A 72,089-nucleotide genomic window follows, 5' to 3' on the forward strand; every position below is an offset into this window, starting at 1 on the left:
GATAATAAAAACTATTTGGTCAGTATGAGTATTTTCCGACCTTGAAAAAGTGATTTTTACCTAGGGCTTCTAAAAGATAATAATTGTATAATAATTTTGGAATTTATATAGTAATTTTTCCTATTATTTGATTAAATTTGCACAGAAATAAACACTGGAGAACATTTGTCTTTTTGGCGATAATTCATAGTTTGCTTCAGTTCTTGGTTCTCACTTATTTCAAATCTGGCATTCGTTTATCCTGCCCATACCTTGAAAATACGGGCACGGTGACATACCGATTATATATATAAACATGTTATGTATTTGTAATTATGCTTTTGTTCTATTTAACTTATTTAATCCCAAAACAACGGGGATCATCTACTCCATAAGTGCAATCAGGCTATCAACATTGAAGATACAAGGACAAGCGATTCTCAAGTACTGTTAATGAGCGGAGACGGTTTTCAAGGTTCAAGACTCCAAGGAGCCATCCACTTCATTAAGCCTAGGCATTAATGCTATCAAGGTGGAAAGTTCTTGTTCAAGTGGTTCTCAAGTTACCGTGCAGAAATTGTTTTCAAGGTTCAGGTCCCTGTGACCGTGACCTTTGACATATGAACCATCAAAACGAAACTGGTCATCTACTTTATAACGAATATACTACTGATAAGTTTGAAGGTTCTGGATCAAGTCGTTCTCAAGTTTTTGAGCGGAAACCATTTTTCAAGGTTCAGGCTCCTTGATCATTGACTTTCTAAAACACAAACGCAATTGTGGTCATCTACTTTGAAAGCCCAGTTATCAGGTTTGAAAGTTCTGGTTCAAGTGGTTCTCACGTTACCGTCATGAATAACCTTTTCAATTTTCAGGTCCCTGTGACCTTGACTTTTGACCTATTAACCATAAAATAATAATAATAGAGTTTATTAACTTAAAAGGCACACTCATGCTATAAAATTGAAGATTGGTTAAATGGTTGTCAAGTTACTATTCCCACACAATAGGGGTCGTATACTTTGTAAACCTAATCATGCTACCAAGGTTGAATAATCTGGATTAAGTGTTTCTCAAATTATTGGGCAGAAAACGCTTTCAATGTTCAGGGGCCTGTGACTTTGACCTATAATCCCCTTAAACAGCAGGGGTTGCTTCTTTATATGCCCAATCATGTTACCAAGTTTGAAGGTGCTTTTTTAAGTTATTGGACGGACAGACGGATGGATTGAAATGTACAAAGCAATATAACCCCGCTTCTTCGAATAGGGTGTAGGGGGCCATTAAAAGCCTTTAACCTGGGATGCCTTACATCACGAAATGCGTCGCACCTTACAACGTAGTAAAAGCAATAGACTGCGTCTCCTGTATTTGAAAAAAAATTTAAACATTTTTACTTTTGTCCAGTGCCATTTAATTGGTGTCATATGTCATAACATCAGGATTAAATTTCAGTCAGTAACTTTTCTAAGTTTTGACATTATCCCAACAAAAGATGACATTGGGAGCTCAAGTAATTGATCTATTCACTTTGTCTTTGTGCCTTTATTGAAAAATAAACCTTTAGCTTAATGGAAAAAGTGTCGGCAATGCTCACTCTGAAAGGGTATTACCAATCTTTCACTTGATATAACTTAATTCCTGAACAGTTGTTGTCAGAATATTAGGAATTAAGATTTTGTAACAATCAAGACACTATAAGAAATCACTAACTTTTAGGGAGGGAAGATTTGGTTTGAACTATAAAATGGTTATAAAACATCTTTGAGTATAGTGGCAGAATGACTTGACCAGTTCGTAGAACTGCATTACTGCATCACAAACAAATCAACAATTCATTATGACGATTACAGGAAGAATAGAAAGAAATTATCATTTGAACTAATCTCATTAAAGGGAAAGACAAGGTAGTTTCAATGTTAATTCCACCTGAACCGTATGCTTGAATTACTGAAAGCAGTAAAAGAAAGTTATGAATATTTCATTAATCTATCAAAGAATGAGCCTTTATGCCTACATGGTACCATAAAGCGAAATGGAAGATTTAATTTACTTTTTTAATATACATTGTATTTGTTTTAACTGTCTTTAATACTGTAAATAAATTTTCAATTTTTTCAGACTACAGCGAAATACGTTAGCATGATTTACATCAAAAATAAAATCAAGAAACAAAGAAATTAATCTAATTCAAAGGTATTTGATAGAACAATTCAGCATAAAAATGACGACGTCATAAATACAATAGAATGAATTCTGTATCTTCAAATTTTGGCAGATTAAAATATATTTCAGTGTTGTGAATTTTTGGGCGATTTTCTTTTACAAGTATAAAGAAGTTAATTTTAAAAAAGTATATTTTCTGGTCCTTTGGGTTCATGGAGTCCATTCAACATGTGTGTAATAGAGTTCCGCTTAAGCCGTTGTTTAGGGACGTGAGAGATGTTGCACATTTTATAACCTCTCATGAACAAACTCAATCCAACCCAGTCAGCTATTATTCTTTTTGGTTGCATTCTTTGCTTCCAAAGGATCTTTTTACAAATTTTATAAAAATATCCGACGCGTACCTTTCACTTAAATATTTTATTATTACCTAGTTTAAATATTTCAAATTTCATTAAATGAACTTAAGTTGACAAAATATATAAACTAATTGTATTTGTAGAGCTACATTCACACTTTTCTTGCTGTGCTTAGCTATGTTATATTTTGAAACTTAACACACAGTCCTGCGTATATACTCAAGCATGTAAATTTCATCTTTACATTGACACTATGAGGTAACTGTAATGGCGTGGTCACACTACACGTAGTTAATCGTAGTAAGGAATGATCGTAGTTGATCGTAGTTGATCGAACTAAGCGTAGTTACACGTAGATAATCGTAGTCAAACGTAGTAATGATCGTAGTTCGAACTTATGATTTGTCTGTAGTAAGCAAATAATTTTTCGACATGTTCAAAATCTGACTACGATTAACTACGATGTTTTGACCCTACTGTGCCCGTAGTTTGAACGTAGTTGATCTTAGTTAAACGTACTTGATCGTACTTAACAGTAGTGTGTATCGTTTTTTATCGTAGTACAAGAAAAACGCATCGACAGTACGGTTCCACTACGATCAACTAGGGCTCCACTACGGCTAAACTAAACTAGGGCTCCACTACGGCTAAACGCTTTTCCGTAGCTCAGCGTAGTTGATCGTAATTTGTCGCAGTTGTTCGTACTTCGTTCGTAGTATATACGTAGTGTAACGTAGTAACTCGTGGTAAGGCGTAGTGATACCCTAGTTAACCCTACCCTATTTACTCGTAGTTGAACGTTGTTGTTCGTACTTACACGTACTTCAAAGTACGACAAACTACGTTTAAAATTAACTACGACCAACTACGTGCGTGAACGTAAATGTGACCATTGCTTTAACATTTTCTAATATGAACTTGGGTCTAATATATCTTGAAACCAAAAAAAATACTGGTGTCAGTGTCAATGTATTTACATTCTAGCATAACTACCGTGCCAATTTCCTGATCTTACAAAGTTGTCAGTAAGCAACGACTTAACGTTTGTACTTTGGCATGTTTCCTAACGTATTATTTACAATTATTGAATGCATTGTCGACCACCAAAAGTAAAAACCATTTCCCGGATGGCGAAGTACCAAGGGTCAATAGTTTTGACTATAGTCGAGTGCCACTTATTAAGTTTTTTATATCATGACTCTAGAACAACAAAATATTTTGGACAGGTCATGTAGCTAAAACTGTAATTTATAAAAACAATATATAAAAGTTATGTAATAATGTACATGTATACTGTTGAATATATTGCAAAAACAAAAATTCTATGATACACTTCTTCATGGAAAAACCTTATTGATGTTTGCGGCAAATGTCATTTTCATATCAGGACTGTAACTCACAATATCAGTCTTACTCCGAAGAGAACATTATATTTCATTTATCTCATATTTGTTGTTCCGTAAAAACTAGTTTGGTATATATTTGTTTGATTCGGGAAGGTCGATGTTATCAGGAAATTGTATTCCAAATCATCAATAAGAACTTCCGCTCTTGTATATTGATAACCGAAGCTAATTGGGACATGTAAATCTCAAGAAAATGTTTACATAACTGCAGGTGTTCTGAACTCGTTTTAAAATCCTCAGGTAAAATTGTTTCAAATAAAACTATAAAAATGAAGATGACTGTTTATTTCAAGGTCATTGTACTCCATGTTTAAAGTCCGACAAAATTTGTAAAATTAAACTACCTGTAGAAACCATTCTTATTCTATTCCCAGATCAGGACACTTAATTCAGGTTTTAGAAGAGTAGAGTATTCAGACAAATTTTATTTAGACGTTTTAAACACATGGCAGTATCTGCAACTGAAAACGATATGCATCGTTCAGCATGACATGTATGTTGTATTAATATACTGTTAAAATTTTCAGCTTGAATAGTTCGGCCTAAGTGGTCCCAGTACCTCCGCTTTACTAGCCTTAGGTATTGTTTAATCGACCCTGCTTTTTAATTTTTTCTTTTGGCAGTTTCTGTGATATGCAGACTGCATAACCTTACATCCCCTCTCTAAATTGTAGTTTGTTTAGTTCCGCTCATTGTTTTCTTGGGACGATACGCCGCTTTTCATGGAACTGCACATATTGTACCAATGAAGGTTCCACGTACAACGCCTAATGAATTCATCTGCGGATGTCTTTAATTTGTGTCATGTGTTAATGTTGAGTACTTCTCAACCCGAAGCTAGACGATAGCTTGCACTTCCACTACCGTCCATGAATAGGCTCAATCAAACCGAGCCTGCAACATTTCGATTTGGTCGTGTGGGGCGACTTGTGGTTTTCCATTTTTTTTATACTTTATAAAAATGAAAAAAACAACAAAAAAAAAACAATAACTCTTGCGCTGATTGTCGGCTATCGTTTAAACAATTTGCCGCTAACCTCAAAGATAATGTTGTATATGTATGATTAAAAAAGCAATCAGTGTAAAAATGAATAAGCTTTATATGTTTATAAACACACAATTTAGAAATACTTTGACTAATTGATTATTGCCTTTTACTTATTCAAAAGTCCACAAGAGAATATAAATGTGTGTCCATTCTGAAACAGATCCACACCTAAATTAAGCATATAAGAACGTGCCCCATTACTTAATTATTGTAATTTTGTGTAATTTTTCAATGTGTAAAGAAAGCAAATAACTTTTATAATTATCGAGACTTCTAACGCACACCCCTGAACATTTCTGCAATATCTTCCACCATTCTCTTAGATCATTTATGATATTTTCTGCAGATTCAGTTGTAATAAAAATTCTTTAATATTGCAAAGGAGTAAGTTGTAGATTTTGATAGGATTGCTCTAAATTGGCTAGCGGAACATTATCATTTGTTCATTATTTTAGTAGAATGTTTTTCGCATATTACACCATCGATTTTGTGTTAGAAATGCAAACGCGGTCATCATCCAGTTTATCATTAGAGGAAAACGGCAAAAACAGAATTTAGATAAGCATGAAATTATATAAAGTTAATTTGTGTTGCGGTTCTGTGCAATGATAATGATTTTTGCTCATTCTGTGTAAGCAAATCTAAGATGCATTAAGATGCTTGAAGCAAAAACATAGTGATCAATCTTTTATCACGATTAACCATATTACACAAAGTATTTTTCTTTTTTTTTTTCGCTTGCACTACAGAAAATATGTAAATTGAAATTGTTTTAACACGTCATTATTTCTTTAATTAACCCTTACCCTGCTAAATTTCTATAATGAACTTGTCCATCTTCCAATTCGGTCAGAACCATTAACTGTTAAAAGGGGTGAATATCAAAAAGGTACTGACTGAATGGCAAACAGTGAAGATCATGATCAGACTGCACGGATATGCAGGCTGATCATGATCTACACTGGTCGCAAAGGCAGAATCAGTCGTGTTCAGCATGATATGGGTTAATAACTATTTCTTACCTGAATATAGAGAATATATTTTACGGCATTACTGAATTATGTTAACATCTCTAGAGTGCTTATTTTAGGAATCCTAACAATGCAGCAACTTATGTGACGTTGTCTTAACTAGAATTTTCATATATTAGATAATTGCTTGTGTAGTTTATTACATTACGTATGTTTTATTTGATATTTGAAGCTAACGGTGACGTCATAAGTGACTCAAATTTGTGTTGAAGTAACTTATTCTAAAGCTCCTGCATTAATTCCAAGTACTTACGTACATAACGGCAGTATAAACTTTCTGTAAGTTATCAGTAAACTGTAATTGGATGTCTTTTTCAAATTTAATGGAAACTGAATTCATTCAAAAGTTACACCATGTTACTAGTAAAGTAAATGAAACAGGAAAATGTCTTTTATCCTCAAAGAATTACTTGCTGAAAACTATTTAATGTCAAAAAAATAATAATTGGTAACCAAACATCTCTCAGTGATAATAATGTTGATAAAATGAGCAAAATGTAAAAGTAGTTAGAAGTTATGTTGTTCTAATATAGAGTAGAAGTGGGTTGGGGAAATAATATCATTTCTGAGCAATGTCAAAGCCGTTTAAAAAACCTATTCTGGACAATATGACAATAAGTTAGAACAGCGAGGTTATGAATTCTTAATTTTATTGAAAGACTAGTTAAAAACGTTTAACTTTAAAGTCATCAGTATTTTTGTTTCGCCATTTCGGTGAATGTTTTCTGTATCATGAGACATACATGTGAAAAAGTAATAAACTTTGATATACATAATGAAGCTGAATTATCCTTGCAAATGAGCTGAGTGCTATTTTTCTAATTACATTTATTATTTGTCGTGAAAGTACAGTGCCCAAGTGTCAACAAATTTTCCATTTTGTGCTTATTCTTTTATATACAAATAAGTCCAAATATAGATATGGAGTGCGAGAAGGGTCTGTCCGCTTCTGTAGAGCGCACTTACACTGATTATACTGCTCAGATAAATATATACTAAACACATCTGATACATAATTCTACAAAAAAAATGTAAAAGGAACGTCTACGTTGTGCAGCAAAATAGGTAGCAGCATTAATTTTGAAATCTTTATTTACAAGCATATCATGATATAACAACGCCTGATTTGTCTGCAAATAGAAATGCATATTGTGTGTTGTTACATTTTCTGGTCCTTTGGGATCATGGAGTCGATTCAATTGATATGTAATAGAGTTCCGCGTAAGCCGGTGCTAGAGGGCGTGAGAGGTGTTACATATTTACATATTCCATTACCTCTCATGAAAAAACTGAATCAAACCGAGTCTGCTATTATTCTGCTTAGTTGCATTCTTTGCTTCCAAAAGATCCTTTTACAGATCTTATTAGCTATCACAACAGCAATATTTAAGCGCCTTGTGGCGGCTGTAAAAGATCTCCCCGTAACTGGATTCAGTGTTGTTATATTTTCTTGTCCTTTGGGATCATGGAGTCCATTGAATTGATATGTAATAGAGTTCCGCTTAAGCCGGTGCTAGGGGGCGTGAGAGGTGTAACATATTTACATATTTTATTACCTCTCATGAACAGACTGAATCAAACCGAGTCTGCTATTATTCTGCTTAGTTGTATTCTTTGCTTCCAAAAGATCTTTTTACACATTTTATTAATCTTACATCGGGGATTCCAATTGACCAATCAGAGAGTTGCATTTTGAAGTGCCTACCATTTTCCACTTTCGTTTAACAGAATTTTTGCAATAAACTTATAATAGTGAATTTTTAGCATGTGTAAATGTAGAGTTCTGCTCAACCCGGGGCTAGAGGGCGTGGACGGTAGCATGCATATACACTACCGTCCATGAACAGGCTCAATCAAACCGAGCCTGCAACATTTTTGTATTTGTCGTGTTGAGCGACCTGTGAAGTTTCCACTTTTTCTAATTTAAATGATACGAATACATTGATTCACTGAATTGAGCCTCGTGAAGCAAGGACACTATTATCACATCCGAGTACAATGTAAACGATAATAAAGTGTGAAATGGTACCAGTTCACAGCGTTTAGGACATGTTAGAACGATTGAAACAAACTATTTGACATGCTTGATTACATACCATGCACACTTAATTCCACACATACATATATAAAATGTAGTAGCATTAAGACTAAACTAGCATCGGTTCATAAATAGAGCGTTCTTATTTTTTTTTAATCGAAGAAGTGAAATATATATTACTGGAAATTTCACAGGAAACCTTTGCGTGTCACATAGACATTTTATTGAAAAAGTTGTATAAATATAAGCGGCGTATTGAACCAAATACTTGTACCGAACATTTTTATGCGTTTTCATATACACGATTGTTTTGTGTTCCATTGACTTTACAACTTACTTAGAGGGATCGTTCAAAGTTCTTAATTTCTTTTTGATCCCAGCTAATTGCTCCTGTTGTTTCAAAGATATCAGAATTACGTTGGAATTTCACTTTGTGAAAATGCCTCAGCCCTAAATAGTAGATACGTTATTTTTTATTAATGTTCTACCATAATATGACCTTAAGACGCGCCACTTTTGTATTTCCATGATGGTAATTATACATGCTTTGCATGAAGAAAATGAGAAATAACAAGTGTCTAGTTACAAATTGACAGTGACATATATAAGGCCAAGACAATATGTTGAATGTCTAAATATATTATTTAATTAATGAAGTAGTATGCACAATACTTGATGTATTAAGGTGAGTTTAGACCACAGTTTGTTTCTACAGTGTAAAATAGTTATTATTCTATGTTTATAAAACTATACTGAAAAAGGAAAGACAGAGTAAGTGTAAAGATGAAATGTAAAAACATATTAATTCATAGAACGCCTAAATTGTCCAGAATAGCTGTATTATACCAGTATTATCATAATGATTTGCACGAAGTTCATGTGGGTGGAAAAGGTAGGTCACTAGGCCGTGATGGGTCTTTAAATAAAATTACCCAAGTCATAAAAGTTACGCAGATGTAAATAGGGGAACTTAAGCTAAGCATGACTTATGCGTCCAATGATAACTCCGCCAACTTCTAGTCAATTACAGACGTACCAGAATGGAAGTTCATTATAAGAAGACCAAATGCAATTATATGAGATTTACTTTCTAATATATCTTAGTCCTGCAATAGAAACGACTAACCCACAACCGGGAAATATTTTTCACAGCAGTGCTGTTATAACAGATGCAAATGATGCAACACGGTTTGGATTAGAGAAGCCGATTATGCTATTGGTAAATTATTGTGCTCGCTTCAAATAAGAAGCGCTGAGAACAACCGTTGTTATAAAGGCAGCAACACTGATAAACGTGATAAGTGGCTTTTGCAAGGAGGGAATTGATGCATTGCAATTGATATTGGATTGATCAGTCACCTGTTATAATTAGAGAAATTATTAGTTTGTGCTCGCAGTATTAATGATTTATTAAAGGTTAGTAAATATATTATTTATTGAAATGTAAATGACAGTAGATAATTACTTGAAAGTTATAACAATAATTTTGACAAGTATTTGTTAATTGTTTGTAGTAGGTGAATACAGCAATATGTCTAGCTCGAAGAATTAAGATATTGCTCTATAAATATTCATTTTAAAACATCCACATATTGTCAGTACAGTTACATTTTATTGGAAAGCTTAATGTAACATTATGGTTGATATTTAATGAGCAACAGTTACTTGTAAAATATTTCTTTTTTATTTTGAGCTTTAGTTTTTTGACTTAGAAACGAAACACATATTATTCCTTTGGAATTTGAAGTTTCTGGAAAACTATATGCAATATTACAGTAACTGTCGTAAAGCTTATAATCTCTATACAAAGCTTGTTACTCAAAAGTACTGATTTAATTGATTTCACCTCTAGAATAAGACAGTAATATTTTTCAGCTTCAGGGCAATAGACAAGTTTCATATCTACTTACTGTGGATATGTTCGTGCTCATGGTGTAAAAATATTTCTTTTGTATTTTTATTTAAAAGTATTAAATGCAGAACTACCGTAATAATACCAAATTTGCTAAATTAACACAACTCTTTGAATAAAAGAGCTTGCGCAATTTACTACCTGTAAACAAAATTACTACGGAAATAATAAGGTCTTTTTCATATATGTAGAAAAAAATATTAAAATAGAAGTTATATTTACTTTAAATAAATAAGTCAACATACCGACCAAAGGTACGCTATTCTCACTGGACCTTTAACTAAATTAGGTTGGTAAAAGAATTGTACATACTGACCATAAGTTCGCTAGACTTCCTGGAATTTTAGCCAGTTTTAAAAAGTAAAAGAAATAGTAGCCAAATTGGTGCGCATAGTTACCATAGGAATCTTAGGACTTTAATCAGAAATCTGAAAGAACACTTACTGATTACTTACTTCTTTTAGTGAAGTTGCTAAAGCAATTTTAGCTCACCTCAGTTCTACTAAGTTTTTTTCTTGTAAATTGATTAAATACTAGTTGCTGATAACAAATTATTAACTAAGGTTGCTGACTTCTCATCACTTGCTCTTTACAACCCTCATTTTGCTCTGTAGAGCCTTTTCATGTGAGAAAGTTTTCCGGCTCGCTTATGGAAGGTCATCAGTTCTACCCAGGTGCCCGTCCGCGCTTTAAATAATGTTTGGAAGGGCACCTGAAGTCTTCCACCATACTAAGCTAGAAAGTCGCCAGCCATATAATATAGTTAAGCCCGTGTAATGTAAGACTCAATAAAATTGAAAAAACAGATGTATGATAAACTAGTTATTTAAGGTCTGATTAGTTAATCTAATTATTTCGTTAAGTGTCCAGGGACCAGTTTCTAATTCACAAGTTCGCTAGACTTCCTGGAACTTTAGCTATTTTTAAAAAGTAAAAGAAATAGTAGCCAAATTGGTGCGCATAGTTACCATAGGAATCTTAGGACTTTAAACAGAAATCTGAAAGAACACTTACTGATAACTTACTTCTTTTAGTGAAGTTGTTAAAGCAATTTTAGCTCACCTTGTCAGTTCTACTAAGTTTTTCTTGTAAATTGATTAAATACTAGTTGCTGATAACAAATTATTAACTAAGGTTGCTGACTTCTCATCACTTGCTCTTTACAACTTTGAGTTTAGAAACCTAATTTTGCTCTGTAGAGCCTTTTCATGTGAGAAAGTTTTCCGGCTCGCTTATGGAAGGTCGTTTGTTCTACCCAGGTGCCCGTCCGCGCTTTAAATAATGTTGGGAAGGACACCTGAAGTCTTCCACCATGCTAAGCTAGAAAGTCGCCAGCCATATAATATAGTTAGGCCTGTGTAATGTAAGACTCAATAAAATTGAAAAAACAAATGTATAATAAACTAGTTATTTAAGGTCTGATTAGTTAATCTAATTATTTCGTTAAGTGTCCAGGGACCAGTTTCTAATTCACAATATTGACATAACGTAAAGTGTTGAGATTATGGCTATTACGGCACGGCGGACCATACTTTAGTTAACATTCAGGAAAGCTTTCTTTTTCATTTGAAATACCTGTCTGCATTTTGATGGTTATTATTTTTTTGTACTTTCTATGGAAATAAAACTTTATCTCGTGACTTCTGATCCCATTATTAAATTAAGTATTAGCGTACCAAAACAAAAAAACCCAAGATAGTACAAAATGCCATTATCTTACAAAATAAAATGAGCCGTGCCATGAGAAAACCAACATAGTGGGTTTGCGACCAGCATGGATCCAGACCAGCCTGCGCATCCGCGCAGTCTGGTCAGGATCCATGCTGTTCGCTTTCAAAGCCTATGTAATTAGAGAAACCGTTAGCGAACAACATGGATCCTGACCAGACTGCGCGGATGCGCAGGCTGGTCTGGATCCATGCTGGTCGCAAAGCCACTATGTTGGTTTTCCCATGGCACGGCTCAAATGGTGTACAATACATTTTGAAGATGTACTACATAAAAAAAAGAAACAAATAAAACCATGGATAACGAGAGTCCAAAATTCTCTTGCACTTTTCGGAATACATGTATTCCATTACCAATTTCTTTTGAAATACTATAACTTGTTGTTTCACAACAACTACGTTGCGTACAAACTCATTTAAAGAATAGTTTGACGTTTTGCAGCATCAATGAAATTTGATCAGATACACGGGTTATAACTAAGCACAAATAAATATCTAATTATAGGGATTTCCAAATCAGTTTCCAGCGTGACTGTTCGACTGTTTGTTTTCTTCTAATATTATATTTTACGCATGCATAGTTTCCAACAATATCATATTAAGTCACTCAATGAAGAAATGTAAACAAAAATCTGAAAAATAATGGCAAAGCTCTGAATAAAGAAAACATTTCATAGGAAACAATATTTTTCTAAGGTTGGATACAAATAGACATCGTACGTGATTTCAGAAAATGTTATTTTGAGGTTCAGTGAAAATAACACTTGTCTGATTCGAACACCAACACATTATTAAGGTGTTGAAAGACAGATACTGAGGTGTTAATGTTTTATACGTGTGTAGCTTTGCTAATAAGAAATTTGCTTTGAATTCCATGTCTTCTGGAGATTTAATATTTCTTTTTTTTCAAACTATCGTTTTGTAAACGTTCTAACAGCTGGTTGTAATTTTTTTATTTTTTAAAATTCATATTTAATTTATAAAAATGTGTACATTAAAGAAATATTTTAAAAATGTAAAGGGTTGAAATATTAAAACTGTGTCCGCCTTTACAGTCTTAATTTCGTAGTTTCACGTGTGCTGTTGTACATAATCCTTAAATATATACATACAGAACTTGGTTGAATCTTCATCACAGAGTGCATTTAAAATTGAACTTAAATAAGTAATTCGATATACAGAATTAAAATTATATAAACAGATATATAGCGTACTGTATACATTATACCAAATAGTAAAACCAAAGGTAAATCTGGAAGCACTGACTACAACAAACACAGCCAGAAAACACGAGGAAAATAGTTAAGGCGCACGAATAGAAAATATCGGGGAAAGATGTAGCAGACAAGTTTCTTCGAAGCAACAAATACATTTAAGCTATATGACGGGTATAAACAATCGGGATAGGGTGAAAGTGGGGAGTCTGATACACCGGAAATGACTGCCTATCAGTATAAAGTTATACACTTGAGTTCCCCAGATATTGAATAGTTTTGTACTGCAATAATTTACTAAATACATGCAGTTCTTAAAACTTATCAAACATGTTTTCAGATTACAATTATATCCGTTTACTTCATCTGTAAAATAACTGTGCATAATTTGTTAAAGCTTGTTCAATATTTTGTTGGAAAACCTGTGTGCTTTTAATTGTAAAATAAATTCATGTTTCTCAGTTAATGTAAATAAACAAAATAACTATTTATTAAAGAAACATTTGCTTCAGATACTGTAACTGGCAAAGTGTAATGTGATGAAAGTAAACAATGGGTTGAGGAAAACTGATCGTTTGTCGTAGTTTTCTCTGATGCGTGGCAGAATTATTAAAAGCAGTTTATTTCATTTGTTACAAAGCTTCATGTAGATATTATACCAAATTCTAAATAACGCCAAGTTACATAAAAATGGAAGAAACACAAAAAAAGACTCTTCAGATCTGCTTGATCTTTGAATTCAGCGGTATTTCGATAAAATGCTTGTTTTTTAATAGTTCTTTAGAGTAACGAATGCTCAAGAATAGGAGTTCATTAAAAATGGCTTTATGTATGACCCATATAATAGTGTACCTCCTTTCAAAGAGTTTTTAATTCCTACAATAAACCTACTTTGACTGAAATTTTTCAGGGGTCTTAGGTTCAAGCCCCACTGGGACCATTTTCCTCCGATATATTCCTTTTTTTCTAGTAAGTTTTTAATTTTTTTTCAAGACTTATTATAATTGATTTATTGTACAAAAAGTGAAAATTTTTCATTTGATAAGTGATTTCTTGCTGTTCAAAGTGAATTTACCTCTGAAACAGAAGGGGGACAGAGTTAGACATCTTTAAAAAATCTGAGTTACATGCGGTAAATGTTCTCTATTTTGCCTTTACTCTTTCGATTACATATTGTGGAAGAAATGTAGGTAGGTTTTACTTCTGCCCCAAGGTTATTTTTGAATGAAGTGAGCAAACTTTAAAACAGTCCCACCTTAGTTTTTAAGTATTGGAGTTAGAATTATATCTCATTAAATCCGTTTACTTGAGGCACCCTAGAAAAAATGACATTCACAGTTTTATTTTGTGTTTTATAATTGTTTACCAATAGTTTGGCATTTCTTTTATCAAAATTAAAGGTATAATGAATTCTCTGCAAACGTTTTGGACAGTGGCCATCACTTTGAAATTTATTTCTACCTGGGCTTGAGGAAATATCATTAATTATACAAAATTTATAAAAAAAAAACGGCACGAGAAAACTTGTTTAAATTTTGCATTTAAGTCTCTCATTGGATAAAATATATTGCTGTAACATTGTTTTGAATATAAGGTGGGTCATATCTTAATGCAATTAAGCGTGGTTTATTTTCTAAGTAATAGAATCAACGAGGCGAAGATCGGGAGAATTATTTACATTACTGAGGCAAATGACAAAATACCTTACGGATTTGAGAAGCCTACTGTGCTATTGGTAAATATTAATACTCTGCTCTGAGAGGAAGCTCTTAGACTTTCCGTTGTTAGAAACACAGCAACACTGATATACATGATAACTTGCTTTTAGGAGACAGGACTTGATGCATCAGTTAATTTTGAATCGTTCTGAGGGAAATTATGAAATCTGTGATGAGGTGTTTATGATACTTTCATAAGAGATATTACAGGTTAGTAAATAAGCTATTAATTTGTTAAACGAATAATTTCTTACTGTGGCAAGATTCTCTCAAAAATTAATTACTTATCAAATATACCACTTCATTTCATGACTGATTTTCAGTGAATTATCGAAACATTTTAGGGAAATATATCTGGTATTTACACAGTGAACAAAATCAGATATAGATTTTTCACCGGTAAGAAACTATAAAATGGGTAAATCTAGTCAAAACATGAAATAAAAAGAAAATTTGTTTGTTTTACACGTAAGATCGAAATACCTATCATTCATGAACACCATTTTTTTGTATTTTCACTCATGGCAATGCCACTCGTGAAAATAATGCATCTGGTGTTCTTTCGTGAACGATATATTTAAATCTTACGCTGACACAAACCAATATCCTCCATATTGTTGTCACATTCAACATTTATCGCCATAATACTCGCATCAAATACATTTTCTCACGATTTATCATAGGCCAATGTTTTAAAATTTTGCTAATAACTAAAAATGCAGGTTAAAATGACACAATGGACGTATTTGTCATTATTTTATTGTGGACATGCTTACCAGTTTTGAACTAAAGATAATAATTTAATTTTAAGTGAACAAGTCTTAAAACATTACAAATTTAATACTTATCAATTTTGAGTGCTAAAATGAAGTCAAATGATTGTTATTCATTACATAACATGTAACTTTCAGTATTTTGCTAACGTATTTCTGTAGACATTCTTAAATATTTTATGCTAGGAAAACGTCATCAATATATGAACTGTGATTACATTAGGCTGTATATTAAGCCTTTTTGAAGTATAGAATGCAAGAAAGCAAAAACAGTGCGGACTCGGTTGGAATGAGTTTCTTTATTAAAGTCCTCACGTCTCATATGAGAAGCTTTAGCGAAACCTGTTGGCCAGAAGATATAACAATACTTAATTGAAGTACAAGAAGACAATTTTCAGCGGCTTCTCGAAAGTTAAATACTATATGTACTTATTGCTTATAAGACATGTTAGCAACACTTCGTATAGCTCATACCTTGTTTCTGTCCTTGATAGTATAGTTTCCTGTCAAGAAATAATTTATCTATTTTTCTTGAATGGACATGACTATTATTCTTTACTGTTGAAGTAACGTGATGATCAGTTATTAATTTTATATTATCCTTACTTCAATTATAGATATCACAATTTCATTTAATGATACTACTATTTCTATACTATTTAATGAATGCAGAGATATTGATAACTCGATTATTTGATAAACTATACATCAATGTTGTGTTATGATAAATTCAGTTAAATGCTATGTCTTGAATTAATTTGTTCATATACTCAATGACAGTTTTTGAATATCATAAAATGAATTTAAGATATCATTTAGAAGAATTAAGGGACATTACCAGAAAGATTACTTTTATGATATCACAAACCCGATTAATTTATAGCTAAAAGTCGTAAAATATATCATTAATTATGAACAATTGATAATAATGAATAGAATTTATAACGTCATTAAATCAAACTTATTTGGAGAATTCCCTGTTTTTGGAGATATACGCTCAAATCATTAGATATAATGCGATATTGAATAAAAAGATGGCAATTGGCAATATCTACACAGGCGAAATCATATTTACAAAATGACAATACAAATATAAAAGTTATATCGTGTCCCTTCAAAAGAAAAATAATAAAAGTGTAATTTCAATGCTGTATAAAAAATATCTGATTAAAATATTGTTTAAAATTATGTACACTTCTTAAAATCGAAATAAAACTTCAAACAAAAAAGTAAAACAAAAAAAGCACAGAAGACGTTCTTGTTAATTTCTTGAAACTAGTATTATGTAGCACTGCTATTTCTTACTGTAAGCTTTTAGTTAAATAGAATGTAATTTCTTTATATAAATTCGCCGTTTGTGTTGAACATAATATTGCCTAGATCAAGGTTTGCCGAATTTAGGTTTCCTTTATTACTGAATTTTCTTTCATTTCAAAGATGACGCACACTTATTGTTGTTACGGTATTACTTATAATAATTCACTATTTTGTATAAATGGGACTCACTTTTAGTAATTTTATTAAAACTATACCTAATAAATAACCTCCTTTTATTAAATAACATTTAAAAAAAAAACAGTCTAATTGGTGCATTTTATAATGTTGACAAACAAAATTATTTAACATGTTTATGACTAATTGATGATTAATGTGTTGCTATATTTACGGTTCTTTGGGATCATGGAGAGCATTCGGTTTACTATTATAGTAAAATTCCACAAAACGGGTGCTAGGAGACGTAAGGAGTGTTGCACATTTCATGACCTCTCATTATAAACAGAGTCTGCTATCATTTTGCTTGGCTGCGCTATGCTGTGCTTCCAAAGGCTCTTTCTATATAAACACCAACCATATATCTTATCAAGATAGATATTTACGGCTATTGTACCAAAGAGCAATAAAAATAAATATTAGTATTTTATACTTCCTTGATTGTACACAACTCTTCTATTTACGACTGTTACTCTAATTCTCTACCTCAGCTAGTTAGTTCAATGTATTTATATGTGTGAATTTGTTTAGCAATTTATTAGCTCAACCAATCAGTACAATTGGATATTTCTGGTAATAAGATGGTTTAACTGGCTCAATAAGTGTCTTAATTAGGAATTTTTTAAAAAAAAAATTTAGGGTTTGAGGGTGGTGGTGGAGGTGGGGGGGGGGGGGGGGGGTTTATGGGAAGGGTTAGGGGAGGGGAAGTAGCGCCGTTTTCCATACGTTTTTTAGGCATGTCACGAAAGGCAGTTAACCTAACCAATATTCCTGGATTCTGTATCAATACAAACCTGTTTTCTTCAAGTAGATCCCGCCTGAACCAGAGGTGGAGTATAAATGATTTCACCCGAGGATCGAACTCAAGACTGCAGGATCTGAAGATCTGCGCTCTCAGTATTGAGCTAAGCTAAGGACTTACTAGGTATTTCGAATTATCTGATAGAACACTAGCTGTAATAAGCGATTTACTAGCTCAGCAAGTATGTTCAGTCATTTATGTCTTTGTAGTTTTATCCGAAATGAAAATATGTATGATATTGCCGAAAGGAAACGCGGTAATTCTCTGAAAGTGGTTTTTTATTACAAGAATCATGATAGAGCGGACCAAAATGTTAGTTAAACATTAGAAACAATCGTTGATACAAATAAAACTTGGCCTGACTGGCAGTTCTCCATAATGATGATAATTATTCTTTGTCTTTTCTATTATCGTGTTGCTTTTGACCTTTTAATTATAAATTTTCAACGCAGTATTAGCATGTCAAAGCAGGAACTGCCTTTTCAATGAAATATATATTGCGTAGCATAAAACAGAGAATATTCACACCGTTTCAATCATGAAAATAAGAAATACAAAACGGAAACTGTTATAAGCAAAGCAGAAATACCGAAAAAAGATATTTTGAACGAATGTAGGCGTCTGCTTAATGGAACTAACTCACACATTTTAGGCGAAAATATTTTCTCTAAAAAATCCATAAAAAGTGAGTACCCTGAAAGTGACTAGTGGTACAAACTTATTGACATAAAATTTTTTTTGCAATATATATTGTTATAAATAACCAAAAATGTTGTGCAAATGGTAGTAAACTGTTGCAACGCTTTTGAAATAATGTAGAAAAGTTACATTCTCCTTGCATTTTTACCAGTATCTAACTTTTATTTTCATCCATTTTAACATTTTTAAGTGACATATATACATTCTATGCCAATCCTAGCGGAAATGAGTATGTTGAAAAACTATGGGCGAGTAGCTTTAAAACTATGATTTTCTAACATATTAGGTACAATTTTCTATAATTTATTTTTCAATTTTATTTTGTCAAGTTATTTAAGAACACCATTTTCACTGGTCATCTGGGGTCAAAAGCAAACTTGGAACAAGGTAAAACTTTGATTGCACGTTATTCGTAAGACAAATCTAATCTTTCTGTCTGCCAAGCACTATTCGTTAAACGTTCTAATAGAAAAGCCTTTTCAAGGTTCAAAGAATATACAATGCGTTTCTGATACGAACACCAATACAAAGTTTTAAGCTGTTGAAAAGCGGAACCTGTTAGAGGCTAGCAATGATTAATACATGTGCTTCGTTATGAGTGCTTTATATTAAAGTAGAACAATTTCATAAAAGCTCTTTGCCCACACTTTTTGTATGAATCGTGTCTCATAGTCATGTTTCGAATTTACTTTGTCAGTAACTTCTAAGCCACATTTAAATGTATGTACGTACTAGTCTAGTGAAATATTAAAACTAAAGCCTTACATGATTGTAAGTGCTATGAATATAATCAGTTGGTACAAAATCTGGAAAGTAGATCCCTCGGAAGCACCGAGAACAAAGCAAATAGTGAAAATTGCAGACTCGGTTTGATTGAGTCTGTTCATGGGCAGTAATGGAAAAAGCAACACTGCCCACGCCCCCTAGCACCGGCTTAATCAGTATTCAATCTTCAAGTCTAAATGAGTTGAAATCAATGATCCCGAAGGACCAGAAAATATAACAACACTGAGATGAAGTCGGGGCGACCTTTACAAGCACTATTGGCCGTAATTTAAATATCTTCACAGTGTTAAGTGTTCTACTGGATATTACATATTAATGCTTCACAACGTTAATACAGAAACAAAAATACAAATAAAAATACATGGCATTTATACAGCGCAAAAAATATAAAATATTCCATTGCGCTTTACAACTACTTAACACATATTTAAAACATATACATTCAAAATATGAACATGATTCTAGAACTTAGATTTAGACATATATGAATACTATGTTATACCACTACTGATATTTTGTAATTAACAAGAGTATACTCATTGTTCATGAAACTGACAGAACAAATTTGTTTTCAGTTTTGATCTGATACTGAAGTCAGACTGAATGTCTTTCCGATAGCAAGGTAGATCGTTCCACCAGTTGGGACCAACGACGGCCATAGATCTGTCTGCTAATTTTGTTCGCCGTCTAGGGATGTAAAAGTTAGTGTCACTTTGTGCTCGTAGTCTGTACCGTTGTCGAATAGGCACACACATTTCTCTCAGATATACTGGAGCTGTACCATTTGTGACACGGAAGAAAATTACTAGGATTTTGAACATGACTCTAGCCTTAACTGGAAGCTAAAGTAATTCTTTCAGAAGTTAAGCACTTGGTTGCTCATAGGAAGCATTCATGACTACTCTAACGGCATGATTTTGGACTCGCTGTAGTTTGCTGATTTGGTAGGCTGGAATTTCGGTAAATAAACCGTTGCAGAAGTAATGTTGGAATGAACCAATCCATGCACTAATGATTCAGCTGACTTTTGTTTGAGATGTAAAACAAGAAAATATAAATCACATTTGAATCTTCCCTTCCAATTCACATACCTCTGTTCAAAACGTTCTAAATTGGTGTGTATCATTAAGGGTGTGAGTTCATTTGTTTTTGCAACTATTCTACAAGAAATACAAAAGCTAACATAATGTGAATATGTCATTTATTTTTCCAAATTACGAATAACTAAATAGAACAATTATAATCCTTCTAAATTGACCAGATTACCAATTACAGCAAAATTATTTACCATTTAAAATTGTTAACCAGTTTTTAAAACATAGGTGGGCTACATAATCCGCCACAAGCAATAATAATTGCGTACCCATCCGAACACCACAAATGATAAAATTCTAGCAGGGGTCATCTCAAATTAACTTTAGATAAAATTATCAGGGGTCGATTCAAATAGTTTTATCTGCGCTAAATACCATTTTGGAATGAACTCCATTACAAGATATCGTCTTCTCGTTCAGTTTTGACGAAAATTGAATGCGCTAAATTATACAATGCAGATCTGTGACGAAGATTTCACAGCCTTTTTATTGAACAACATTTACGTCAGGTATTGGAATGCATTTTTCCGACAACTGATTGGTATTCCCGTTGGAATAAATTGTTCACACATATTAGCAGATTTGTTTTTAGTTGTCATAGAAGGGACTTTATGTTGCCCCTTTCTCCATTATTACTGTATTATACAATACAACACGCTGGACAATATTGTAAATGTGAATATTTTTGCTCAACTGGCGGATACTATTTTTCCCGGGAGCTGCATGTAAATAAACTAAATGCTTCATGTTTAGATTAACAACTCACTGTTTTTATCGCAGTACTAAACATACCAAATGTATGACAAAAGGGATGCTTTTTTTCCATTTTCCAAGTTAAATCTGTTTTCCACAGCCTGTACTCATGTTCAGGATTTCAGTGAATTAACTTCACCTAGGGTATTGTTTTTTCAAATAACGTAAATATTTTACTAAATTTTTCTTCCGTTATTCAGACTCGGTTTTAGAATTAAGTAGTCACTAAAAGATCTTTTAACGAGAAGGTATTTTAAACCGGATTTTCATTGTTAGGGTGCGGTTTTGGTGGTGTTTGTTTACAAACATTGTAACATTTTTGGTCATGAAAGTTTCCAAGTGTATTTGGGTAAGTAATAAAAAAAATTATAATGGCCCGACCGTCTTGAGACATACTGCATGTTTAGTGTTTAACCATTTACAGTTGAACGCAACTTTTTCCTCTATGATTGTTTCTGGCGGGACAGGCGGAGGACACTATGATAGGCATTTTTTAAAATCCTACCGGAACTGAGCCGCTTTGATCTATGTCTTCTGGTCTGTTTCGACAGACGCTTAAGGGTATTTCTCTACAAATGCAATAGATATATGCATACCTTGGTTCTTAAGGTTTGCATTTTATATAAATTTAAATAGTACTTAAGTGTTTTACATGTCATGCCTTCAGCTATTGATTCGCCTGACTGGGATAACTTTTATTTATCTTTTTGTTTATACTGTTCCCTAACTTTGGAAGATAATGCTGGTTAGAGTGAGGTTAAGTGCGCATCATAAACCCGTTTAAAACAGTTATAAATATGTGTGCCTAATTTGGTAATGATTCTCACGTTATTGTCTTTTGGATCATGTAAACCCTTTGAGAAATTACACTTTACAGACCCTTAATATTCATAACATATTATACAGAATTGTTCAGAAGGGGTAGACAATACTTTCTGTAAAGGTCACCTTGTTCGATAACATGTATTTTGCTTTACAACACATGTACTTCGACTTTCCATATTATATTTTGTAGAAAATATTAAACTTCTTTTACAAACATGTTTTTTTCTCTAAATTTGTTTTTGTTGTATTTCTAACATATTTACATAGGTACTCCGGGAAATGAAAACTGATTAAATTATATATACTTTTCAATATTGCAGTTTTTGTGTCATTTTGACAGCTCTACTTTCACTTTCATTTTGCAATTTTTGCATATTTTTAAAATGTTCATTGTTAGTAACACTTTCAACTCCCGGAGTACCAGAAGAAATATGTTAGACACACAATAATCATAAAAGTAATGACAAAATACTTTTGAAAAAGATGCTTGATATCTTCTACAAAATAGAACATGAACAGCCAAAGTACATGTGATATAGGACAACATGTGCTGTTCAATAAAGAATAATCTGTTTTGAAAGTTTCTTTTATTATGAACAGTTTGGTGTATTCTGTATGATAAAGCAAGGTATATGTGTCGTAGAAAACTAAAAACAAAAAATTCAACCGAGGGTGGTTTCAGATGGCTTTAACTGGAGTTTTTTCTGTTGTTTGTGTGAAAAAATGAGTTTTTGTTTATAAAAAAAGTACCTGTACATTTCATGTGATAGCAATAGTAATGCTAATTCTATTCCGTAAATTGACCTACATTAAAATAATGCAGTAAGAGAACATACTACTGCATACTATGATATTTGTATTATATTTATGATTTGCTCATGTGATAAGTAGCTTTTTAGAAGGACGCAGTTAATATTGGATTGATCGGAAGGAAAATATCGCTTTGTGTATGTTTATATGGCTTTATCATCAGGGATATAAAAAGCCGCTAATGGAAAACAAATGAAACATTTATGATGTTTGAAAATTGGATGCAGGTACGACTAAGACCTTGATTTAAGGTTGCAGTATACCGTGTGAGCTGGATAGATTCGTAGCAGTTCATTGTACTTCGCAATAAGTAAATGTTGTATTGGCTAAATTGCCATGACTTTTTACACACTTTCATTTTTCGTGTCATATTTAAATTATGTGCCAAACTTGGTTGAAATAAACATTCTAACGAAGTTCTTACCAACTGTTAGCGAGTAGTTCTAAATAGTACAGTTATTTTATCTTTAAACATTTGTTTTGGCTTTATAACTGAAAATTATTTATTTTTGTATGTGATAACTATTCATGCTATATTAAGATGTGTTCATTTAGTAAAACAATCATAAGCTATCGTATTGAAATACCTATGTGCAGTCGTGTCCTACGTTATACCAACTTAGAGCTATTTCTCGGTACAATTACTTGTAGCGTTTAGTCGTACTTAAGATCGATCACTACAGTCATTTTAAATTCATTTTTAAACGATAAAAACATTCATATAATGATATTTAAGTCCAGGTAGATTACTGTTCTCTTTAATATCTATGTCCCCAAAATGGAGATAGCATCTCTGCTTGCTCAAAGCGTAATTTTGTGGTTACTAAACAATATTCACATTTCAATTTCAGAGATCTATATAGATCTTATCTTGTATTAGTGGAATAAATATTGGAATTTACACCATTTAACTTCAATATTCTGCAGTCGGAAATCATTTATTGCAAGCAGTGCACTTTTAGATTCAATGTATCTCGCACCAGTATTGTAAATTGCGTAATCTTATGTACCCATGCTTAGAATATATTAAAAAAATCACATTCTATACAAGTTGATAACATGAAACGTTACTGTTTTATTGCTATGAAGCTATGCAAAGCTTTATTATCAATATCATCAGATATTCTTAGAAGGCTTGTATGTCTATGTACATGTGTATAAAGGATATTAATACTTTAATATGCATGCCTGTACTGATCTGCGTTAGATATACATTCATAATATCGATAGATCTTACACTATATCGTTATATCAAGCTACTGTTTTGAATTGTTAAACACTAAGTTAATAAATTATAATATCATCGAAGTGCCAATGTGTACAGTCAGTAAGTTCACAGAAATATCTGCGCCAGTGACGTAAAGTAGTTCATTACATAATGCATATATTCCCTTTGAACAAGCATATAAATATCAAACGCAGATTTCATTTTTGTGAATGGTGAAAACAGTTTGACAGTTTATAAATGCCAGGCAAAAGCCAGAGCGAAAGGACGCTGAATCAGTTTCAGATCGATTGTCAAATAATGGCGGCATTGTTGATAACAAAAGCAATGCAAATAATGCATTTAAGGTTTTGGTAAATATGTGAAATAAAAATACCAAGAAAATATGAAGCAATGATATATAATATAAAGGTCAAACGGCTGGTTGTGCCTTCTAGTCATAGTGGCACACCTAGTTTCATAATGGCCCTCTAGCAATTATGATACTGGGTGTGCCATTAAGGAAAGAAGGCACAACCCAGTCGTGTATTAACCTCTTAATAAAAAGCAACAGGTATTTTCTTTTAAAAAACGTTTGTGTTCTCATTGACAGCTAACATTTATGTTACTAAAGGCAATTTGCTTAAATCACAGCAAACTCTCTAGAAATCCTCTTTTTCTTTTTCTTCATAAAAATGTAATAACAATATATGCGAAGACCGATATTCCTTAATAAAATCTCTCTTCATGTTGATAAAGCATCGAATTGCGTGATCAAGAATCTAATTTCTATTTTGAATTTGAAATTATGTATGAATGAAACGGGAGCAATAGTTTCATGAACTGTGAGAATATTCCTATTCAGCTCTTTTTTTTTCTGAATATTTCAAACCAGAGCGACACGCCTTTTACAATTTATAGTACAATATGGCGAATGGAGAAAATTTAGAATTAAATGAAAATATTTGTCTGATTGAGAGAATAGTAAAACTCAGCTCAAGGCATTATAGTTATTACAATAAAAGGTAAATCTAGACCTGGACAAAAGATAATTTACCGGCCATACATTAAGCAAAACGTCAATGATAAAATGCACTATTTAAACCCCCTTTTTTAAACGTAAAGAATGGTAATGTTTTGTTTCAAAACGTGTATACTTTAGGAACCTGATATCTTGTCAAGTAACACTACCATTTACATCAATTGTTACACACAGATTGTCACTATTCCTTGCCACGGGTCACTTGCCTTGGTGTGGTTTTCCTTTTCATTATTCTTGGTCTATTGTTTTAACTCGTTTCCTCGTTTTTTTTCTCAGTAAATATTAACAGCAATTTTATGCAATAAGTCATCAGAAATATGAGTCAAAAACTATTCTGGTTTGACTCAGGAATGACAGATATGAATTTAATTGCCGGTAATTATTCATAGTGTTGTTATGTATAACCGCACATGTCTATTACTCCTCAGGGATAGTCACATATGTTCCACAAACACACATTTCTATACGCTGTATCTCTCGGTTTCATATTATTTTAAACAGCCTAGTTATGGTTTGATAAATTATAATCGAGGCAAGTAAAAACAGCGGCAAGTGGGCCTTTGTAATATTTAAATGTCGAAGGCATTCACTATGGCACTTGGCCCGATGAGGGTTGGAGTGTATGTTCCCAGCACAAAAGAGAGGGGTTGCGGAGGGAGGCTGTCCCAGAAAAGTTAAGGAAATGTAAAGAAATACCGTTTATCTTTGTTTATACTATGAGCGATTCATCTGCATGTGCTAAAATAGACTTTCAACAGTATGCACATTGATCTCATTATGATACCCTTTATCTTTTTTGCCTATATTTAAACGTAATTTCATCTGAAATTAAAGCAAAACTGGATGATTACGTTATTGGGTTTATTGTTAATTTAGTTGACAAAGTTGCATTCGAAGTTTCCGAATCGTGCTAAAAAAATCAGTTACGATTTAGACAAAATAATGAAAATAGTATTGGGTTTTAAATTGGGTTAACGTTTGCAACATTTTGATAACACTACATGAAAAGGTAATTATTTTAGATTTATGTAAGTACAGTAAAATACGTACAGGTTGGGGGGGGGGGGGGGGGGGGCTGAGGGGGGCACTAGCAGCATAACGGTAGCATATTATCTGCAAGTCTGAATGAACTTCTTGTGTTGTTTCGACCCATTAATCATAATCGCATAATTTACATGCCTTATTCCACATGGAGTTTTTTCTAGTCTTTTTGAGCGCTTGTAATGATTTAAATTGTATTCAGCATAGGCAAGAGCACAGGATCCCTACGATGTTAAGAAAGCTGAGTGTTTATTTGATATTAAAAGTTTGCTTATTTATTTTATTTATTGAAAACAAGGTTATGTAAAAAAATTCAACGCTTTGATAATTAATTAGGCTTTTAGTTGAAACCTTTAAAAACCTAAAAACCATTGAAGCCATGCATGCTTCGACGCCACCAGGTTCTCCAAAAAGGAAACAAGCATGTTTCTGTAATTTAATTACAAATCTATGGAACTACGTTTTGCTGCTAGGAGTACGGATTCCAAAATGTAGTTTATAAAATATACATGTGTTGAGTTTGATATTCGTCGCACTTTTTAACAATTTTGTATCTGTTTAGGAGACAAGCAATTTGACTATTTGCTGACAGCGTGTGGTACAAGCCGACTTACGCTGATGTTTATGTCTTGACACCGGTCTTGAGACTCACCAATATGAAGAGTTGCTTCTGTTGGCAATTAGGATATCATTCGCAAATGTTACATTACTTTCTATGGAAGGCGGCAAACATTGTTTTATGTCAGTAGCTTGAACAAATCACAGTTTAATACTTTTGGATGCTTGAACAAAACAAAGCTTTATAAACATTAATTTTTTGGCACCATTTTAATTACATGAAGGCGACATTGGACTGTTAAGCGGTAATTGTATTAGAACAATGGTAGTAAAATTCCAGCTTCAGTTTCTTTAATCTATATTTTAGAAAGAATGAAATGTTTTCTCAGTTGGGAAAAGGCTCATCTTTGTGATAACTTCAATCTTCATTTTAGTGTTACGGGGCCAATTTTATTGCCTTTCTAAATTAAAATGCAGCTTAACATCATCATAAATCATTTCAACGCAGACATAAACTTGTTAATAGCATAAGCCCTTCCTTTTCTTGGTGATATAAAGTTTCAAGTATTTAGTTCCTTTAAACAAGAAATTTTGCAAAAATATTTTGATATACATTTATTATGATTTTAGATAAAGCTCCTTCCAATTTTCTTGTCACAGAAACGAATCGTTCAAGTACGTTCTTATTTTCAGAACGACGGAAAATCACATGAAAATTATTTGCGTTAAAATAATTATCAGTGTTTGTATGGCGAAGACGTTTGGATGACTACCTAGCTTGTGACTTTATCTTATTCCCAGGAAAAATGCGCAATAATCTTTTGTTCTGAATGACCTGAGAAGGTACCTGGATTTTGTCCCATTTCTTACTTATTCATTTAGACTGTTCAGTCAAGCGTATCTGTTCCGTAATAATTGTTAGAAACAGCTTGACAACATACATTTATATGGATACTGATTTTTGGTACTTATCATGATTTCACTGGTATATACAACATGTTTATACATTACGAAATACTTTAACACTTCTATTTAACAGTTATGTTGAAAGAGAAAGGCTTGTATATACCGTTCTCATTTACATGAGACGAAATCCGGAATAAGCCTTCTTAAGTGACGTGAATATCGAATGGCAACATAATTATTGCTTTAAGACTGACTATTTTCTTGGATTTGCATAATTTTACCCAGCGCCGTTCCGAATCTGCTGTCAACTGATATCGGTCATTTCGTTGGTGTCAGACAACAAGTGCTATGCAAATGTTGTAAAAGTCTGTTTCATCTAATCATGTGAAAGGTATTTGTTATCTGTTTAATTGTATATTTATGACAAGTGCTAGATAAATAATGCACAATCATGCTTGAAATACACCAAACTTACAATGACCCGTTTTTTAATCAAAACATTAGGTCAATTAGAAGTCAAGGGGGTTTGAAATGTCATGCGCACAATTGTATTCATTGCATCGGCTATGAATAAATAGGACAAATGTCAATCATTTCATCGTAGGAAATCAAAATTAACTTATTTTCTGTTTCATTTTCATTTTTCATTTTCATTTACGATATACCATAGTATTGTCAGCTGAATGCAATAATATATTTCACTGATGGCAGTCAAGAAAAGCATGCATGCGTTGTTTTAATGATATCAACAAAAGGTCATAGTGTCAGAATTAAGAAACAATATGGTATAAATTGTAAACGTCTTTTATTTGGTTTCCCTGCTGTCTGCTGAAAAATAAGAATAAATAATAAGAAAAACAGTAATAATGAATTTATTTAGTAAGTAGACAACAACTTTCGGAACTGTAGAACATGTTTGAGGAAAATTGCTATTTTCTGAGTTAATATAAACTTCAATATCAAATATCTGTCCATGTTTCAAAATGTAATCATCCAATTTGGTATAACGTTAATTACAAGAAAAAACTACTGTAACAGATATTGATTATTTGCATAAAGGAACCTTCGAGTTATCACACACATATTGCAAAAAGTGTAACATTCACCATATATGACTGTTGCGTTTTAAAGTCTATAAAGTAGATAGAAAAACAAATGTTTTTGTTCTTTTTGTTTTGTTTTGCGTCCGAGAAGCTCCGAGTGTGTTTGGTAAATAACGTTTCAGTAGCACTTGCGAGTATACGAATGTCACAAGGAAATAAATTTAATTGCACTTACCACATTGGAAGCCAACTATGTTATCTTGTCATTTATATTTTAATTCAACAACGGATCAATACCAGTATTTAGTTGTAGTTTGTACATACTTCATCGAAACCACTACATCGAAATTCTTTTTAATGGATTTTTCTTTGAATTCTAAAGTAGCTGATTCAAATATCGCTCAATTCGTTCAATTTGTGCCTTGCAGCGTAGCGAGGAGTTACTCAACAAATTTGCACACTCATGTCTCAGTAGACTTAAATTTCAAAATCATGTCGGTTGTTTTGTAGCAAATGTACCAGTTTGATGAAGCAATTCTACTATGCTACGAACTTTCAATCGTTTCCTCATAACTGAGCTTATTTTACGACTATTCAAGATCTAGATAAATATTATATTACAATCTAATTACTACTACCACTTTTTGACAGATATTGCTACTTAAATAAATTCATGTTACAAATTGAAACGCCAAAAATAAATTACCACCATGATGATGTTACAAACCATTGATTATTCCCATGCACTGTCTAAAAGGAATGGACAAAACCTTTTCGAAACAATCTTTCAGCTAGCTCCACAAACTATACTGAAATCTAAAATCTGTATAGCTGTGACCATACGAAGAGAACGTTCTATTACTTAAACGAAGCCATAATTGTGAGCTTCTTCGAACGGTAAGGTTGAAAGCTTTTTGGCGCAAACACGAAGGGCGGCGTCTTTTATGGAGTTTTTTTTTATTGAGTTAGGAAATGAGGTTCTATCAGGAAAGAGAAGATATTACATAAATAAAAGTGTTTAAAATAATCAGCCGCAAATGGCTGTTGGTGTATGAAACATCTTTCTATAGTCAAACTACATAATTATGCAAACTATTGGCAGCTCGTGTTTATGTTGTTTTGTAGAAGTAAACAGTCTTGTAGACTATGAAAGGTAATTAAAGTTTAACCTGGTATTTAAATATTTATGTTAAGTAAATGCATCGTACGTTTCATTAACGAAACTTCTGATTGGATTAATCCTATTAAAACAAGGTCGGTAAAAATCGATAATTGGATATGGACATACGGGTATTTGATAGATAGTGTTATTAAAGGTATTGCAAAGTGTCCTTTTACATTTTTTAAATGTGTGAAATTTTCGTTTCAAACACAGTTAGTTTTTTGCCTATAAAATACACCTGCTATTGAATGTAAGGAAAAGCATTTGACTTGAAATTTCAGTATCATTTTCGATAGTTCTTAAAACGTTTGAAAGACTTTACAACTTTAACATGAAATGTTTAAATTTTAGAAAATGTTAGCATTGCAGATTAAAAGTAAAATTCTAGATGATCATATCTAAAGAGTCCTTCTTCTTCAAAATATGCAATGATTTCTCACAACTTTAACAAAATAGTGCCTTGTATAATCTTTCTGTTTAAAAAATGTTACATTTTATTTTTTATACTTGTTCAGTCACTTTTTATGATAAAGGAGCACTTTAAAGTTTACATCAATGTTTTCCTTGTACATATATAGTGCTTAGAACCAGTATAGAACGAAATGCATTGTCTTATATCTATCAAAAAACAGAACAAAAACACGAGAAATATTCATGTTTGAGCTGTAAAGCATTGTATGTACACTTTATGTCTGGCTTTTACGGATTAATGCCACTTCTAAATTAATGGATTAGAGGTACATTCTAGTGTCGTTTATTATCACAGAATTCTTGCCAGAGTTTTAACGACATGAGGGTTACCACATGTTGTGAACAATATAAAACAGTGTGAATGCAACCTTTTATTATATGGAAATTATTTTGTGTTGAAATTGCTTATTCTGTTGATCTGTTTATGATCTCTTTCACTATTCATAGCCAACTTGTGCCAGTTCAACGTTTTGCAGTCACCTAAAACCGCTTTATACATGATTTCACTTAGCATCGCTATGGCATTTTGAACTGTATATATTTGGCAAATGTCCTATTCGCAGAAAATAAATGAGACACGTGCCAAATTTTATTAGTTTTAGGCGGCATGAGTCATGCATGTACAAAGGTGTTAGATGATAATAAATTGAATTAATCAGAAAACCAAAAGAAAAAGAAATAAAAATGAAAAATACTAATCAGTCGGAACATACCGTGCTATTATAAACGAAGAACGTGAACAAGAAGAAACGACTATCTTTGGTTTGTGCTTCCGGGAAATCTGCTCTAACCCTTTTTCAGAGCCCGCCCGCTTAGCTCAATAGGGAGAGCGCAGACTTATGGATCTCGAGGTCGCGAGTTCGAGCCCTGGGTGAGGCGTATGTTCTCCGTGACGATTTGATAAAAGACATTGTGTCTGAAATCATTCGTTCTCCACCTCTGATTCATGTGTGAAAGTTGGCAATTACTTGCGGAGAACAGGTTTGTACTGGCACAGAATCCAGGAACACCTGTTAGGTTAACTGCCCGCCATTATATAACTGAAATACTGTTGAAAAACGGCGTTAAACCCAAAACAAACAAACAAACAAACAAACAAACAAACCCTTTTTCAGAGCCTATGCGGGAAAGGTATCATAAGCTTTAATATTTCATTATGATAATTAATGAGACAAATATTGGTAAAAACTTTTATGCAATCGCAAGGATTTAAAAGTTCACAAAACATCAATTTAAGCATGTTTTTATATTATAATCACTAATTTGTAATTAGCTGTAGTCGCTTTATACACTGAAAAGTGAAAAAAGAAGTTAAATCGAGCGTTATATTAGACATAATTATTATATTAGATTTTATCGAATACATTACTATAGTCGGCGTCGCAGTTGAGGCAGCACACTAGATAATGGGATATATGTGTATAATGTTTATCCTGATTTTGATATAACCTCGCTTGCTTGTCTTTCATCTCATTTATATTGTGGAGCTGAATTCAATGTACGTAATTGCCTAGGCTGTATGGAACATTAGCTAGAAATATTTCTCAATTTATAGAATTAGAGATCGAGAGTACGAAGCAATATATAACGCTGACGGGAAAACTGGCAATTAATTGCCAATTAATTACAGATGTTAATATTCCGAACCGGTTTATATTGGTCATGCAAGCTAAAAGAAATGCTATTTGAATTCCGCTTAAACTGGTGATTTAGAGGGGCGTGAGGGATGCTGTACATTTCATTACCTCTCATGAATAGATTTAATCAAACCGAGTTTGCTATCATTTTGCTTCGTTCTATGTAATGATGATGATGATGATGATGATGATAAAATAATTATAACAACAAAATGATAATGATGATGATAATAATAATAATGATAATAATAATGATATATAAGGAGTACTACATAAGCTACATACAATAAATTTCCAATATAACATTCTTTACAAATGCAGTTACACAGCATCTACGACAATAGCAGCAGCGATCTTCTTATGTAGACTTAATTATTTATTGTCCACTATTTTTTGTAACTTTCTTCCTAGAAGGTTTTAAAAAAAGAGATAAAAAATTTCAAGCAGTACAGTTGAGCTTCTTTTTTACAGTAAATAAATTTACCATTTTAGAACTACCAACACACACAACTGATTGAAAATTAGCACACGTTCGACACACTATGTTGTATAGATTAATTCAATATTTAGTAATTTACCTTCTTGCATACTATACAATACAGTTCATATCAACTAAAAATGCAGTTCTTTGCGATGTAAAACCGACATATACATTACTATCTACTTTGGTTATATTTGTAACAACAGGCAAATATTATGTATTGTTACTACAAAAGACTTGTATCACTGCAAAATAATTACAGAAATACTATAAAACACGCGCAGTGAAAACATAAGAAATAACGTTAATAAGAGTATTCGGAATGTATGAATTGACGAGCAAGATGGTTCGAAGGTAGTAAAGTCTGAAAAAACGTCAAAGCGGAATTTAGCTTACTATCCATCACAGGGTGAAGGCAGAAAACTTTAGAAATACAAGGAGCGAAAATATCATACTGTTCTTATTAATTGGGACATGTTATTAGCGTGAAATTCCCATCCGTACTAAAGCAAAACCGCATCAACAATATTTTATAAACGAATACATGTACTTCCCTCGGGTACTAGTATACCGAATTCGAATTACCTGTTCATAACTCTTATCACTATATTTTAATTGACATATATCCATATATTTGTCGCTTCGGATTTGTTAAAACTCTCAGTTATTTAGCTAATTAGTTAAGTTCTGTGTTTAAACTATTCATTCATGACAGTGTGTGGCAAACTCGCATTGCGTTAACAATTCAAACATGACGCTGTGTTATTACGTTTAGAAACAAATGTAGGTACGGAATGATATGAGCCGTGCCATGGGAAAACCAACATAGTGGCTTTGTGACCAGCATGGATCCAGACCAGCCTGCGCATCCGCGCAGTCTGGTCAGGATCCATGCTGGTCACTTTTAAAACCTACTACAATCAGAGAAACCGTTAGCGAACAGCATGGATCCTGACCAGACTGCGCGGAAGCGCAGGCTGGTCTGGATCCATGCTGGTCGCAAAGCCACTATGTTGGTTTTCTCATGGCGCGGCTCATATTACGTTCTTCCTGTAACTTCGGCATGCATGAAGTTTTAGCAGAAATGGTTGTCCTGTAAAGACGGTATGACGCACGTAAGAACATGGTTGATATCTCGAAGGTCATGATCACGTCTTGTCAGACATGATCAGGACCGGTACTTTGGCATAAAATAATATCTTAATTAATTGACATATAAATTTGCATCAGTGAAGCAATGTGTCGCTTGAAAGACCGGCGTCCCTATATAAAGTTCCAGATCGCACTTGTTAGTCATGTCATTTTTTTCTGTGTTGTAATTTACATATACCTGGAGCAGTCTAGTTTTTATTTGCCTAATGCCATTGTGTGTAGCGCCCAAGACTTGTGCCCCCGTCTTAAAGATCAAAGATGCTAGTGAAGTGTCATAGTTCATGTCATATTGTGTCCGAGTCGGAAAGTAAACATACATAGACCCATTGTATTTTCCTCTTGAAAATACACTCGTGCCATTAAAGTAAGACCATGACTTCGATCTAAAATACAATTGCTCATATTATCTTGACTGTGTCTCTGACATGGATGAAGCAATATAGTTCTGAATTAATATACATGTTTGTCTAAATAAAAGGTTGTGTCAAAAAGTTCAGGCTTACAGTTTTGGTTCATTAATCGTGTAAAATACAGCAAGAAACATTAACGGACTTGACTGTTTTGCTCCTTTTCATTATCATTCTTACATGCATCTTAAGCTGCAATGAAAGACATGTCATCTTGCTGTGATTAGCTGTGATCTGATATATTGGGTATACCGAATTCAATTTGTCGCCAGTCTGCATTCAATGCAATTAATGTTCAATTGTGTTGTATATAATTATCAAAACAACTTTAAGACACTCGAGCTATCAATATACTTGATGAAATGTGGCAGCACTTCCCTTACTTATCTGAAGTATTTCAGAGATAGATATATACACAATGCGGTCGTTTATTTATATCTATATTAGACACGAAGCAGATAATACATTTCAATATTAATGTACACTATATGTATATAACCATTTATAATGTGCGATTGAAACTGGTTAATTATCAGAGTTTAAGTTATTATTGTTCCTTCTCTTGAGAAGGAACACTTTGTTTCGGTATGTCATACTTGACTGAGCAACTGACCTCGAAAGCTGTTGTCATTACAAACTGGCCAATCAAACTCTGTGACCTTAACAATAACCTCTGACGTTAAAATTATTCTTTCCTAATTGAGGCGACTCTCTGACTGAACGCGCTCCTCAGATTACATATTACTAAACCCGAGGATGTTTGATTTATTCCTTTATTTCCTCCATTATTGAAGAGCATAACATATGTACAAACAGATAGACATACATCACCAAATTTACATGTAAACACCTAAATATTATCGTTACCTTTGAAGGCATGGTTAATATGTGAAAACAAACCCCTTTGCGACCCTCTAATTATGCGCAACATATTCACGAATCGAATAGAATCGTACACTACATGTGGAAATGGATTGACCGGGTCAATGTCTTATTGCCGTATTTACTCAACTGAAAGTGGTAACTGATTTACTTTGTTGTTGGATTAAACAATTTATGTTGAATAACTAGCGTAAATACTTACTTGACATTTTTTTGGCAGTATGAAACAGCATAGTTCTTTTTCAAAATTTTAGTTTTTTTTGTATTTTGGTACAGAAATAAACGCACCTTTGTGCAAAATGTAACGCCACCAGGGGCGTTATCTAACATAGGTAGTCGACGAAAGTCCTCACCTGGAATGGATGGAACAACTTATTTCCAGCCGAGCCCATGGCAGGCGTCATATTTACCTCCCAAGCATCCAGTCCAGACCGATACTGCTGGAAACAGTACCAAGTAAAGTAAATCACACAGCACTGAACACTAGTCAGAATTTTAGCCGCAAGTGGGAATCGATCCGGGTCCGGGAATCGAACCCGGATCGCTGTCGTTGTAGTCCAAACTGCTAACCACTCAGCCACTGACTTCCTGATTAAACAGGGGGATACAGAATGTCAATAAGGTAGAATGGTCTTGTCCTTGTGTCCGATCCTGGGGTTCCATACACTGATGACCAACAGACATTGCAACAAAAAGATATTCATTATATATTTATATAGATGTGCCCTAGAAGGAACTTTTGCTATGCTTTAACTTGTTATTACTTATTATTAAATGTAATATGTTTATCGACTTCTGCTTAAGTTCTGATTCAGCTGCATCACCATTTCCGTTAAGTCTCATATATCTATTCTGCAGAAATAAGATATGTTTACCGACTCCTACTTATACGCACTGTTTCCGTCATATCATAGTTGTACGTATATGTTTACAAGCATTGTGTTTTATATGAAATGCCGCCGCTAACTGACTTCTCTATATTTATTTTAGACGCACTTCGGAACTAATACTCTGCCTTTTAAAACTTACTCGAAATAGGCAGTATATGATACAGGTTACAATTACCTTAAATCTATACAATTTTCTGATCACATTTGTCAGGTAAGATCACTCTAACAGCGCAATAAAATCAATTTTGTTGTCTGTAAGTCACACTTATAAACATTAACAACCTACTTATAGTGTTGACATCCTTTATGTAACAGAAAAAAAAACATAACGTAGAGATATCACACATTAGACATTTTTGAGTTTAACACTGTTTTTGAACAGTATTTCAGTAATTTAACGGTAGGCAGTTAAGCACAAATCTAATCTCCGCAAGTAACTACCAACTTCCACTCTTGAACAAGAAGTGGAGGCGAATAACACACAAACACAATGTCTTTTATCAAAACTTCAAGGAGAACATGCACCTCAGCAAGAGATCAAACTCACAACACCGCGATCTGGGGATCTGCGGTCTTCCTGTTGAGCTCTGCGGGCGGGGTGTTTTAAGTAGAAACCACATACGCTTCAAGTAAAATACGTATTATATTGAAAATATAGAAACGAACCTAAGCACTCAAAAAGTCTCTCATTTTTGTTTTATAGTTCATAATGTCCGTGTAATGACTGAAGTAGTAAAGACATCTGAAATCAACAAAAACATCTATCAAAAACAGTTTATTACAAATGCATTTTGATATATGAGCCGCACCATGAGAAAACGAACATAGTGGCTTTGCGACCAGCATGGATCCAGACCAGCCTACGCATCCGCACAGTCTGGTCAGGATCCATGCTGTTCGCTAATGGTTTCTCAAATTGCAATAGGCTTTGAAAGGGAACAGCATGGATCCTGACCAGACTGCGCGGGTGCGCTGGCTGGTCTGGATCCATGCTGGTCGCAAAGCCACTATGTTGATTTTCTCAAGGCGCGGCTCATATATGTAAAATATTGATATACTTAAAGAATCCATTATATATTTCACTAGCTGACTACAAAAATGGAAGATTTAAACTATTATTTCAGTTAAAAAATAATCCAACATATTTTAATATTTTCATAAATGTCACTAATGGACGGCAAAAACGTAAATCACAATTTCTTGCACATACACTCGTGCATAACAAGCGCCAAAACTACTAAAGTAATCCTTAATATCATTACCTATTGCCATATTAGGAAAGATATGGTGTAAGCACCGCCACAAGATATAATTCAATTATTCATATTAAAATAGGAATTAACCAAATGATATTAGACCCTTTTAAAGTATTCTATAATTAGCTTTTTTCATAAACGTCTGGATCTTTTAACAAAATTGGGAAAGCCGTTGCCTGTATTGAAAAGGAAAGTAATATATGTGAATGGCCGCAGCTTTGAAATCTGTACATCTTTTTAATCCAATGAATTAGCGTCATAAATCAACCTGTATTAGAATCACGGAAAGCAAAACGTAAGAAGATTGCAATTTCTCTTTTCTTAATTTCTGCAAAATACGCTTTATAACAAAGGCTCTATAAATTATCCTTTTTTTTTTTGTAAAGATGACATTTTCCGGTTTTCATGCCGTATTGTGACTGGTTAATTTTACTGATACTTAAGTAAAATCGTATGAAACCACTGATTCATTAGATTTCCAAGAATATGAAAAACATAAATTGGTTTTAAATTAAAGTCCTTTTCATGAAAACCGAAATGGCATACTGATCTTTTTTTCGAGTTATATTTTATTAATCCATATCTAATTTAATTGAACATTCTATATAAATAAATAAATCACAATTGCAGTGTAAATTGAAAAAAAATCTTGTATGTTTTGGGTAGAAGGTCGGTGCGCCATTTTAATTGCTTAGTATTTTATACTGAATGCTAAATGTTAATGTCAAATTATTAAAACGAAATAAAAAAAAACATTAGCTTTTATTTGGGTGTATACATTTAGTTTTTCAAAATACTATCTTTTGTTTTTAACAAAATTGTGCATCAGGAAAACCGATGGCCTGGTTCATATTTACTTATAGTGCTGGTGAAGTAAAATTATTAAAAATCACTTAGAATTTCAAGAATAAAGGGACATATACGCTTTTAAATTTGAAATTTGAAATAGATAAATAAATAGAAAGATATTTAATTACAAAATGTAATCAGTTTAGTGCAAAATTGCAATTAATTTCCTGTAATGTATGTTTCAGCATTTAACGTTGTTGCGAAATGTTAATTGACAGTACTAAACGGCAAATTCTTCACACTAATTGCTTTATATTTCTTGCAAAATGCCAAAATTGCTAAATGCCAACTCATAAATGCCTTACTTTTAATGCCGAATGGGTCAAATTATCTAACTTTATTAACAAAAGTGCTATTGTTATCAAATCTAAACTTTTGACAAATACAATACAATAGACATTCCTTAGACAATTTATGTAAATTGATAAGTTTCAACAAAATCCATTTTTTAACCAAACTGATAAATTCTAAATTTGTAAGTAGTATTTTGCATTCGGCATTTGTCAGTTTACATAGGACATTTAGCAATTAGCATCGGTAATTAGCATGGCGCTATACGGCTTTCTCAGGTGGCAAGTTTGTTGTGTCTCAAATTCTCTTTTAACTTGCAGTCCGCTGTTAGGATTGTATGGAAGGTCGTGCGTCATGCTAAGTGTTTAATGCAGATTTAAGAAAGCTAGATCACAAATGCGAAAAGAAGACTTGCATTTCAACATCTAGCAATTAGGAAAAACGTACCAATCATTCATTTAATTACCTCTGTATCGGAATTATCTTTCTTCGTAATCAATCATTTTTAGTTTAATGTTTCTCAAAAATTCTTTTTTTTTTAAATGGCTTTCGGTATACATTTTAATATTTGATATTGACATAGTTTTGCCAACTATCAATGTAAGATATAAAATAACATTTATTTAAAGGTAAATGTCTGAGACACTTTAAAAAAAGACTAACAGAATAAAAATTAACATTGTCTCATATTAATTTTATTGTTCCTCACTTTATACATAGTTTTGTCTTCCTGTCAGTGATTCGAATTTGTTTCGTGCGACCGTCCATTATATTTCTGTATTAACTTTAAAAAGATGGAGTCATGTCACTCTACTTCTTTAACCCTTTTGACCAAAAACAATAAGCGTAGAATAGAAGGCAATCTGACTAAAGTACTTGACCTTCTAAACGAAGATCTGAGAACGACCCATTCACATTCGTCTTCTGTATATTTTGGATTTCCAAGATTGCTATTTTTGTTTTCGCAAATCTATTTTTGTTTGAACCAATCAGACAACTTGTTCGAATGTTAAAGAGTAAGAAAAAATTGCAGTTAATCCAGGGCTCGAACCCGGGACCTCTCGCTTACAGAGCAAGTGCGCTACCGACTGAGGTAAACGGCTATCTGACATTTTCCTCTATAAAAATTGTTAATATCAAATACCAAGGCATTTTAAAGCTTGCAGAATGTTGTAAGTTAACTTTTGATTGGCTAGCGGAAGGGTTGTCAGAACGAGGCCATCAATAGGTCGTTGTCAGATCCTATGCGTAGCGTAACAGGAGATGTACTTTAGTCAGATTGGAATAGAAGGTTACCTATAATTATCTGGTATAGTACGGATATATCCATCCGAAAAATATACTGGGCTCGTCAAAAGGCTCGTCCAATCTGTTTAATAGAAGGGGTACTCGTCAAAATATATCGCGGTATTGCACAGAACAATGCTAACATAGAGTTTAATATTCATAGTGTTATATCAGTAAGCCCCTTATTCATTAAATCGTCCTATCATATATTCCGATATTTATTTAATTTCTCAATTCTAAGTAAATGAAGATATTCATGGTTCTTAAAGCATGGTTGTGACGTAATGCTTTGTTAGGTTTGTCAGTTATACTGGTTATTATACAGATACCGCTCTATACACACGATTATTTTCATATAACTATCAATTATTAATCTGTAAATGTCCATTCTTATAATACAGGATACTTAAAGGAAAGACAATTAGCAGTTAATGGATTAATATCAGCACTGAATACCATCAATTAATGTAATTATTCTTGTAATAGAGATGACAATAACTCCGCATTTTTCTATAACATCATAAATCTTGACTTTTTCATGAAGACAACGTTTGAAGTTTTCAGCTTTTTTTCCTTTACTTATCCCAACACATTAATATGCTTGATTTAACCTTATGCTTAAATCCTCAATTAACATGAATAAATACCTCATCACAGTAAAGAGTGAAAACATCTTCGTGTGAATGGTATCAAAGTGTAATAGACTGAGTACATGTATATCACATCCATTAGACCGGTATATTGAAAACCTTTTACAAATTTTCAATGTAAACGCAAAACGAAATTTAAAACTGTTATAGTTAACACACAGCAAAATATACTTGTTAATATACTTAAATGATTGGGAAAAAAAATGGTTTACAGTTAGAACAGTTTCCATTTCCGCAGAAATAATACTCAGTCTTATTTACAAAATATGAGGAAACTAAGATCAATTACAGGAGCTGTTCAAGCGCACAGTATTTTCGACATATTGTTGCTGTTTTAATTAACTAGCGTCTCAAATGGGAAGAGAAACATCCAATTGATCAACAACTTTATAGATTGTTTTCAGAGAACCTGCAACACAGCAGTTTTTTTTTTAATGGAGTGGTTTTGTAGCGATTGAAAATAATTATTAAGGAAAAGTTTTTTCAGTTAAGAATGCAAGAGAATTTGCTGCTAGCCTAAACCGATCCAAAATATGATTTAACCACCTTTAATTGAGGGGAACAAGAATTCCTACGTAACTCATTTGGGTGTATCTTGTGGTAGCTCAGTCATGTTGGCACTGGAATAGTGTTTTTCATAGACTGAATATCATAACTAAAAGCACTGTTGTTGGTTTTGGCTATTTTTATTTTGTTTTAACTATGTCGTGTTTCAACCAATGTTATCCTCATAACAGGAATACATGCAAAACGTAATTTTATTCGATTGTGTACAAATCCTTTACTTAGACTTTCTTTCTTAGACTATTACGCATTTAGAAGATGGTGTTTTATACAAAAATCTTTGTCGATAGATGTACAAAACTATACGTCTTCCATTCTCGGGTATCTCGTCAAACTGGTGTGTCATAAAAGTACATTTGTAAAAATACATGTACCTTAACTAGTAAAACATCTGCAATTAAGTTACACAACTTTAAATGTGTATTATATATACTTGTCATTTCGGGGACATGATTCGTATATAATCGCAGAACTATGAATCAAGAGCGTTTGCTTTTTCCCTTCCTATAATAACGTGAAGTAGCAACATGATTTTCAAAATGTAACACACTTCGGCCGCCCACAAGAACAATGTAAATTGGGCATAACTGAGTATGCTTGATTGAATTCGTCATTAGGAACGCCGGAAAACTCATTACCGGACGGATAAAAAGCCTATTGATGTATTGGGTTGTCAAAACTTGGAATTGTAAGAGCGATCATTCTGTTCTCTGTTTGTTGGAAATAAGAACGTTTACCTGCTTTATATGTTTTTTGCAGAAATAACAGATTACATATGAGCCGCACCAGGAGAAAACCAACATAATGCATTTGCGAACAGTATGGATCCATACCAGCCTGCGCATCCGCGCAGTGTGGTCAGGATCCATGCTGTTCGCTAACGGTTTCTCTAATTGCAATAGGCTTTGAAAGCGAACAGCATGGATCCTGACCAGACTGCGCGGATGCGCAGGCTGGTTTGGATCCATGCTGGTCGCAAATGCACTATGTTGGTTTTCTCATAGTGCGGCTTATATTACTTTCTTATGTTAATTACAAATATGCAGATTTTAACTCGGAACCGAAACAAAATGACGTCAACAAAGCTGTAGTTATTTATGGGGTCGAAGTTATTCCATCCACTTGTCAGAATTAGGTTCGTTATACAACACATTGATAACTCATGCATACACAAGTATGCCTATTTTCCATAGCTTCCGTTGATTGCAAAAGACGCGTGTGTTGAGGAGACGCTAAAAAGGGTCGTCACAAATGTTCTAGTTCCAGCGTAAATATTTTCCTGAATAAACTAATCTAAAAAGTATTTACATAGTTTTTCTTATTAAATCAAAGCCTGAATATTCAATGCAGAACGTTCTATCGCAAAACATTTCGTAGAGACATCTCGATTCCTTTAAGATGTACATAAAACCCTAAAACACTAACCATAAAGCACGTAAGGGTATACATTGTATTTTACAAATGATGTTTTGTCTCTAATTATTTTGCTCTTATGCATGATTAAAAACGGCTGAAGCATTGTTACATAGCATCGGTAAAATGTTCTTTCAAACATCACTTTGTAAATAATTTAAGCTTTTTCGTGCATTTTTTTTTATATCTGCCACAGTTTTAAATGACACAATTCCACTTTTTCTATTTCATCATTTCTATCGTAAAGCATTTTAAAATCTTTCCGGTAAAAATGCAGATGTTTTGATCTGAAGGCTGAATCTTGTACAGTATTTACATAATCTTAAACTCTTGGTCATATTTTATATCGTTGCTGTATTTATTTCTAACCACTTTTCAGTGTGATAAAGCAATTAGTGCACGAGAAGTGCTCATTTCACTATATTAACAAATAGATCTATACCTTGCATAACAATAATTTGATTTCATGTTTGTCTGAAAGCACCTTTTTACAGTTGAAACCCATGTATAAGAACACAACACCATCCTAGCGCACTGCCTTTGAACTGTCGATGGCAAAAACACAACTGCGGAGTCAACACCAGGTAATTGTGTACACATTCTCAAAGAAACAGCCAGCAGTGTATTTATACATCGTTTGAGAAAAACAAAAAAAAAAAAAAGATGACAAGGCGAAACATAATTATATACAACGTAGAAATCATTGAACAGACCGCACTGTACTGGCTTCAGAAGAATTCTAAATCACAATACATTGAATAGAACTCATGATTCGAAAGGATCATTAAATGTAACAACACGTCAAAGTACGGAGAGACATTAACGTTCGTTACACTGCAATTAAAGACCATTGTTGCGGTTGTTAATAAAATATATGAAAAGGATTGAATACAAAGGGCATCGTCTTTAAATGGCAAGCATGAAGGAACACATACGCGTGTATTCAGAACTTCCTTTCATGAAGTCTAACATACGTACCTTCAGACGTATTCCATGAGGAAAGCGTTGCGTCTAACTGTAAATGGCTTCACACCAAGCATGACGTTTTTCTCATAATCGTTAGTTCATAAGCTCTTTTTTATAAACCATTTCATACCAGTGCAAAGTAAAATTGTAAAATTGCCTTGACACAAATCTTAAGCTTAATATCAAGTGCTTTAAGACTAAATGTAAATTTCAACAGTAAGCTTAAACAAACCATTTACACAATTTATGCTAATGGCAGTGCTTCTAAATTAATTAATTTATAATTTATTGATTACATTTACTGAGCAAACCGAATTTAGAAGCTTTTGTCAAATAAAATGTTGACTGGGTTACAATCGTTTATATAAATGAAAGAAGTTTATAATATAAAGATTAAAATCATCTCTCTTATTAAATATGTTTGTCTGGATAATACTATGACATAAAAACGAGTCTAGAGATGGTGTCTGTATTTGTATTGTTATAAGTGTTATTTGATCATTGCTCCTGGGAATAGTATCTAACGTTTGAGCAAAGAATGGGTTATTGATAATAAGCATATCATCCAGGTAGCGATATAAATTGCAGTTATACGTAATTATTTTAACTATATTATGCAGTTATTGCAGTAATAACGTTAATTCTGGTTGAGGCGCATTCGCATCCTAGTCATTTCAAGAATAAAAAAATATTGGTAAATGACTTTTAGTTCAATATATCATCAATTTTGTGCGTTTAATTATGCAAAACATAAGTCTTTCGTCAACACATACGTATTTGGTGTGTTTTATTTTTTCAGCTGAGAAAATAAATGTAAAATATTCATTCTTCATTCATATTTCTGGCGGGATAAAATAAGTGATTTTAACAAATAAAAGACACTTCTTTAAATAAGTATATATATTTATTTCATACATGATACCATTTTTATCTTTACATATTCAAACAATGACAGTTGTGACTAAAGCATTGTACACTTTCAAGTTGTAAAAATATAACAAAATTGACCGGAAAGTTGTATAAGCCATCCCTGCAAACTTTGATTGAAAAGCTTTCTCTAGGTTCATAGTCTGAATTCAGATTTAGTCGGAAATAAGATCTACAAAGGCCCATTTAGAGTTGCTTGACAATAATCCAATAGAGATATTTGTCAGCAGCTGAAATAATACTGAAATATGTCGTATCAAGATGTACTTACGAGAAATATTGCGATGGTCTGTGTTAATCATCCTGATGGAAAAGACTGAACATCACTTTTCTTTCATACCCATGCATGACAATTACGTATCATGCTAATTCTTTATATTAAATCACACAACCACTACACGTAAATATAAAAATATATAGATTGTGTATTTAGATATTTCTGGCAAAAACAACCTGACAATCTGTGAATCCTTACATCCCTGATTTAAAATATTCAATTTACAAATGGTGTTGAAGTGTGACACTCCATTAGATTCAACAATCTGTGAATCCTTACATTCCTTGTTTAAGATCTTATTCCATTAGATACAATATATTTACTGTATGTATAATATCAAACATTTTATGCGTTCCTTGATTGATGTTGTTTCATTGATGTTATTTCACAAAATATTTCTTTGATACTGACTATAGAAGAAGAAATCTGTTTTTCTTGTCAGACGAATCGTAGGACACTTCTATTTCAAATAATATAATTAAGAAAAAAATAAATAATAGATGTTAAAATATTATGACTTTGTAATCAGTGCCAAATATTTGATGTACAGACGAACTCATTGCACGTGCGATGTCTTATGCAGACAACGTTAAAATTAAACTAAATACCTGTGACATTTTTACCAAAGTCTAGGACTTATGTTTTGATAAAGAAAATGTGGATTTCGCAAAACATCATTACTTTGATGTAAGAACTTCAGCTTACGGAAAAGGTCTGCAAATTTCAACATTTCTAGTGGTGAGATTATTATGTAACCAGGTATACACCTATAATGCGTCTATTTTTCTTATAACTTGCTTTTGAAAATCGCAATTATAAAACAAAAAAATGTTCTTTTAAAATAATGATATGGATTTCAAACATGTATTTTATATTTTTTCGAATGACGAGAATTCATTATCACTTGTATTGGCAGACGAACTTGAATAAGCGCAGTTTTGCAAAACAAACAACAGTCTTAACAACAAAAATGCAGCTATTCCGCGGTGTATTATAGTTCCCATTTGTTCACGATGAAAGCATGATTTACTCGACAGTGTATGTGATTTTGGAACTATCGTTATATATATGTCGTTGGTCTGGGGTCAAAGTCTAAAAATGATTTCCTTAGACTTTTCATAGTTCTTTCATGTATGTAACTAAGGCCATATTGTTTTAATTTAATTATAATGACCGTTGACCGATAAAAGTATCCGCATAAATATCAACTTGACGCGATATTTCTGCAAACATTTGGATGACGAACTAAAGTCTGTCTGATTTTTTTCGTTTAATTAAATGTAAGCATATAACAAAAACATATTGAACATTTTTCCTGGATAAAACGGAACAAGTTTTGGACTCTTATTCCTGAACTCGCCTCGGCAAATATGTAACTATAATTTAGCTTAGAAAAGTACCATAATTTATCCGATGTTTATGTAAAGGTATTAAACAAGTTTTGCAATCAAATTTACAGCGTAGTCAAGATTTATAGATAAGTCGATGAAAGCAACATTTACGCTATTTATTGCTGATTAACAACTTTTATTTCATTGTGTGACTGTCGCCGAAATCATCGTCATTTGAAATATTTAGTACATTTTTTTTTAGTAAAGCTCCGGACACGAAAAGTGTGACGTACGGGCAAATGGTGACTGTATGCTCTCCCTAACTATATGCCCTTCTTTTTTGGGAATATACAAAACAGCTATCTGTAAGTTCCGAGCCTATCATTTGGATATATTTTTGTGGTGTTTAACGTCACACCGACACAATCATAAGTCATATGGCGACTTTCTAGCTTTTTATTTGAATGAAGACCTCAGGTGCCCCTCCGTGCATTTTTTCATCGCGAGTGGGCACCTGGGTAGAACCACTGATCTTCCGCAAGCCAGCTTGCTGGCTACCACACTTAAACAATTCAACGCCCCGAGCGAGGCTTGAACACACATCGGTGAGAGGCAAGTGATTTAAAGACAGCGACACGACTCTTAATATTTGAATATATATAATAGAGAAGGAGGCAACTTAAACAGAACGATTCACAAATGGGCCATTGCTGCAAGGAATGCTATGTCATGTCTTTTTTATGTTCTCATATTTCTTACGTATACTGCCATTATTTGTCACTGATTACATCTGCTATTATTGCAACGTGTTATAATATAACTTTATTAGTGTTCATGCATATATAAACCCAGCTGAATATTGTGGACATTGAATAAATCCCAGAAGACAAAATCCTTATAATTCCAACTGAACGTGTTTCCGCCTAATTTTTCGTTTTTAATGGTGATGCTTTCCGCATTGAAACCCGAAAACGACTTTTATCAAATTTGGAATTAAAACCATGATCATCGGACAGGAATTGATCTAACAGATAAAATCAGTGCTTACACGTATGTTTTCGTGCAGAAATAAGACAATTTTAGCCATTTCTATCTGGTTTGGCCCCAACGCAAAGATGAAATACGCACATTCATACAAAGATTATTAGTTATGTGAACATTTCGGCTAAACCAATGAAAGGTTCTTGCATTAATAATTATCGGAATTATTTTGAGTTTGTTTCTATAATGACATAGCATTTCATTATGTTTTGCGTTGCATTTAAGGATATCATAACAGTGAGAACGCTTCAATGGTATTACGAGGCTGAATCATGCAAGCAACATTTACCTTTAAATTATATTTCCGATACATTTCTCCGAGAACGTGCGCTCGGTCTATAGCTTGCAACTGAAATGTTCCTGATAACACTTTTAGAAATTGAGTTGTAGAGATAAATACCCACTTCAAACATTGACATGTTCTGTCTAATACTTGCTAATTGAGCTTATATTAGACACATTAAATGTAATGTTAATTGTTTTGTACTCCCCGTTTTCAGTTTAGTTAAAACAAACCCAACAACATTGTACTAGTGATTAGTAAAGCTGGATGTTTGATTTCTCATGATTGTTTTAAATAAGTTTTGAAACAATTACGATGATATGTAATTCAGTATAATTACAAAGTTTTATTTTCAAGTGAAAACTTACACGTTTTGTAATTTCCGTCCACTTTTTCAGGAAATCAAATCAACATTCAAAAGAAAAGTAATATATTAGTGCATTTCCCCCTTTGTCCTTAGTAAAGGCTTTTGCTATGAATAACCCTTTTTTCTAATACGTTGCAATTTGTTTACAAGAATAGTCTACTGTATTTTTGTCTTATATTTTGCAGGTTGTGAAAAAACGTTAGTCTGAAACAAGGAAGAAGCAAAAAAGAAATGGATGTCAACGTAATATTGAATACGAGTATGACGCATTTCAACGTGTCGAACAGTACAGTTGTATATGTTAACGTCAATGTCACTGACAAAAATGATACAGATGTTACATTATTTAACAGAACTAACTCTTGTGGAACAGTGCATGACATTGGATTACATAAGTCTACCAGACTTGCTATTCTTTACTTGACTATGATATTTGGCATCTTAGGATGTGCGTTGGTGTTGTTTTGGATGACATGTAATCGGAAAGTGTCACCAGGCTTCAATCATTTGTCAAGAGTGAACTCGTTTATCTTAAACCTAACGTTTGCAGATCTTCTGGTGATATTACTAGCTGTGTTTCCGCAGTTGATATGGGAATATGTTGATAGAGAATGGTCAGCAGGACCTGTTATGTGTAGATTGGTTAAATTTTTACAAAGCTTTTCTATGATGTCGAGCAATTATATACTAGTGGTGATTGCAATTGATAGACATCAGGCGATTCGCGCTCCGCTTAAGGAATCCTGGCCTGTAAGTTAGAGTTTTTATATATATATAAGTGACACTGGAAAGGAAGGAGTTTTACAATTTATTTTAAATTAATTCATATCAGACAATAGTCGGCAACATGTGAATAAGTAAAAATAAACATTGATGTATTAACAAAAAGTAACAAAAAACAATGTACAGCTGTTTTAAAGTATGTTTAAACATAGTATAATATTTCGAAATAAGTTGCACACCAAGTCCATTTTGTAAGAGCGACAACATCACAACGAGACAAAGTAAATATTGAAATTCAATTCAATATAAAAGTATTAACTATTTTTTTTGTAATAATATATTAAAATTCAATATAGAACTGAGGCAAGACAAAAATGTTTGTTTTGGTTACCTAAAATAAGAATTTTCAACTTTTATACACTTATAGGATAGCATATTTATGATGACATACGGTAAATGTCTAAATTCTTACATGCCGTTACTTTTGAAACAAACACGGTATTCATGTATTGTCAATGATCATACAAGAGTCGTAGACTTTTTCAATATGTCTGCTTGTATGATTTTATGTTAAACTATAGTGTTTCATACCTTCAGATTGAATCCAATTTTTCAGAATTAGCTCCTTGGACATGAGAGTTGGGACGTCATAAATATGAAACTGATTCAGATTTGAAATCAATCCATCAACCGGCTCTATGGAGCAATTGTAGTATACGAAAGAAAAACATGCACATACATCTCAGAGACGGTCTGTAGACGGATCTCCCCTCTGCTTAATTAATTGATTTCAACCGCACTGCGTTTCTTTGACGTTACACTGTATCTATGAAGCCTATGTTAGGCAAACATCATCAATTTATGCATCTTTAGAATGTACCGATAGTACAAAATAACGTTTTTTAGAGAAGAGCAAAATTTGTAAGGAACACGGGTTGCCAAATCAATCATAATTGTACTTAAACAGACACAAGAATCGATCACCGTTACTGTTTCAATAACTTACATATTAAATATGGACAGACGATTCTTGTTATATATTTACATGAATTAGAAAGTTCGTTTTATTTAAGGCCATTTTATCAGGCCTCATTGACATATCGACTTCAGTTATTTTTGTACAAAGTGATGATAAGTATCTTTGTATTGTTATACCTTTTGGACATAATTCATTTTTGTTTATTTACTTTGTCTCGTCGTGATGACGTCGCTCTTAGAAAATGGTCACTGTGTGCATCTTATTTCGAAATATTACCTGCTTACATTTTTAAGATAATGCAGCTGTAAACATTTCAAGTCATTTGAAATATTGTTACATTGAATTGGAATGCCAAAGATATTCTTATATGGTTAAACGAAAGTTACTCTTTAGTCATTAATTAGAACTGAACTGAAATATTGATTGTATTATATGACACTGACGATATAGTTGTCGATAAAAAAATAGTCTAATCTTACCAACTTTATGAGTTAGAAAAATTGATTTTTTATCATTTTATTTTTGGAGCATTCTTGAAATTTACAACTTCTTGCATTACAGTTGTTAACCTATATCCTGCTAAATTTCTAAAATGGACTGATCCATCATTCAGTTTGGGCAATACCATTAAATATTCAAAGGGATGTTCACTGAAAATGTACTGACTGAACAGCGAACAGTGCAGACCATGATCAGACTGAATGGATGTGCAGGCTGATCTTGGTCTGCACTGGTCACAAAAGGCAGAATCACTTGCCACCAGCAGGCTAAACGTTAAGTTTTTTTTCAGTTTATGTCTCACAAAATGGTTTTGGCAGAGGGTTAGCTTGTGAAATTATTTTAAAATTTGGCCAGTCTTTTCTGACAATAAGACTATTTAATTATCTGCTGTGTGCATAAAGGAATACTTTATACCTTTATGAAAACGTGATTGCCTCTCAGATGACCATGTCTTCCACAAACTGGTAAAGGGTCACCGAAGAAACATTTCTGTGATTTTATTAAAGTGTATTTAATATACACAAATATTTCGACCATTTATAAGTATATCAGGCAAATCATTAACCAAGGTTTTCAACGATTTGACTTTGCAACCTAGTTTTGCCTCCAAGTAACAAAATTACAAATATGTCATAGATTTTGAACAGGCTAACATTCTGAACATATATCATGATGATTAGTAGAAAATGTGGCCTCAACATTCCAATTATTTAACCAAGTGACCTAGTCTTTTTCAAACATTTTGGCACACCTGCTTTTCAATCTGTATTTCACAGAGATAAACATTATAACAAAGATTTATTTTGATCAAGAGAAACATTTTGTAGCAGGTTGTCATTTTTGGATAAAGGCCGATTCCGTCTCTAAGTTACATCATTACTTACGAATATACATTATGCAATGCTTAGAGAAGTATACCTTACCAAATTATAACATAAGTTGTTCTTTTGTTGAATAACGGGTTTAGAAATAAACAAAAACATAATGATGATAAGGAGGAAATAAAGTGACACAATTGATAAGCATACTTTGAACATATGATTTAACTGTTTGTTTAGAATCAGATAAATCTAAATGTTCACTGGTATTTCTTAAATAGTTTCAGTTATTTTACTTTTGTTACAGCGATTATATTTTTCGTTGTTTTTTTTTCACATTGTACTTTATAAGACACGAATCAGAAGTATCGAAACAAAGACAAATATCAAACAGGGAATGTCACGTACCAAAATCGCAGCCTCCCCAAATAGTTCAAGTATTTGTTTTAAATCAACAACAAGGTAACATCATCAGACTAAACAAATGTTGTTTGACATTTAGTTTTTAAAAAGAATCATTATCTGAAAATGACGAAAAAATAAGTTTTAAATATATTTTTTCAGGTATGGAAAATGGCAGGATTAGGTTGGTTGATTGCAGCTTTATGCTCACTACCAATGTTTGGGGTATTCCATCTTACTGAACGAGACGGGTCATTCAGATGCGAGGCTATATTCCGGAACAAACCAATGTCTCACAGACAAATTTGGATAGCATACATATGCTTTGCTGTTTTCTTCATACCTTTGTTGATACTGACGATATGTTATACGCGAATATTCTGGAAGGTTGCACAGAAAGCTAATGAAAACAAAAATAAAAAGACATTAAGATTTAAATGCCAAACAGCAAAAGTGAAAATCCAGCTACAAAGTACAAAATCCACATCACTTCCACGAGCTAAAATAAAAACATTGAAATTGACATTTGTCATTATAATGACATTCGTTGTTTGCAGCTTGCCTTACTTTGTATTGGAAATGATAATGTCATTTGGTGACCATTGTATAATATCAAGGGCCGTGTATGGTTTTTTTGGGGGAATGGCCGCTTGTAACTCTGCGGCTAATCCGTTTATATTTCTTGGTTTCAATGTAACATTTTCTTGGCTGAAAGAAGTTAGAGCTCGCATTGCTGCATCAAGGAAACGGAAACCGAGATTTGTATATTCAGCGACATCGAGTATGGACTCTCATCCTTCGCTGAGGCAGTTTGGTAATGGCCGAAGTTCGCATACTTTTTCACAGTTGATATAAATTTATAATCACCTTTTATTTAGAGAATGTATATGAATTGTAGAGTCAGATTGCATCTAATTTTATATGTTATTAATTAATTGAATTGGTTATAGTACAAAAGCTGGGCCACATAGCTTCCAGGTGTCCGGAATAATTGTTTTATAATAATAGTTTTGTTAAAGGGATATTTACGTAATTCTGCACGTTTGAAACAAATATTGTTACATACAGGAGAAGTTTATTAAACCACATTTTTCACATGTCCAAGAAAGATAAGGTCATGCATTTTGTTAGACGAAAGATTTGAAAATATTTGTCCTCTGCTCAATTTTCACAATGGTCTTCTGAGGGAAAATCATACCACACCTTTGATGACATTTTCGCGTAAAGAAAAAGTTCCACAATGTATTTTTAGCCCACCTAAGCAATGCTCAGGTGAGTGTTTCTGATCGCTCGATGTCCGGCGTCCGTCGTCTGTCGTCTGTCGTGCGTCAACATTTAGCTTGTGTATGCGATAGAGGCAGTATTTTTCAACTGATCTTCATAAAATTTGGTCAGAATGATTATCTTGAAGAAATCTAGGCCAAGTTCGAAATGGGTTATCTGGGATTAAAAACTAGGTCACTAGGTCAAATTAATAAAAACCTTGTGTTTGCGATAGAGGCTGTATTTTCAATTGATCTACATGAATTTTGGTCAGAATTGATCTAACCGATGAATGATGTTGGCGAATAGAGGTTGGGTAGTTTTTGCAATTGATCTTCATGAATATGGTCAGAATGATTACCTTGATAAATCTAGCAAGTTAAAATGGGTTATCTTGGAGTCAAAACTAGGTCACTAGGTCAAATAAAGAAAGCATTGTGTATGCGATAGAGTGTAGAATGATTCATGTGTCAGAATAATTGCCTTGATAAAATCTAGGTCAGTTTAAAATGGGTCATCTGGGGATTAAAAACTAGGTCACTAGGTCAAATTAAGGAAAAACCTTGTGTATGCGATAGAGGCTGTATTTTTCAATTGATCTTCATGAATATTGGTCAGAATAATCACTTTGATGAAATCTAGACCGAGATCGAAAATGGGTTATCTGGGGTCAAAAACTAGGTCACTAGGTCAAATCAAAGAAAAACCTTGTGTATGCGATAGCGGCTGTATTTTTCAATTGATTTTCATGAAATATGGTGAGAATGATTGCCTTGATGAAATGTAGATCAATGTTAAATATGGGTTATCTGGAGTCAAGAAGTAGGTCACTAGGTCAAATAAAAGAAAGACATTGTGTATGCGATAGAGGAATGAATATTGGTCAGAATAATTGCCTTGATAAAATCTAGGTCAAGTTTAAATATGGGTCATCTGGGGATAAAAACTAGGTCACTAGGTCAAATCAAGGAAAAACCTTGTGTATGCGACAGAGGCTGTATTTTTCAATTGATCTTCATGGATATTGGTCAGAATGAAAACCTGGATGAAATCTAGGCCGAGTTCGAAAATGGGTCATCTGGAGTCAAAAACTAGGTCACTAGGTCAAATCAAGGAAAAACCTTGTGTATGCGATAGAGGTTGTATTTTTCAATTGATCTTCATGAATATTGGTCAGAATGATTATGTTGATGAAATCTAGGCCGAGTTCAAAAATGGGTCATCTGGGGTCAAAAACTAGGTCACTAGGTCAAATCAAAGAAAAGCATTGTGTATGCGATAGTGGCTGTATTTTTCAATTGATTTTCATGAAACATTGGTCAGAATGATAACCTTGATATTTGGGGTCAAGAAGTAGGTCACTAGGTCAAATCAAAGAAAAACATTGTGTATGCGATAGAGGCTGTATTTTTCAAATGATCCTTGTGAAATATGGTCAGAATGATTGCCTTGATAAAATCTAGGTTAGGTTCAGATATGGGTCATCTGGGGTCATAAACTAGGTCACTAGGTCAAATCAAGGAAAAACTTTGTGTATGCGATAGAAGCTGTATTTTGCAGTTGATCTTCATGAAATTCGGTCAGAATGATTGCCTTGGTAAAATCTAAGTCAAATTTGAATATAGGTTATCTGGCATTAAAAACTAGGTCACTAGGTCATATCAAATAAAATACTTGTTTAAACTCAAGAGACCACATTTTTGGTCCAATTCTAATGAAAATTGCCCGGAATATTTGTTTCCATGAAATCCCTAGGTCAAACATGTGTAAACTGTTATGGGGTGTTTCACAGGTGAGCGACCTAGGACCATCTTGGCCCTCTTGTTAAATGAATCCTTACATAGTCGTAGACTTACTTATTTTTTTAAATGATATGGCCAATAAAATGTAAATATGCTTATTGTTTTCACAAACCGCCGAATTGCAGTCGGTACATTGTTTCTTATTTTATATTATTGTTTTGAATGATTTAGTCTATCTATTCTCAAAATTAACCTTAAAAAAGAAAGTAGCGCTGACTGTTTTACACTTAAAACGCGGTATATTATAAGAATCCGACAACATTTATGCTACACCTGTAACGGCTACCAGCAAATATACCAGGTTTCCAGATAAATGATGTTACGCTGTCACTTCCGGCTATTCAAACGTACAGAACTACGTTAGGATATTGTCAGTATAAGAAAGCACGGGATTATTGTTTATGTTCTTTAGTATTATTTTGATAAAGAAAAGCTTGTGATTTAACGATACAGGGCTGTTTTCATATAAACGTTCGTCTTAATAAAGATGAGGCAAATATCCAGTAAAGTATTGTTTATAAATAATCTGTATATAAGTTATATATATATATATATATATATATATATATATATATATATATATATATATATATATGTGGTTCCTAATGTTGTATACATATCAGTTCATTATTATAATTATGTGCATTTACGTATAATTAGCAGCATTATTATAGGATAGACATGTGAGTTAAGGGGCCTCCGCGGCCAAGTGGTCAGGATGCTAACTTCGAATCACTTGCCCTTCAACGGTGGGGGTTTGATATTTCGCTTTGGGCATGTTGGGTGTAGAAATATTAATGCGGGGAAGCCATACATCTGGCTTACGGAAGGTCAGTGTTTCTATCCAGTTCCATTTCCTGGCTTGAAACAATGCCTATAGGGGCATCTGGCGGCGTCTTCGGAAAAGCCACCAAATGACTTCCATTGTGTCGGTGGGACTCTAAACCCAGCATATATACAAAATCAATATTTTAGCCGCGCCATGAGAAAACCAACATAATGCGTCTGCGACCAGCATGGATCCAGACCAGCCTGCGCACCTTCGCAGTCTGGTCAGGATCCATACTGTTCGCTAACGGTTTCTCTACTTGCAGTAGGCTATGAAAGTGAACAGCATGGATCCTGACCAGACTGCGCGGATGCGCAGGCTGGTCTGGATCAATGCTGGTCGCAAACGCACTATGTTGGTTTTCTCATGGCGCGGCTCATTTAGATAAGTGAGTTTATTATATTTGAAATGGGATTTCGTTTTTACAGCGTAGCTTATTGTAATATGGCCATGTTTTTGTAAACAGTTTGTTGAAAAAAATAATGTTCAGTTGATTATCAATAAAGTACAACGTTTATATTTATGGAAATACATTTAAAATATTTCCTAGAAATGTTTCCTATAGATAGAATTATTTATAATTTTGAGATATCTACTACAATATTTACTCTGTGAATTCCAGTGATAATAAGAGTATGTCACCATGTTCGTTTTAAAAGTATGAACAAGATAAGTGAACGTACAATTTGAAATATATATTAAAATTTGAGATCTATAAATCAAATCTTACGACATATTGATTAAATTTTTGTTTCTCTTCATTACTTCGAATATTTCAAATTTTTCAAATTAAATAGATTCCATTTACACATTTTTTCTTAAATTTTATTTCTAAGAAACTTGTTCAGATAAATTTTAACAGTAACATAAAACGACAATTCTTGTTATTTTGTTTTTGTTTTCAATGGCCAACTTTTATTCTTTTTCACTGAAAACTTAGTTTAAATAATGAAACGATAAAAGTATTTGCACCCGTGCTACTTTTCCTGAGATATTAAGACATTTATAATAACTCACATTTACATTCATTGTTACCAAAATAAATCGTTTTGAAATAAAAACAAACACATATTATTGCTTTTTAGCTTATTTCTGACTATCTTAAATGAACTTAAACATTGTTCCAGCTAACACAGAGTTTCCGATACCGTCCACAACTATTCATCTATATATTTAACACCAATACGGAATCAGTAACATAGCTAAATGTTTGACAGTAACAAGTACCGGACATGGCCTAAAACTTACCAGAAAAATATCTGCATTGTGGTGTCTTTTACAAAACAAATGTGTTTGTCGGTATAAAAAAGAGTGTAACAGCTATACTGAATCATATAAATAATTAGCTAACGCATGTCTGTATGCAAAAGAGCGAATACAAATAACTTTGTTTACGGGGTACTTTTAAATTAATTCTTCCCTGTTAACAAATGCAGCTTTTGAACTTATTCTATGTAGGTGTAGATGGAACAACTTGCAATGTTACAAACAGTTACCTTTAATGCATTGCCTGAACTTTGATAATGCTTCATAAAATTATATCTATACTTTCATATATTAATCAAATACTTGCAAAATTTAATGCATTCATTTTTGAAAAAAAAATCTCAAATGCTCAAATGCTCAAACAATGACTGTAATGTTTTTTCATAAAACGGAACAAAAATCAAATACTTTGTTAGTTCCTCTTTTTCCATTATAGCTTATTTCTCGATTTAAAACAACAACATTATTTTATCAAATATACATAGCATTACTCTGCTAATGATAAAACAAAACCAGAACTAAGCATTGTAATTTGTCTTTGAAAAGTTATGACGTCTTTTCTGTTTACGGAAGTCGATTTTCCGCGCTTTGTTAAGGAGGTAGATTACCTAAACGATGTAACTCATTGCAGACTTGGAGCGGTCTTCTGCGCATGCCCGAAAGTGATTATCAATTGTAGCGCACGGCAAAAATATTCATATTTTTGCATGTCCGCATGCATTTAGTGTATAATATGCATAAAATACTGACTAAAGGTTAGGGTTAGTATCACCATGGTTACAAAATATATACATTTAAGATATTTTCGTTCAAATTTAGTTAATCCGGTATGTACCGGAGACTGTAATTTATACCGGCGCTCCAAGTCTGCATTGAGTCACAGTCTTACCTAAATATTTGTATATGCGCATGCCCAACCGGAAGCTAACATGACGATTTACGACGACGTTTGCGACAAACTAAATGTGTTTGTATATCCATTCTTCTGAAAACAAATCATGAACCTGTCTCCGATCTGATGCTTAATGGTTTAATAATGCAGAAATAATGAATATATAGCCGCAGAAACGCTTCAAAACATTGTTGCCTTAATGACGTCATTGACGTCATGACGTTACGTGCCAGATACCGAGCAAAATTAATAGCTTTTGAAAGTACGTAATTATTTGCATTTTCTTTATATGAACTATTTTTAAACAGCCATTATTTGCTAAAATATTTTCTAAGAGTCTTTCGCCCTGAATAATGATCAATATTTTGCTTCTTTTATGTAGTTATATTGAAATGTAATGCGGAATGTAAGAAAATGGATGCTGGTAATTGATGTTATTGGGAATATAGCTGGGCGAAAGGTAACTTATTTGGGCAGTTTGATTTGTAATACATGTTTTTCAGTATTTTTTTTTATAATTTGTCACTTATATACTAAAACTAAGCTCTAAAATTGTTCAAATTTCAGTAGAAAATTGTGGTTTCTTTAATTAAATTGATGTTACTATGGAAACGAAGCCCGTGACCTATATATCTTAATGTAAAATTCAAAAGCGTTGACACTGGTCTATTTAAGGAACACAGCTTCGGCTTTTTATTTGCATTTCAACAATATATATGAGAATAATAGCAGCATGCAGAACGATTTTTCCATAAAAAATGTCAGACGAGGGGTACTGGTGTAAGTATTTTAATCTGTAAAACGTATTTAAAAATGCAAATAACACGAAAATATTACTTACGTTAGAAATAAGAAGTTTTAAAGCTACATTAACAAGAAAGATAATTTTATTTAATATTTTTTATACGATAAAATTCAAGATGAAAGCTGTTTTAAACATCTCTATTGCCATGGTTACTTTCAACGTTAAGAAAATATAGGGTACCATGTAAAGTGCTTGGTATTTTGCTAATAATGTTACCCAAGTAATCCATGTTGGTCATTAACAGAATGGCACTGAAACCATCGTTTTCATACATAGTTGTTTAAAAATGAGAGAAAATGCGTTACCATGGAAACACGAGCCCCGCGACATATACATTTTAAGCTTATATTAGAAAGCTAACGCGCATACTCGTAAAATTATCAATTATGCAGACTTCTACATCTGAAATCAAAATACACTGAAAAGTGTTAAATATCCGTATTTTCCTTCTTCTTTCAATATAAAATACCTTTGGAGGGTCATGTACTTCAAACCTGGATAAAAACTGTACTTGAAGGGACAGAGATAAATTGAGAGTGTAGCAGTTAAAACACTAAATTACACGAATTACAACAAAATGCTGCGGTTCAACTATATTTGATTTTGCCCTGGTAACATGGTAACCTACATCCTTAAATACGCTTCTGTAAGATATATAAAACAACTTCATGTAGAACGCTTCTCTCTTCAGATTTTGTTTCTTTTCTGTTTTCTCGGAAGAGACTGAAGGGCTTCAGGGCAGGGAAAAGCATCGGAATACGTATTCTCGGAATTGCAGTCGTTCATCGTGGGTCGTCGCATAGGATAGACAATTATCATTATAGAAAAGTGCTCGAATAATATCAAAACCAAGAGAACCATCTATAGGTGCTTCCGGTCGTTTGTAAACATTAGCATCAGGCGATATACACAAAAAGTTATAGTGTTTGACCTTTTTACTTTCAAACTGGTAATAAATGTTTTGATGTAACTCCTATTACTCCTCAAGAAACAATGACTGTGTGATTCCTATGTTTTGGCGGATCGACAAAAAAAGGTAAATATATCGCCGAGAACAAGTCAGAATGGACTTTAAAACAAAGTCAGCGCCGACGATCAAGTGACTATAATATCCTTTTTTTTTCGACAAAAAATGAGACGAGCTACAAATGGGGCAGCTAACCTGACCATTGTTGCATAATTCTGTCCCAGTACATACATGTTCTCCGCAAGTAACTGAACTGAGGTAAAATTGAATGCCTTCAGACATATATGCGTTGCCCGGGGATCGAACTAACGGCCGAGTGATCCGTACATTAGTGCTCCCCCTATTGAAGTTAGCGGCGGTACAAATGGCTGTTTCAATGTTAGCAGCATTGTAATATGGGAATCATTTTAATTGTTTATTGACTTTTATTATACTTCGGTTATGTTTTTAAGTGAACTGTGACTCAGACTCGCTTGTGGTGCTATTTGTTTGCTGTTCGTAGTACGAGTAGATTCAATGTGAACAATATGGAATAAATGCGATACAAGAAAATCAAGTGCATATTTTATAAAGGCAATTATTAATTGAGTATGTTGTAAAGGTTGCCATTATTACCCGATTTATCACCCATGATTGAATCGAATAATATTACATCTTTATTATAGTGGAATTAAATTTTTGATCATTTTCTACTTGAGAACATATTTCTGCACTTAAATTAGAATCAAACTGCAACTTCCTTATGTCAGATACACTGTTAAAGGTTAAAGAGTTCTAGCCAGTATAAAACGCTCCTAGAAAGTAATATTCAAAACAATTTACATTCCTGTGTAGTGGTCTGGTGTGTACTAAACTGCAACCACCGATTAAGGTAGTTTTGCACGTTTGATAAACCGGAAGTGATGGCGTAACGTCATTTATCCGGAAAACGTAGAATAAGGTGTCGGCCCGGTACAATTTCTCCTTCTTTGCTGTATAGTGAAACAAGCACTTTTGGACATGGATTGTGAATTTCACAACAAAATTGCAGCATTGACAGCTCTGTATTTCTGAAGAGTAATACTATCCCAGTCAATATATCACAGAAAAACACCACCATCAACGATGAACTTTTTTGCTACACATCAAAGTATCTAGTCCATGTTTAAATTTCCCACTGACATCTGTCATGGCCACCAGTCTGGTGTAGTTTTTTAATCCTTCCGCACAGAAATGTAATCCTGAAAAACACACATAAAACAACTGTTAAAGACATCAGAAATGACAAAAAATGTACACAGTATCAACAAATACTTTTGGAATATAAAATGTCAAAGTAGGGATAGCGTTAAATTGGGAACTTCAAAATTTCAAAGAACTACTTTCTAGGATACAACGACCCGGAAGTACTTCTATACCGGGGTGACACCATAAAGCCTGGATTCGGCGTACGGATATGAATATCATTTTATGAATGAATGTCAAGCCGTGAGTAAATGTTTAACAATGGCACTGTTACTATCTTTCTAAAGTTAAAATATGATATTAAAACACCTGACACGTTAAAAAATTCAAAATAATGTCTTAAAATTAGCGTGAAATGTGCGGTTCACATTAATCATGGTCAAATATCTAAAAAAATAAGCACACGGAGATACACATTTTATTTTACCACATTATAGGCCATATGTTTATTTACAACTGTGAGAAGTTTCATTAAAATCTACACTGTAGAAAAAGTTATGATTTTACCATAGACTCCCATTATGAAAAACTGCGCGAGGTCCAAATTTTTCAAATCAGTCTAGCACAAAATCAAGCACACGACCCTATCTTTTTTATTTGCTGTATTGTCTAAGTATATTCTGGAGATTTGAAAAATCAGAGTTTAATCAAATTCTACATTGTGGAAAAAAATTCGACTCAAACGTGCAGAACTACCTTAAGAATCATCTCCGTTATAATCTTGATCCTTTCATTTTCAATTTTTGACTATTTATCTTCAGATATTTACATGGATGCATATATTCAAGATGAAAATCATTATCCTCTGGATGTATGTCAGACCTCATATCAAGAAAAGTGTCATTTTAAACAGGACACGAATATAAGAAGTAATTTATCACCCTCACTCTTTAAGGCATCTTGTTTTAACCATAACGAGAAGTAACCTAGATTTCAATCATATATTTCAGTAAGAATGGCCTGTCGCTTCCGACAACTTGCAATAGATTAAATGGAATAAATCCGTGACTTCATTATCATAACATAAATTATTAAAATATCATGGCATATTGTACGAAATATAAGTATCATGAAATGAGGCATGGAATGATAGTTTCTAGCTAAAATGCATAGAAACAAAATAGACAACGCTATGAAGCTGAAGCTATCATGATAAGCACACATGCATTAGACAATGCAAGCAGAATACAAAGTGCAAAGGCAAGTCCAGCTACAGAACATTCGAGGCTAAATGCACAACGAATTTTCAACATACTGATGTTATCTTAAAAGGAAACGATCCACTTTTAAAACCATCATCAGTTATATAAATGAACAAATTACGAGTGAAATAACATCAGCTTTGGCACTCCGGAAATAGGTTTTCAAACAGAAGAGGAAAGCACCTATTGCCTCAATATTAGCAATAAACCTCCCTCAGCCCCGAGACTACTAGTGATAACTGAAATGGTACTGTACTGGCGAATTTAAGAAACAAGAGCAAACGTCCGACAAGAAAAGCCACTTTCGTATAACGTAATCTACCATACAACTCTCCACAAGGAAAAAGGGTTAGCAGTAAATGTACACACACGAAAAACAGTTGAGCACGCGCATACATATACAAAAATTAACAAACAAACACAAACACAGCATATTTGAACTTAGGATATACCAAACAACAAGGATATATATCAAACAGGGAATGTCATGTTCCAAAAAGGCAGCCGCCCCAAAACAAAACTCACAGCACGCAGACTGCCAGCACATACACACACATACAAAGCAAACACACGAGGACAAAACGAACAAATAAAGGAACATAATGGGGCACCGCCTTGGAACGGTCAGTGGCAAAAACACCACTGGGGTGGGGGGTGGGGCTTAAACCGGTTTATGGTGCGCACCCAACCTCACTCATGCCCTCACCAAGTCGGATCTTTGTTTAGCGTCTCCATCGTTTTTCAAAACCTACTAGTAGTGGAGTTTGTCTCTTTTGATCACTTTTCTTTCTTTGTTTATTTGAATCCGCCATATTGGATTTGGGGCAGTCAATATTCGGGATGTGACTAATATTAAAGAAATGACGTCACTTAAGTGTGTTTGTCTGTTATTTTGGATTGGTATAGAGAAAATGTTTGAAGAGTCATTAGTTTCAGAAAATCAGGTAAGGACATATGTAAAGCATTGTATAAAGTGTTGTATGAAACAGACGCTATTAACTTTACAGAGACGACTCTCATATGAAAGTCGGATTTTTTTTTTAAAATCAGCATGATGCCTTTAATTTTGCAGTGAGTTTGTTCGCCAGCCTAATCAGGGTTATGATTGAAAAATGTAAAGAATTGAAACAACGCTTTGTTCGTCAGTGACTAGCAAACGAACCTCTCTCACCTAATACACGTACTTCACGCACTCAGCAATGTTTATTTATAATAATATGATTTATTTATTAAATATGGTATCACATATGAAATGTTATGAAATGTTATTAAATATTTACTTGCTCTATCAGTTAAACGCGACGTATTCTCGTCAAATCACAGTAAATTTTGATCAGTCAATAATCAATAATTACTATTAACATGACTGATATTTTTCTTGCATATCGTATACATATAAGCTTTTTATTCTGACAGATTATTTTTCTTGCATACCGTAGAATAAATAAAGCAAATAGAAATACTTTCTTTGTAGCACTCTGTCTTATACAAAGCGCGGAAAATTAAAGTCCGTAAGGAGAAGTAACGTGATGACGTTTCAGTGACGCACAATAACAAAGTTCCACTTTACTTTTATCGTTTGTAGCGTAACAATATGTTCTTACCGTAAAAAATGTATAATCTACTGAAATATACTATCAAGAACGGAAAGAAACTATCAAAGTACCTGCTTTTTTCATACTTTACATAAACAATATATAATCAATGCATGAATCGCTAGTTGTCATTAACAGCTAGATGTCCAACCTAATTAAATCCTGAGCTGGCAAGAAATCAAGCTGAGTAACAGAAATAATTTTCAGATTGCAAAACCGGTTTTATATAGACTAGTGAATAATATAAAGCATGAGATTATCTTGAGCGATCAGGGTAACACTAGTCATTCAAATTATAGCATTTACTTGGTAGCATTACAATAGGTCTTAAGTTATAATTTGTAGATATTGCACGTGACGGTTGGAGTGATTACTTTATTTTATATCACGTGGTCTAAGTCCGATATATGCAGTCCTGATTCAAAACATTCCCAGTAAGTTTTGACACAACCTAAAACCTGTGTGTTGTCGAAGCCTTTCCATGTATAAACTGGTTAACAGCTACTTACAAACGCTCTATTGTCCCTGAACGCGCGTTTAACTAAAGATAATTTATCTCAATGTTTGTACAATTTCTTCATGTACAAGACATCATGGCAAACGCTGATTGAAAAGCTTTTCCTCGGTGTCCAGTGTCCAATGACAAGTCCGCATTGAATAGCTATCGCCAACAAGTCAATAACGGTATTTGTCTGTAACTGAAATTCTAATGAACTTTCTCACAAAAGAAAACGATATTGAACATGTATTTGTCAGCAATGTGGTGATGGACTTTGTGATAGTAAGCTGATATATAAAAGTACTGACAGGTTAACTGAGAATCCCTAGAGAGTGACATATTTTATTTTCTCGTACTACAACTCAAACCAATTTCATATAGCACCTTTATTCTATTTAAACATAAAGCCAGTACTGCTACATAAACACTTTTTATATTTCACTGATCTTAGGCGACCAATTTTAACTAAACGGTAAATTTGGTGGTCGCAGTGACATTAAAAAATGTCGCTTAAATAGCAATGGATCTTTGTTTACAAATATTTAAGAAAATTACAACAGAAACACGACACTGTGTCTCAGTACACCGTTAAACATAAAGCCAGTACTGCTACATAAACACTTTTTATATTTCACTGATCTTAGGCGACCAATTTTAACTAAACAGTAAATTTGGTGGTCGCAGTGACATTAAAAAATGTCGCTTAAATAGCAATGGATCTTTGTTTACAAATATTTAAGAAAATTACAACAGAAACACGACACTGTGTCTCAGTACACCGCTGAAGATTTGTGTAGAACAAAAGTTAAATAGGATAAGCGAAAAATGCAGACTATTTAAGAATAAAAATAGGTGGGTCAGTAAGTCAAGAAGTCAATATTAATACTATTCAAGATGAGTATTAAAATCTGTATCAAAAGTTAAACATGTGGTCCAAATTTCTACACTATAACCCCGAAAACGAAAAAGTAGGCCAGTAGGTCACGATTAAGACTATCCAATATGAGTATTGAAGTCTGTAATATACTTGTGGTCCAAAGTTCTTTCCATTCCTTCAAAATAAATGTCTATGTAAAATAAGGGACCACCTGGACGTGGCCTATATTGACCCCAGGGTCATGATTTGAAACAGCTTGGTGGAGAAACACTGGAACATGTCATATACCAAATATCTAAGCTCTTGGCCTTATGCTTTCTCAAAAGATTTTTTTCTTTAGGCCAAAATTAATCGATAAAACATTCCGTCTTTACAAAATGTGCCAGATCACTGTTTCAAACAGGTAAACAAAATGATAGGTACTTCTAATAAAAACGCAAGAAGATCCTTTGGGAGCATAGAGTGCATCCAAGCAAAATCATCACAGACATGGTTTGATTGAACTAATTTTGCAGCGTAAATAAACGCATTGACTATTTCACTGACAGCTTACCCGCGTTCTGTCTTTATGTGACATCTGCATTTTCGCTTGCCTTTAACCTCATTAGACATGTTCACGCTGTGTAAAGGTACAAAATAAACGGATTTTATCCAGTCGGGTATGTGTCTGATCGTAACAAACAGTGCCACGCTCTATACAGGTGACCGCTGATGCAGGTTAGACAGTACATTAAATACGCAAAGCAAAATAAACAGAAAACGGTGACAAAACTATCATTTGCTTAAAAGGAAGTATTTAGATCTTAATTGTACGATAGGAGTTCAAGTTACATTTGCTCATTATACAAACGCGTGTTTATGTTTAATGACCTATGTTTTATTGCAACAACGGAATTTGAAATTATTCTTATAATGACACGACTTGTTGCGCGCAAGACACAGACCTCTAGCTCGAAGATAAATAAAAGTATGTTCAATAATATGAAACATAATTTTGCTACTATAACAGATATTGCTCATCTGAGTTGCACAGAAAGTTTAGAAAGGTATCCATAAGATGTTATATTTATAGCATAGCTGTTGATTGTGTATTCATTGAAAAGTAGATGTTTCGAATGCATAAAGGTGTATATATAATCGTTTGTGATTATTATATATAGTATTTGAGACACGCTAGTGTACGATACATACACATGCCTACTTTTATTTCCCCTTTATTTGTCTTAAATCTTAATTTTATATCACTTGAGACACACACAACGATAAAAATCCTACCCCTAAATAGGTTCCATTCTGACTTTATTAATACGTACCTGAGATATATTTATCGACTACCTATGCTATATTTTCAAAACAACAGGAAAACATTCTGTGATAAAAAATAATTAATTAACATTATGTTTATTGATTTTCTCATTCGTTTGGTTTTTTTTTTAATTTGAATATGTCTCAACTTTAGCGTTTATCCAGTAATATATGAGACAATCTGCATGTTTGCCTACTACTACATATCTTTCGAATCACCTTTGCTCAGTGAACCCGCACTAACGTCGTAATGAAACTCGCAGTACGATCAATGTTAATGTTATCATATGAAATTGTGACCTAAAGTTGGTGTTACGAACCTGAATGCCCTGAACATGATGTTGACATGTCATTGATAATAGAGAAAACATTACATGATAATTACGCTAATTAAGCTTTTTGCCTCCAGCCATAAATACGTGCTTTTGAAAGTGAGTGGCCTTTCAATTATTAACTTGCTTTAATGAACTCCAAATGCTGTGTTTTATTCTTGTTTACAGATGTATGTTTTCTTTGCACGAGTATCAACTTTATTAATGTAATTGTTAATAATGAGAACAGAAATGAGCACTTCAACAATGGAGGGAATAGTCTGTCAGTCTCTTTTTATTCCTCTCTCGTTTATCTATCTGCCTGTCTGTATGTATGTTACACTGTCTGTCTGTCCGTCTGTCTATCTGTTTGTGTTGTTCCCATTTTCATGAAATCTAGACATTATGGTGAAATAACATTAATTTCAACTCCAACCCGTATCACTTTTTTTTATCAAACTTGTATTCCATTCATTTTTACAAAAGAATTCCACTTGAGCCGGTGCAATGATATGTGGAACACATTTTAGCTGTCATCATAATATGTTAAGTACATGTGAAGTATTTGATATTCTAACACGATCCGCAGGAATTGCTATATAAGCATCTTCGATAAAATAAAGCTGTTCCATCTCACCCAAGTACGATTGTAACATAAAATATATTCTACTTGAAAGTAAAACTAAAATATTGTTTCATAACCTTTTCACGATTACGCGTCAGATCAGATTGCTCCTGTGCAGGTTCCTTTTTCAAGCCAAGGGTCATCAGGATATCAATATGACGAGTCATTTGCTCTATTTGCATATGTGGATTTTCCTATCATACATAATTCACACCTTAAATAAGCATTTCCCCAGGCGACATTTAAAACACGGTCATTTTTAACGATTTTACGCTATGAGACTAAGTAATGTTTATATATAGTATCATATTGTGAAACTGTATCCTGCAGCTTTGATTAGAAAAGTAGTTCTTTTGAGCGGTATTTGTTTGTAGAAATTACAAACATTCGTTGCACAACTGTTGGACAACAAACCAGTCAGGATAATTGTCTGCGACTAATGCAATTTGTCGTATCAGTCGGCACTCTTGAAGCGGTATATGACAGCAAAATGTGACAGTCTTTGAAAAGTGACATTATACAGAAGTCTGAACATGGCTTTGCTTCTATGCCCGTGACACTGACGTAATTACGTTTTGCATTATATTCAAACTCACGATCATATTTCCGGACCACTAGATTATTTGAAAGATATACATGTATATGCTGATAATTGTTCCGCGATGTTGAAGTATAGACTAGACCAAACATAATGGCATACGTTTTAATACTTTTTTCCTATTGTAATTATCGGAGCAGGAAATGGGTTGATGAAATATCAAAGAACTAAATTTCTAGGCTTGGTTGATATGTAATATTAACTACTACAATAAACTTTAATTCACCATCGATATATACTGATACCAAAAACATACGCATACATGTATGATAGCTTTCTCAAATCTGGTAATTTATGGGTAAATGCCCGCTGTTTGCTTGGCATAGGTGCCGCAGAGTCATATCAGGCAATGTGTTATGCATATAAGGACGAAATTAGAGTTAATGTTTTGAGCAAAAAAGTATAAATAAGTAAATGAAAAAGAAACAAACATCATCAGAGGTGGATTTAGTAAACCTAGACCCATTGTATTAATCAACGGGGTTGACGCTCAGATGTTTATAACAACAATAACTGAACATTATTCGTAAGATAATAATCCGGAGTCAAGATACATAATTATTTCTTAAAATATGAAGCTAATTTCTATCGCAATATTTACGTTTAATCTTTCATCCGTATACGACAATATAAGCCTTCATTTTGATTATGTATTTGATAAACGCTAAAAAATAAGGACAAAATTGTTGAATTACCAACATTTCTCAATATAATTTTCAATGACAGAAAAAGGTCATTCTATTTTCGGACTGCGCCCTCGTGATATAATTCCTTCGCATCTAAACGCCAAACAATGATTTATTCAGCGACAATTCACTAAATGCGATATATTATTTCTTAAATAATTCTTGTTTTGGATTGCCCTGAAATACATTGATATCATTTGTAAAATCTAAACAAATCAATTAGCTTCTTTATTTATATCTACTTGACCTCGTTCACTTTCGACTTACAGCATGCTATTCTAGCATAAAACTCCTGTTCTTGTCACTTTTCGGGGGTGTTTTAACAAGAGAGAAAACGTGTGTTAACAGAGAGATTCTCGCGCTCACGTGCTGTTATAACACCTTTTTATATATGCGCGTTCCGTGGCAAAGCGTAAACGCATTACGGCCCTAAAACGGATAATTAAAAGGGAAATGACGTCAACGTGAAAAAAAAAACACGCAGACGTTCCCGCGCGTTTCATGGAATAATGACGCTGAGGGAGAATGTATTCGTTTATTAGTGTTTTCTTTCGCTTTTTATGCTAGAATAGCGTTAGCGCATGTTCATTTCGTGTTATAACATCTTCGGAATCCCTTGGGATACGTTGGTACCCTCGCCTTATGGGCTCGGGTACCAACCAATCCCTCGGGATTCTGCAGACGTTATAATACGAAAAAACATGCGTTATCCCTACAATGGAATCATTAATGCAGAGTCACCAAAATCTATATCATAACTGGTAAGCATTATAAACTGGCCTTTTTATGCCATGCAAAGACAAAGGTTAAGTAAATAAAATAAGTTAAAACAAGAGTAAACATTTAAAAATGCACGTACTAAGGTTTATTCTAATATTATAAATCTACGAATAAACCTAATTGTAGAAAAACGATAAAGTCTCGTTGTGTTTAATGAAAAGTGACATCCATTGGCAATGTTTGAATCCTAAGATCTGATTTGCAAATCTTAGGCTTACAAATGACTTTGAAATTTGTTGTTCCATTACATTAGGTAATTCCTTTGTGCATACTTTCAAACATTCTATCCATTTCTTGATTAATATTGTTTAAGAATAACTTTCATTTTATTCTAACCGAAGAGGAGAATATTTGTTTCTGTTGTCAGATGAAATGTCAATTTTAAAATAAAAGCGGTTTTGAATAAATAAATATAGGCCTGGCAATGTTTTGAATTTGAAACTGGTGCCAAAACCTTTGATATAGGAATAATTGACATCATCTGTGATGCCTTGTGTTAACTATGTTACGACTGAACATGATACGTTGCGACTTTCCAAAGAAATATAGGACGTTTTGCCTCAGAAATAGAGTATTGCAACTATGAAACTAATACCATTTTGACTGTAACCAGTCCTTTGGTTAATGGTCATATAATTGGATATTGATAAATTTGACTATATGTATCTTATTTATGCAAAGGGTTAGACATACAGAATAGAAAATATAGGGTTGTCTTAGTTGATAAATTTGATGTTTTATGAATAACAAGCAAATTCGATGAATTGGTATCCCCCGCCGAAAGGGTTTGTGGTGAGGAATGGCAAAAAAATATATCCGGCAAAAAGTTAAGGATGTTACTAAGAAGCAAATAATTTCATTAGTCAAAATTAATTTAACAGAAAATGAATGTTTTTTTTTTTTTTTTTTTTTTTTTTTTTTTTTTTTTTTTTTTTGGGGGGGGGGGGGGGGGGGGGGGGGGGGGGGGGGGGGGGAAGAAGTTTAATGAAATTCTACCAATTGGTGGGTTTGTTATGTACAAATGTGTGGATTTTTAAACAATTAAAGGGCAATAACTCTAAGAAAAATTGACCAATCCAAAAAAAACTTGAAGAGCATCATCGCAGTATGTTGGTTCATGTTTAGTTCAAGTTTTATGAAATTCTACCTGCTTCTTACTGAGAAATGACTGCGGACGGACGAAAATGTGCATTTTTGACTATTTCAGGGGCAATAACTCTAGAAATAAGGGGCGGACCCAGATAAAAACTTGACGGGCATCATCGCAGTATGTTGGTTCATGTTTATTTCAAGTTTTATGAAATTCTACTTGCTAGTTACTGAGAAATGGCTGCGGACGGACGCACGGACGCACGCACGGACGGACAACGCCATTTCAATATCCCCCTCCCGATTTCATCGGCGGGGCATAATTATAATAACATTTTAGTTTTGAAAATGGCTTATTTATTTTTAGAAACTTTACGCAGGTTTCAGTGTTGTGTTATTATTGAAGCCATACCAAACGCGCACACAATATATAATACAACACGTTTAGTGGTATATTTCATTTGCATATCTTGTACTCGCAAATAGTTACAAAAACCTTTCTAAAACCGTGAAGAAAATGTGCAAAAACATGTAACTATAAAAAGGGAACAAATATCTGAATTAGAGCGTACATGTAAGTACGTTGTTCTTTAGAAATACCTACAAGGCAGATACTCAGTGAACTGCATACTGCCTATAAGAAATTTGCAGTATCAGAGAAAACAATCAATAGGTGGGTACGTAAATTTAAAAATGGTCAGGCAGTCCTTAATGAAATTTCTTCTGATAGCCCTGACTGCGTTCATTTGCTTGTTTTGCTCTCGTTTTGAGCTAGTTATACTTTGGCTGTATATTTATGTACAAAACTGATAATATACACACAGATGTATAATATTTTTTCTACAAAGCAACATTCCTTTTATATTAAATCTCAAGGAGAACATATTTAAGAATACACCATTCAGTACATTCAATCCTTTTGTGAATAGTTGTGACAATTATAAAAGAAAGATAAAGGGGCAATAAAGTTAAATAATTTATAAATATAATTATATCTGTTTCATTTCGCAGTTTAATAAATTCATACACGTCTGCAAAAGTAAAAGTATATATTACCAATACACAGTAATATAATTTACATAGAAAGCTGCCCTCTTACAGGAACAATAATAATGGCGACCAAAGCTCTGAAAATACTCGATTCAATGTTAAAAAGTCAAAAATGGGCATAACTAAAACAGTCGAACACAAAGAAAAAATGCACATCTATACTTTATGTTCATGATGCTTGCTTAAATGAGAAACAGCTGAGGATAGTAATAATAGTCTAGTCCTAAAACTGCCGTAACTCCAGACAAAATAAAAAACCATAAAAGTTGTGCATATCAAATTCTTGTTGATAACGTATAAGAAGTTTAATTTCAGTTGAATGGAATCTGTAGGACTTGAGTTCACAAATTTCTTATGTTCCAAAACAATTTCTCGAACAAATGCGCATGTCTACCCTATGTTGATGCACTACACCAAGTTTTATTGTAATTGTATGGAATCGAAAACACAAAGTTCTGATGAAAATAACTTCAGGGAAGGTAATTGGACAAACTGCTCACGTCCAATTCATGTTGATGATGTATACCAAGTTTTATATGAATTTGGATGGAAACTGTAGGAACTGAGTTCTTCGGCAACGGGGACATAAAAGGAGTTTATTATATATCAACATCACCGCGGTTAGAATTCTACGCTTTTCATAAGGTGGAAACTGTAGGAATTGAGTTCTTCGACACCGGGGACAAAAGTAATAGAAAGAGCATTGAAACTCGAGGGTAAACGATTTGTACGAGGGGGCGTAGCCCCCCGAGTATAAATCATCATAGCCATCCATATATGGTAGTTGTAGGCGTTCCACATTGCCATATATAGCAGTTCAGTGAGTACTTAAAATCCTTGCTTTACAAATGTGTAAAGCCCAGGTAAAAATAAACTAGAGCAGAAAATCAATAATGTACACTTCGTTGTCTACTGTTCCAGACATGCTGGCATACCTCCCTATCCAACAGTGCGGTAACTAGCGTGCGGGTATTAAATACCCGCACACTTTTAGTTACCGCACCCTGTACTCAGTGTATATGAATTACCTGCACCAAATTTGTTAAGAAAAAACACCGAGCTATGATACAAAAGCAGTTTATTATGTATCAACATCACCGCGATTATAATACTACGCTTTTCATAACGTGGTAAAATAGTTTAAAGAGGCTTCTATATATGACATTGATCTCTGAGCTAGAATGTCCGAGTCATTTATTATACATGTCATCTTGTTATGATGAATATTTGTGCCAAGTGAGCTTCAATACATGTACAAAAAGTTACTACCAGGAAAAGAAAAAACCAATGTTTACTATTTGAACAGTTATTGTGACCTTGAATCGTAACTTTCAATGACTTTGCCAACTTGAAATGATTTGGAAATCCATCAATCTTATTTCATAAAGTATATATTGCAACAATTCATACATACGATTTTTTTTGGTCGAGCACAAAAGGAAAGAATGTTAGACAAAGTGCAAACGCATATTGCCTAAACATGTTTTCACCAAACTAGATTATTTAATTGATGTAGCCAAGTTACATTTTTACGTAGATTTATGTTCAGACCACTGAAAAAAATCTTTTATTGTTTGTTGTATTTACAGGACACACATTTTCCGGAAAAGGCGGTTTATCAGAAAACACCATTCTTAACATCCGTATACATAATGTCAGTAACAATTGTCAATTGATTTTAAGCAGGTTCATCAGGCATTGTGTACATTTCTTTTCTATAATTCTTGATGAGTTTCTCCAAAGTTCGTGTCAGGAACTATGATAGCACATGTTATAAGATCCATCAAACAATTCAGTTTTTGTTGACCATTGCAACAAACACCAGTGAACTTTTAGACAAGCATCTGAATGGAGAATTTTAAGTCATAGCTTCATCAATATGGTCATACAGGTATAAATCATACAGGTTTCGTATATCCATTATAAGTACAAATTTTAGAATGCAAAATGTAAAACTGTTACAGATCAAAAATAAAACAATATTTTTCTGAC

The 72,089-nt window shown here is 33.3% G+C and overlaps 1 protein-coding gene across 1 annotated transcript; it reads left to right on the forward strand.

Moving 5' to 3' along the window:
• The first annotated feature begins 9,272 nt into the window (after nucleotides 1–9,272).
• On the forward strand, nucleotides 9,273–51,920 carry LOC123565856 (cephalotocin receptor 2-like). Its single transcript, XM_045359631.2, has 3 exons — nucleotides 9,273–9,443; nucleotides 47,195–47,759; nucleotides 50,595–51,920. The coding sequence occupies exons 2-3, from the start codon at nucleotides 47,241–47,243 to the stop codon at nucleotides 51,285–51,287; spliced, it is 1,212 nt and encodes a 403-aa protein (XP_045215566.1). The 5' UTR covers nucleotides 9,273–9,443; nucleotides 47,195–47,240; the 3' UTR covers nucleotides 51,288–51,920.
• Nucleotides 51,921–72,089: the final 20,169 nt, after the last annotated feature.

The sequence above is a fragment of the Mercenaria mercenaria genome, chromosome 8 (genome assembly GCF_021730395.1).
Source record: "Mercenaria mercenaria strain notata chromosome 8, MADL_Memer_1, whole genome shotgun sequence".
Lineage (NCBI taxonomy): Eukaryota > Metazoa > Mollusca > Bivalvia > Venerida > Veneridae > Mercenaria > Mercenaria mercenaria.

What these genes read in the sequence shown, in the direction of transcription:
- LOC123565856 (XM_045359631.2), top strand. Translation starts at nt 47,241, where the DNA reads ATGGATGTCAACGTAATATTGAATACGAGTATGACGCATTTCAACGTG. An exon ending in CGCTTAAGGAATCCTGGCCT is followed by an intron (nt 47,760 to 50,594) that starts GTAAGTTAGAGT and finishes ATATTTTTTCAG; the next exon opens with GTATGGAAAATGGCAGGATT.